This window comes from Mya arenaria, chromosome 5 (genome assembly GCF_026914265.1).
Source record: "Mya arenaria isolate MELC-2E11 chromosome 5, ASM2691426v1".
Lineage (NCBI taxonomy): Eukaryota > Metazoa > Mollusca > Bivalvia > Myida > Myidae > Mya > Mya arenaria.
Window position 1 is genome coordinate 9,158,903 of NC_069126.1, and position 72,089 is coordinate 9,230,991.

Consider the following 72,089-nt stretch of genomic DNA (forward strand, 5'->3'; position numbering starts at 1 on the left):
CCTAAACAACCGACGTCGAACGTTAAGACTAAATGTTTCGGAATCGGGTGAGAGAGCCGCCCTAAGAGCTGCCTGTCCCAAGCTACACAACGTCAGACCCTGAATCCGTCCCATATTATGGTAAGGTTAGACGTGTGAACAGTGTTAGGCTAAATGCATACACAAGTGATGGACCAATAGTTAAACCGTGCATGACAAATTTTACGGGCTGGCCAAATTCATATGTTCAATTATCAATTGGGCGACTTTCAAATTTTATGACCGTCTTTGTCTAACATGATTTGCCTAAACAATTTGATAACGCGTTCTTTGGATGCAGATGTTTAGAAGGTTCAGATGAAAATCCTTTAATTTTTACCTTCGTGGTCGCAAACTGCCTGCATGTTTACGGTGTGGTACCCGTTCAGATTCACATAAGCCGGCTCATTAACAGCAGAGGCCTTAACTCATAAATGTGTCATGTGACTGCACCCAACTGAGTTTTGGAGACTAGCCGATGAAAAGAATCCTCTTCTCACGCGCTTTTTCTCGTCACAAGAAGGCCATAAGATGAATCGTCTCATCGTATTTCAGATAATATCTGTCACACGGGTTGCTATACGAAATCTCGTTGACTTGAAACCCATGCTGTCTCATACAATACATTTTAGGGCCCTGTTTTTGTTGGTTTCCCTTTTAATCTCGTCATTTATTCGCGTTGCTTTCTGACATTTGAAAAGAAAATATGCCTGCCATGTTAAATCATTCTATTAACTTGAATAGAGGCTCTAATCGTCAGTTTCACTGTTAAATATGTCGTTAAAACTTACAGTTTTTTTGAGAAACAGATATTAACGCAATTTTGAATTTTAACGGACCGTTAAGTTTTGAGCAACTCGCCCAAGGTTATAAGTGTTAAGTTTGCTGTTAAGGTTTACACAGTAAATTAAGCTGCATACAGGTCTTTATTACATTGCTGTAAATTAGTTAAAACTGTCCAGTTACATAACTACACTGTACTCGAAGCGAATGTCAAAATATTGAGAAAGAAAACCCATAGAAACAATGGAACACATTGACCCGAATTTATATTTCTTTTTAAACGGTACCATCCAATAGATATTAAAAATATGCGCGTGGAGAAAACAAAGTTTTCGATTTTTGGCAAGATAATTGGCATAAAACATTACTTTTCCTAACATGTGTATACCTAGCCTAAAATATTGTGATTTTCCAATTTTTCATGGACGGCAAAAGAAAGGATATAAAACGCACGACAACAATTGGAAACAAGCTCTAAGGTGGCTTAAACTCTGGTCTTAAAATTGGTAACACCGCCTTATCGATGAAGCCTATGCCAGCTGGAAAACCATACTAACAGTATTACAATGTCGGAAAGAATTTGCTTATAGTTCAATGGAATCTAGATTAAATAAAATATATTCCTCAAAATACAGCTGCACTTATCAAATTCTATGAACACATTATTTCGATATAGATTCATTTTATACAAACAGCTGTTAATCGAACCTTAGTATTTAACATTTAGTAATATTAGGAAATATATTACTTTTGGTAATGAATTAAAACAATCAATTAAAAAAAGCCTTTTGGTTTCAAAAACTCGAATGATTTTTTAATATTCATAAAAAAACATTATTTCAAATACTTACAGCATGGACACGGTTCAGTTTTGAATAAATTTAAAAGCTAAACCAACTGATTTCAACAAATAAATTCGGTGAAATAGGCAATGCCAGCTACCTTTGAGAATGATGTGAAATAAAACGTATCTATTATTATCAAAATCAGCAGAATACAATAACCAAAGTTTCCAAACAAGGCCCTTGTAGATATGACAAATAAGGGAGTTTATTCAGCTTTTTATCAAACATATTTTTGAAAAACCTTAAATCCATAGTAACTGGAATCGACGAATACAAGAAAACAGTTAATTGAAATCATGGTACGATATATTCCATAAATACATAGCCGACAATAAAAAAAGTCTTACGCAATATTGAGACATCCATTTTGAATATATGTACATGGGCTTTCATACCTTGTCTTGTATGCATATATTATAATGACGCAGAATTCAATACAATTTCTTTGTTATTAAATGTTCTACATTAATCAATTGGTTAAAACATAAATGCTTTGCGAAACAAATGTAGTATAGACAGCTTATAAATTGTGTAAATTTGTCTTTATGTTTTATGTTTTACTGTATCTATCAAACGTTTTCTATCACTGATTGAAGGTCAAATGCATTAATAGTTTGAACTATGTATATGATGACTTGCTTGCCATACAATCTAAGAAGAAAAATGTGTATTTCATGCATATAATATCCAAGGCACTTTTTATTCAAAGATATGGTTTGCTCACGTTTTATATTTGTAATACGTTATTTTACGACATACTCGTTATCGGCTTTGTTGTGTGGGCGGACTAGTCTCAAAGACACGACAATAAACTTGTGTAGATTTACCCTGTGCCATTAAACGGGGTGTATGTTAACTTTTGGCTACTGAGCTTATTTTTGTAGTTTTTCACATAGGATTGGTTCAGGTATCTTTTTTGTTTTGTTTTGTGGCGGTCCATGTCTCTCCTTTAGTGTCTGTTTGGCCCTTAACCATGCCCCCTCCTAAGCAGGGTAATCGATTAAATGTTTGAATTCGGGGCTGTCCCTATGATTTCCATTATATTATCCAAAGAAAGAGCTAAAAACAATTTTTCATTATAACACCCGTTTTACTTAAGTATCCATATAGAGAGATATGTTATTATATATAATTTAAATGTTATGACCTGTATGCTACAACATTTGGTTGCGCTCAGTATACAAAACATCGTAACAAAGAATTATTCATACTATTCATAAAAACAATATATGTTTGGTAAAGTCAACTTCTATTAGTGCTGACAATAATATGAATACTATAAAATAGCATTATATCTCGTCTACAGTTTACAAGCTAAATACAAGGTTTGATATAGAGTTCTGAAAGAATATATAATGCATGAAGTCAAAGACATGTTTATGTAAACTCTAGTATTGCTTATAATTGGTATTTAAGTGTTGTTTATTGTATTGTGGAGAATTAAAGTACAAATAATTAAGGTAATGGTTGAATATAACGACGACTAGTTTTTTTTTATTATATGTGCAAAGATAACATTGTATGAATTCACAGCATCAATAAAGAATGTAAGATGCATTCAACCAATGTTGAATAAACCCCTTTTATTTTTAAATTAACGATTATTCTTGTTTTAGGTGACCTTTCTTATTACTGCTGTATGCACAACGGTTTTAAACTCTGGTTTTCTTATCTGTCTCTCGGATCGTGTAGGGTTGTGTGCACAGATATGACTGATATGTATCGATGAACGAAGGTTGTCTTTGTCAAAAGGTTAAAGTTGTGCTATATAAAATTAAAGAAACAGTTGTGTTCCTATACATAAAGTCTCGTGGTTGAATGCGTTAACTATTTATACAATAACTTGATCATCATTGTTCTTATTTTTAGTAGAATGTTCAGGTCAGGGAGATTTTGATTCACAGAAATGAAACGAAATGGGACGAGTCCACATGCAATTTGGCAGAACTGGATATTATCTGCAAGGATGATGGCTCATGCATTGTTGAAAATGGTTTGGAGTTTCTCACAAATGCAGAAGATCAAAACAATTGATTTTGGATTGGATTTACCAACTCATGGATTAGTTATACTTATGTTGGTAAGTAAATAAAGGATAACGTTTATTTATACATACAAATAAATGAAAATAGAATATAGTGCCCGATTTTATTTGTACGACTTTATTTACAATACTGATTTGTTTCTGAAACGGTTTAAAAACTATACAATACCATTCACATGTTTAATGCCTTGTGTAGAATATTAGCATTAGACACTTTGTATGTACATTGTACAAATGAAACAAGGCATCATGAATAGGTTCTCCTTGATAGTGCAATCGCTAAAGTATCGTGTCTCATCAAATGGTGGCATCTACTTATTCGGAATGGGAATACTTTGTATAATGTAACCGGTAAAATATAATATTGAATTAACTAAATGCCAAATCAACACCCAGGCCTCAACGTACTTAACAACAGAAAGAAGCAAACATAAAAAAACATCATATAAATTCGGTGTAAGTATTCAACCACCAGATACAAACAGTCCTATCATAGCCAGCATCAGTTTGAATATTTATATGAAAAACTACAGAAACAAACTCAGTAGCAAAAAGTTTAAACATAAACCCCGTTTAATGGCACAGGGTAAACGCCAAAGACATAGAACACAAAAACAAAATCACAAACAAGAAACATGGAACAACAGCATATAACTCCACAAACAACAGAGTATGTATATCCTATGTAAAAAATAGGTGTGTTTATCAAGGATTGTTTGGTGCCTACTTGGAACGGTCAGTAAATTTACTAGGGTTTTTAACCAGTTTGTGTGAACTCTGTTATACTTGCAAATCAAAGCGGTTTTAGTGAACCTATGAACGATTCGTGCGCGTTTTATGTTGCTGTAGATAAAGACTCGAAACATGTACAAACAACTGTCAAATTTAGCATTTGGTCGATATTCCAATGTGCGTTGGAATAATAACGTCAGGACTGGACAATACAGTTGTCCTAGGCAGAACAGATGCAAATGTGAAAACAAAATATGTCTTAAAAGTGACATGCCTGATGTTTCCTATCTCAATCGACTAATAAACGCTTTTTTGCTTCATGTATCAAATGGATGTATTTGATTGAAGCAAAAAACAAGAGATAGCTCGTTATCGTATATTTGTCTATCATTGTTAAAATTTGATTTAATAAACAGTATACTTATAATATTATAAAGATTTGCTAGGTATCATGTACTTGGTTGTATATGATTTTTCACTATCTAACATTTAATTTGCAAACATCTTTTGCTTCTAGAATATAACTAATTGAAAACTGAAAGCGAAAATTCCGTTCGTATAACAGGTTGCCAGACGTTTGGAATAAGAAACTCAACAGCGGTGAGTAATCAAGGATCATTAAAAAATAACATGGCATTGACTAACATAATATGAAATAATTTAATACTATTTCTCAAGTACAATCTTCAAATGAAATAGAGTTAGCGCTAGTAATACCATGCAGCACAGTTATACAAATACAGTTAGCATTTAAATATATGTATAAACTATATTTTTTTCATTGTTTCAATATTTAAAGCATAAGTGAACACACATTCGAATCAAGAATTGTCTAGACAAGCATTTCTCTTCGTACATGCCTTGACTGGCAAAACATGTATTTTTATATAATTGTTTAGGAGAAATGTTGACTTATTATATTGTCTAAATGTAATCTATTAAAATAATTAGACAAGACATTGCTATACAATTGAAACATTCCATACTCCAACATATATGAAATATTAAAAAAAAGCAGACATTATCTAAACGAATATTTATCCCAGGAAAGAAATGATGCTTAAAGCAAAACTATAACTAAAATGCAGTGCTACGCTTTATAACTCAATTTCTTTGACATAAGAGATGTAAAGACGAAAAAGGGCTAGTTGAATGATGGGAGGTGAATTTTGCGTTTCAGAAGTTTGGTACACATGAAAAGAAAATTATTAATATTTATTATATAAATTATTTTAAATATGTAGCAAAAAATCGGAATTATAGTCTCGTAACGTTTTGAAAGTAGTGCTAGTTGTATAGTAGCGCTGTGTCAATTATGTGGTGTTTGCTTGTCCTTAATGCTTGAACCTGTAGACGCCCTGCTTAGATTTTATACTGCTGGGCATGCGCCTGTAGTTTTAAGCTTCTTCCGGTGCCAGACTTAAGGTAAGAGCATATCTGTATACATGCGAACTGATAAACTGGAAAAGAAACAGGAAGTGCGTTTGTGTCTTCAATAAGACAATGAATAATGAAGCCCTATCGCCAAGAATTCAAATATTAGCCCTGTTTACCCTTTAGAAATATTTAGTTTATTTTTATTCTTTGTTCCAGCAAAGATATTATTCTATAGTTAATTATTCGATTACAAAATGATAACAAATTCAATAAACAATAAAACCAGGAGTCGGATTTATCAAGTCAAGTCAAGTCATCTAGGTACTCGGTTAGAATTGTTTATGATTGTTTTTTTACAATCTGTTATTTTCATTCAGCGTCTTAATGTCCATAACACTGTTGCTAAATAATCCACAATAAAAAGAAAGCTCACCCAATAGCCAAAACATTAACGGATACACTGTTTAGTTCACATTGGTTATCGACACTACACCAAAGTTAAATAATCTTCAAAACATAAATATATAAATGTTAGGATCACCACGTTGGCATAACTTGGCTGTGAAAGTAAATGTAAGTGTGCCAGTGATCGCAAGTTTCACTGGGGATCATGCAGAAGAACGTGCGAAGAGGCGGATCAATATCTCTGTGGTGACACTTCCACAACAACAATATTCTCAATTTATACGATTGAAAATGGTACTAGTGACATGAATTTAATATTTTTCCGCCAAATTAAAAGAAACCTAATTTTAATAAATGATTCTTATATGTATGTTAACTTTGCAAGTTACGTAATAAAAATATGTTTTTCTGAACGTACTGTATTATATTGCTGATTTAGCTGCAAGGGATACTCTCCCCCCAGAAGAAACAAATACAAGTTTGAAAGACTTGCTTGTGATATACAGCATGATATTTTGCTTAAATGATAATTGCAAATGAGCCTATACTACCATTAACAAAAGGGGAATTATTAAGATAAAATGATTTGTGACCCATAAATTGAAGACAAACAGTGTATGATTTCACCGTCTTACACAAAACCAGTATTGCATTGGCGTAATTTAAATGTGCCTGATACGTCAACCGTTATATCAACCGTTATAGTTCAGTTCCTTCCAGTAAACATTAACACGTCAAAGACAAAAATTGTCTAGTTTTCTACAGATTTGGAAATGACTTTTTTGGCAGCCGTGCAATTTAAGCACCGCACCAGCGCTTTTATGCAGAGACAAAGATTTTTTAAGTCATTATTCGTTTATGGTATCCTTATGTCACATAAGCTAAATATCATGTTTTTAGTGTCAGGCATTTCATTACCTACCTACCAGGCTGGAAGTATCAAACAAACAAACTCATTATCATTAACCTCATTGAGACATCTAAATCATTTGCTAGGAAAAGCAATCCGGCCATTCAAAGGTATAAAGGTACTTGTATATCTAAAGTAAAATATGGTTTAAGAACTACCCTTTGGAAAGCCAAGAGCTATCAACCACATGACGCTAGACATATAATCAATTTTGCACTCAATTCTAGTTGCGTAATAAAAACAATTAAATTGCCCCCTCCCCCATCCCTCCCAAAATCCCGATAAGACTGAAGACGAGGAAGTGCCAACTCGAGGATAAACATTCAAAACATAAACGTGGCGGCTTTCCTACATTTCAGTTTTCTTGTAGTAGCGGCATGTAGTTTAAAAGTTGCTTGCACATGAATGTTGCTTAATTTGAATTTGGTTATTTACCATAAACAAAATTTAACCAGTAAACTTTAAATTGAAATACATTGCATCCGATGAAATATTTACAATAGTTGTATACAATTGATTGAGGATATGATTGTTATCACGAAGGCATTATTTCGATTGCATGGTGAAAAATGTGATTTTATGGCCATACTAGTTTGAGCTCCCCCCTCTACCCCCACCCCCATTGCCTCGTGTTCTAGGGAACTCGTCAGCGAACCAAAACGGTAATTCAATTATGTTTCGGTTAATTTATTTTGATGAGTGTGTGATCTGCCTGTAGCGTTTGTATTTATGTATGTGGATTTTATAAATTGGTGTTTTTTTTTGTCGTTTGAGTACCCCTTAACAGGATGTATTGTTTTAATGTTTGACATCTTGGCTTTTCCCTGTAGCTTTCATTGTTTTATAGAATCTAATAATTCAACAACCGAAGCAGCACAGCAGATGGACCTAAAGTGTTTGTCTCTACTTTGAAATATTGAAATCTTTGGTAACATTAATGAATATATATGATTTTCACCAGCTTTCGAAACTTGGAGAGCTGTACGGGCAAGTCACCCTTCGGAGGTCCGTACGAAATCCTTCTCACGCGCATATGTCTTCTTAGCACTGATGGCTACTCGAAACGGGTTGATCATGTGTTCACAAGAACCCATTTGAGTACCCACTGTTTTACATACAGTACATTGTTATTCAGATGCTCTATTATGTTATTGATCAAAACCAAATGGCGAAACCGTATAATTCAAGTAATAAAAAATAGGCTTTTGCTGTTGGCCACTGCTTTGATGGAAAACAGTATCCTGCGACGATCCAAAGTATTCAAAATGCGCAGTTCACTGAACAAAACTCCCAGAACTACTGGACAGGAATACTAAAAAAAGAATCAATTATATCAAAGTCTTACATGTTAGGTATGAGTATCATCAGTAAAATCTATGGGCTTTTATGTCTACTCTTCGAAGTGCTATTTATAGATACTGATAATGTAATAATGTATCCATATATGCAGCTTTTTGAAATGATATAGACACTTGGGATATGTTCTGCAGATATTCTACACATACCAATGCATCTAAATATTTTTGAAAATAGTACATGTGCAGATTTTAGATCTATCATAGCTTGGATCATCTCTCATGTTACCTTTACGGACTGAATAACTTACAGATAATAGCACCAATCTACCAATGACGTTTGCATATGTGGAGCAGAAAAAACAGACCTTTTACGTCAGATTTGCTAACGAAGGTGACTCGAAAAGAAGCCTGTGTTCAGGAGATAACGACAAGTTCAGTAAGTGTGAGGTTGAGATTTCTTAAACTGAGCTGAATTCCAAGTGATTCCTGACTTGGTTTTCACTAAACGTACCAAATCGGTTATCATAACCTCTACGAATGCCAATATGCTGATTGTTGTGTAATGTTTATTATCGTGAAGTGTTCTGCCTTCAACAGTGTCTTTGAATTATTTTAGGCTATTGTGCATGTTCTTGTCTTTTCCATTACTTTCTGAAGATGTATTTTTTACTCAAAAATTGGAGATATCATAGACTTTACATGAACATTTGCATTGGTTATACAGTCACAAATGTAATAATATATTTAGTGGTACCACATTCAAATAAGCACCAATGAATTCACCATTTATAAGTATAAAACTCAAATGTATTTATATTACACGTAGATGTGTATTATTACTTGATATATTGTAAACATCCTAGGGAAGTAACACTTCGTTATAATTTGTAAAAACAATGAAGATTTACGTCTTTTGGATAAATGTTTGTTACCGGTTTTAATCAATTATTGGAGGATAAAAAACCTAAATGCCTGTGTTTTTTACGCAAATTAATCAATTTATGAAAGATTACACAATATAAACAACAGAAAAACATGAACTGAGAAGAAATCGGTACAATTACTTAATCTTTTTGGTTCGACCTTTTGTATACAGTATATCAAGTACATATGATCACACTCTCGCGTAAACCTTTACCCAATATAAATGATTAAAAAGAGAAGTAAGATATTGGCTAGGTTCAAGTTTTAATGTTAAAACTGTTGAAAGTACACATATGCATGCATTTGTGAAATACAATAATGTTAATTTAATTCAAAAAAGCATTTGTATTTATTTTCTCCTCCTCGCTCTATCTTAAAAAAATATAAATCAGTTATTATTGTTTTCGCTCAAAAACAAAACGACATTCCACCTCATCTTATCTATCTTGCATATAATGCATATTATGACTTAGATATTCGATGATCTCAGCAACAATTTGAGACTTAACACAATGGTTCTCAACAATGCATGCACGATCACTTAATACGATATCTCAGCAGCTTCTTGGTGGATTGCATCGAACTATTAGACACTAGCTAACAATTATCCAAGGTACTTAACTGATCATGTCGAATTACTATCTTGGTCGTAATTTAATGCCTTTATTATTCGACTTAAACATATGATTAAGGCTGTTCATGTACGCATAGATATGCTAATACCTCGGCACTTAGTCGATGTATTGCAATGAGACTTTAAACAAGAGTTCTTAGCAATCTATCCTATGCAATTCATCAAGTGTTATATCTCCATTTTGCACATTGGGCGAATACATGGCCTATATTTTTGTACTTAAGAATTCTGGTAAAGGTTCTGCATTTCAGCACCTTTACGTCAATATCTCAACAAATAGCTCATGTATTGCATTGGAACTGAGGCAACTGTTCCCAATTGTAAAAACTACGTCAATAATCGAAATAAGTAGATCTTGTAATAGCCCTTTAATATTCGAACCAACTAACTTACTTCATTATTAAAATAAAATAACTATGTTTCATTGAATGCAAATAGTAGCTCATTATTATTCGACTTAGTTTTCGGTCTAAAGCATTGCATGTTCGCGTGCATAAGTAAATGTCCCACCAACTTGTTGATGTATTAACTTAAAACTTTAGACAGTTGCTTCTAACAAGCCATCATTCTTCACTAATAAAGTCAGATATTTATCATGTACGTAGTGCAAATTACGGCCATTTCTTATTGGTCACTGGCCGTTCTAAGGTAATCACATCATTTATCGGTGAAGGTATTGTAATGATAGTGTGATGTGTTTGCTGTGTCAATACGTGTGTATGTGTTGATTGTTTGTTTGTTTCCCTTGTCCAGTGTCGATGAGCCATTGCATTGTGCCTCTTGCAAGGGTTTGGCTTTTGTGCACGTCCCAGTAGTTTGTATTGTATGATTAGAAATTATGGCTGAAAAAAGGTGAAAGAGCCGATCACGGTTTCTCTGTAACAGCTTTTTAAAGAGTATCACGCATAATTCTATTATTGAACGTTGCTTCGTTACTTTACCTGGCGGATCAAAATTGAAGATGAATACTAAAAATCTGTTTCGGATAACAATATATTACCAACGGTTGCAAGTATTATGTCCCAATTCTATTTGTAAACTTACTATCCATTCCATGAATGAAATACATTTCGTGACCGTATCCCGCCTTTTTATGATCAAACCATTTTTATAAAGAACCTTGTCGCTGCTTCTACACGTAACCTTTATTTGAAATTTAGTAAAAAAAATCAAAATAAATTGTTTTTCAAATGATCGTGAAAGAAAGTATTTTTTCATCCAGAACTGTGTGAAACGGAATGAACTGCTTCAATGTTACAACAAATGTTAAACCCTATTACAATTGTAAACGAAAGGGCACATTTTAGAAATAAAGATTCTCCTTTTCTGCATATTTGACGTCGCGTGGAAATGCGACGTCAGTTTGGGATAGGTCTCAATGTTGTACCATTGAGGAGCACGTGATCAAAATTTACCAGCCAACATTAGTTTTTGTAAAATAAAACTATAAAACATATTCGATAAAAATAACCTTTATAAACAAACAATTGAATAAACTGATTGAAGAAAAAGTAACATAAGATAAAAAGAAAACGTTTGTCTTTTACCGTTAGTACAAACCCATGGGCACATTAAATAGATATATAATAACTTGTCCTCAAACTCGTAGGCTTGAGATTTTTATATCTTGGTTTACAGACCTTAGGACCCGATTCATCAAAGCTCAGGAAAAACGTTTCGGAGAATGTTTTCCTAATTTATAATAAATTAAATCTGATTTTGAATAAATGGATAACTTGAAATCAATGAGCATTCATTACAAAGTCAATGATATCATGTAGGAAATGTAGGTAGCCCAACACGTACATGGGCTCACACGATAATCCGTCAGCGAATAAAATCGAAGGAATTTCAGTTGAAATAATTCCGGTCTAAGTTTACCCACAAAAAAACTAATGGTGAAAGGGGTCGTAGGAATTTCCGGACATTAAACACCCGGAATATACAATAGAGTATGCAAAAGGGGTTGGTGTGACTGGGGATCATACTATGGGAAATATTGTGTTTGAGGGGTATATAACATATACCAACATGTTAACATTCTTACACAGTGGTAGGTGCTGATATAGTCAGAACAGTTGCCGGGCAGAGGTTTGGGTGGTTACTTGTGGATATGGAATTGACCTAAACATGGGAGAACCCATGCATTTGTACGCTACTGTTTCTGATAGTATCAGCAAAATCTAGCACTATTTTAATCATATGATAAATACAAAACCTTCTCTTAGTAACCTACCAAAGGTGTTTCCTATCAAGCTTGATTAATTATAACATGTTTACCAACTACACATCAATGTACCATGCATGTATATAATGCTACTTACAATTTTTCTAAGTGTTTACGATTATCCTTTAAGTTAAACTCTTGAAAGAACTAACCATTTGACAGTGTAATATCAACTAGCGGAACCGTGCGAGATTGCACGCTCGATCGGGGAAACTAATTGGTGTTATCACTGTGTTCAGTGCTCAAATCCATCTTACGTTTTGTAATTGTATACACGAATATGATAAGGAACAGCTTTTGTCAATACGTGTTCCAATATTTGTACATATTTTAAACTGTATGCTTTTACTTCAAGGACACAAGCTCCCTGATATGTTTTGGAATGTTATTCAAGTCTGAAAATAGCTCATTGAGCTATTTTTTCTTGTTATCATATACCCGACCTGAAAAAAATAATTTTGTATCTTGTATACTTGTGATAAACTCGAAGGTAAATCTATTTGATTTGAAGTGATATTAACTCAAAAAGAGATGTATAGATGTGTATACCTGCATGTGTGTAAATCTTAGTTTATGTTAAAGTCCATTAAATTATAAATTATTTTTTCAACGTCCACTTACGTTTGTCCAGCTAGCTAGACATAACTGATACGAGTCGAAATGTCGTTTGTCAATCAATTCATAACGCTTTTTTGGAATGATTTAACTCTACTTGTACACGATCAATACAGGTTCCAACGCAAACAGACACAATCCTTATATCTGACAAAATGTAGCAAACTATGTCTTATTTGATATTGGTTTAAAATCCATAACCAAGTATAGCAATAAATAATATATAATAAACTTGAATTTGATATACTCTTTTGGTTGCATTTTTAACTGTAAACATGGTACACAGTTGATTATTGTGTTCGAATGAAAAGTGGACCTTAAGCTAAGCAGTATGAAGGAGTTTACATACACAAAAACGTACTGACTTTGAAAAAAATTCTCCGTTATTTTTTATCAGAACGGTTTCGCAAACCAAAACGAAATTGTTCTATAATTACAGGGTCAACCAGTAATATAGTGGTCGGTGTGGTTATTGCTGTTACATTGCTTGTGGCTGGAGTACTTGCAGTTATGATTAAGAGAAGGTAAGTGATCTTAAATATTTTTTCTTTGTAATCCCGGTTACGTTTTACACTGCTTTGATTTGTATTTGATAATATATGTTTTATCTTAAATGATTGAGTAACATGTAACATTGATTACGTTGTTCATATTTTTGCTTAAACAACGTGAATGATACATTTTAGACAGGAGTGGTTGTCATCATATCGAAAAATTATTATTCATATTATGAAAATTAATGATGAAATACATTGAGAAAAATACAAATGTTGGTATCTTTTTTTAAATCCAGGTACCTTTCAAAAGGTGAACATCACTCATCGTTAGCATATTCAAGCAATGGTATTTTGTTTGAAGTACAATAAATGATATTTGAAATACATATGCCTTTTAATATTCACTAACGTACTACCCGCTATACAATTTTTGCATTATTCTCATAAACATCTTGACAAACAAACTAATTTACCTGAATGAACTTAAATTGGATGAGATAATATGCACAAGATAATAAATCATTTTATGAACCATTCTCATTACAGACCACAAAATAACAATCAAGCTTTGAACATCCCTTTGAATTAAATTAAGATGAATATGCTGAATGTTTCTTCTTCTACACGGTAAAACTCAAAGAGCATTAAACAGTGTACATAAACACATCAACTGACTAACATTTAATTTAATAAGTATTTGCTGAAAAATAAGTGTTTTCGGAATGCATGACAAGAAACTACGTTGCAGTAGGTAGATAATGTGTCAGTTAGCATTTAAGTTCAGTTTAAGTTGCATGCTTATAAAATGCATGACATATTTCAGGAGCAAGCTGAATGCCTGCTTTAATAACGCTGCTTCAGATATGACTTCATGCCAGCCATCCACAGGGGTGTCCACTGTTGTTGGCAATCAACAACGAGTAGAATATGCTAACACAATAAGTGATAATGAAATGCACGAAAACACTGAAAACAGTATGGAAGCTACATCTTACGAAAAACTTACCATGACTACGGGTGATGACAATTACCTCTCAATCCAAGAATTCGATGCAGTCCGGCAAGACTATCAAAATACATGAATGCAAAGATGATGTTTATTTTGTTTTTGCTTTATTTATTATTTATTTTTATCACTTGCAAGGATTGTATGTATATATGGTAGATCGAAATATCATGTTACGTTTCATGATTCAACCTATTTACACATATATTTATCAGTTAATTACAATAGTTTGATCTAAACTGACTTAATAGAATACATAGTATACTTACAACTGAAACGTATCCATGTAATTTTCATCGTATTTTTAAAAAAACATATTAAACATATCGTATGTGTAAAAGTTTGATATAACATGGAAAATGATCACAGAAAGCAACATTTTCACGAGTGGCGAAGGCATGAGTTTCTACGATCACGGGTTCAGTAAATTTTAATCTTCATTAAAATCAATTACATTAAACAACAGAAATTTTCAAATAAGTTTCTATAATATAATTATAGTTATTTACGAACTTCTTTTTTTTTCTAATTATTTAATCCTAAGTGGGCCATTAACACACGCTTGTAGTATACCTCGTTATATTTCGTTATAAACTGAAATGCTGATGTACTAATTGAAAATAATAGATTTCTATATTGTTTCAAACTAGCTTACTTTATAACCGTCCACATTGCATTGTATAACTTGCATTTTATGTGTGCCATGGCACATTCGGACAGTGTTGTTAATGCTGATGCTAGGGGTGGAACAGGTCAATACGATGCCCAGCCAGACAGCAGGGTGTTGTGACCCGATTCCATTTTGAACATGTTGACATTCTGAGGGGTAAAAATATCCTAAACTGACTCTAGATTTGCATTTGTCAAAAGTGAAATTCAGATAGACTTTACGCCACCCGGTAATAACAAGCATATAGTGAACCTTTATTGAACATAAACATAGTATTATAGCTGCCCTCGATAAGTTTGTGTAAAAATTAATTCGTTTTCCTCACCGCTGGTGCGACGTTATATCCATATTCCTTGCATTTATTGATCGTAAGTTTTTTATACGCGCACAATTACAGCCATTTTGTTATGCAACTTTCGCTGTTTAAGGTATACATCTATTATGCATTTTACAAACCATCCATTTTGATTAAAATGATATACAGCATTTGCAGAACAACCATTTATTTAGGATATCAAGGACAGATAACAATATTGACAAAGTAGGGTGACTACTGTGTGTTATCTCGCTTGGATTGCCATACCAGAACAATATTAAATCGCGTTATACTGCATGAACAAGCATCGCAAGATTCATGATTAATATAACAAATATGTTACATTATATTTAATAAATAATGAACACTGTTTTAACAGAACGTGGTTACCTCCGAAGGACGTAGTTTTTAGTGACCCTAAATACATATTATGATTTGAATGCATGTTTATTACTGTATGTATAATTGTACTCATTTCGAGTTTTGTTTCGCCTAAAATCATTAAACTTTAAACTTTACAGGCTGTTTTCAATACGGAGTTCAAATTGGTACAGACTACATAATTGTCTAGTTAGGATCAAAGTTGAGTCGGTCACCTGAGAGCTAAACTGAACTTATTAGCAGAGCTCACACAAAGTGGAAACTTAGTAATTTGTTATAGCTGGTGTCCACATATATATTTGTGCCAAGTACATTTTACAAGCGCGAAACTAGAGGGCTCACATTGACCTTATTTTGACATATATGTTGTATTTAAATTGATTATGAATAAATGCTCTCGAATAATAAAATCTCGAACAAATCATTGTGAAATTTTAAATCTGATATTAGTAACTTAAAAGTGTCAATAAATCGTGAAATATTTAGACCTGACATAGCCAGTTATCTCTTATTCATGAGATTTCCATCGTTTGAGAAAGATCAAATGATTCTTCGCATTTGTCAAAAGCATACAATCAGAATGACAGGCTAAGTATCTTAGATAAGATGCTACAAGTTGTTCCAAAATAAATGATTACAGAAACAGATAAAGAATATATCTAATTATCTAAACCAACGGAGAAGGGTCCAACAAATTCTTTGATTCTACGTGTATCGTATAGTGAACGAGATAAGAAACAACTTTTCCTTCCGTCTGTTAAGTAATGGCTTTAACATCTATATAAATACTTCCCTGTACTTCAGGGACTTGCTTACGCATTATCTGGGCATATATTGACACATATACAAAATCACGTATCGTGTAAAAAATGCGTATTATCGCCAGTAGAAGTTCAAATAAGAATTCTATGGAACGTACATGTAACTCCCTTAAGTTTGGATTTACCAATTTCCGTGCACATAACGCACTATTATGAACCGTTTAGCGTCAGTAATGAATAACGCTTTCCAATTTTGAAAATTGTTTTGCTAATATGTATGAGGGAAACACAAGAACAAGAACATTATTTCAATACACTCTTGAAACCTGTTTATAACCTTACCTATATATTTGATTATTTCATTGTGTAATTCTTTTAACTTCAACGCTTTGGACTGTGCAACCCCATATGCCTTTGACGACCACTTGTGTTTGAAGTCCGCAACATGCCGAAGAAAATTTATTGAAATCTCATCACTAATTGATAGAAACATCTCACAGCACATTGCATTGTTCATTGAAGCAGGAAATATGCGTATTAAAATTGATGTAATTATTTTTGACGTTTGTATTGGCCATATTCAGTTCGTTTAATGTGTGAACGCAGACAAAGAAAAAAAGGTACTCGATGACAAAGCCGTTATCATAACAAACAAATTGGGTTGGTCGTTGTTGTTTTATCAAATTAAGACACTCCTGGTACATATTTGATCTACGGCCATACGGTCATTTGATGATTATAAAACATCAACCAAAGTTTCGACCAAAATACATAATGGAGCACAAAGTATAATGTGTCGTTGAAAATTTGTTGCAGTAAAATAAACAATATTCCTAATAGAAAACTTATGTGAAAAAACTAAAAGAATCACAAACAAGGGACATGGAACAACAACACAATTCGCCACAAACAACACGGTGCATATATATTTTATAAAAAAGCTAGGTATGTTTATCAATGAATGTTAGGTACCGCCTCGGAACGGTCAATAAAATGTAAATTAACTTGGGGTTAAACCAGTTAACGTGCACAAACCTCACTCTTATCCCAACAATCCTGAATAAATAACAAACGTAAAAGGTAAATCTTATCAATCAAAATCAAAGTATGCATTAACTTGAGGAAACTCAATAATAAAACAGATAATACTAATTTAACTAATAGGTAAACCCCAAGCACTTCAATGATAAGAGATCTCAACATTATCTGCAGACGGAGGAATACAATTCAGAGTACCTAATGCAAAAACATTTCAAAGATACGATGCAGTTATTGTTTAAAACTATGAGCATCACACATAGTCTGCCTTAGAAAATAAAAGGATTAAGACTGTGTGATCATAGAAGTTCATAATAAAACGCATCATCGTACTTGAACTGGAAGCAAAAAAATAAAACATTATTAAAAATGACAACTATTTTAAACTAAAGTGTTCTTCAAGATAATTACCTATGTAAAATTACAATGATATTTTAACAGTTTAATTTATAAAATTTTAGGCATTTCATTTTTCGATTAAAGCTAAAATGGATGTTGACTTTAACGAATTCCATGCAAAAACTCCATACAGATACTAATCAAAATTTTCAATTATTATTCTGACAAACCAATAGTATGCTTTAAACCTTTTAAACCACATATATTAACACCTCCACTTAATTCCTTTAAATGAACTGCCTTTCGGCAATTGCGTTTATCAATCGATAAACGGAACATGTTCGGTTATTTTGGATCGCAATTCATCGGATAAAAATATACATGAAAACTGATGATCTTGTTATTGTATGTATTGTGTCAGCAGGTCACGTAAGATATTAATTCTAGAAAATGTTAATTTATTATATTTTAAATGCATTGTTGCCATTAGTGATTCAATTTTACGTTTAAAAGTGATTTCAAGTGGTTGATCTTCTCCCGCGTTTTTACGTCATTGGACAAAAATGATTCCGGTTATAGTCGGGTCGTTCTATCAACGGCATGGGTAAGAAAGGATTACTAAAATGTTTTCTTTAATGAAATAAAGTATTCTTTTAAACAATTCTTGAATGAAATAATGAGCTATTGGTGTGAATATAAGGAATGAATAGCGGGGTTGATGTCATTATCGGGGATATGATCACAATTGGGCTGGTCAAAGTACGCGTGGAGGCCTTCGAACTCCACACACTTTGACTAGCCCATTGCGTTCATACCCCGATAATGACAGAATGACTCCGCGCGTACTTTGACCAGCCCAATTACGTTCATATCGCCGATAATGACATCAACCCCGCAATTCATTCCTTAAATAACCTAAAGTGTTTTGCATCTAAAGACTCTTCGTTTGTTCTTGCTACTAGGCATATAGTTTGCATTGTGATTTGGATATCATTGAAGGGGGGATGAATATATATATCTAAATGCCCACAACGATTTTCTTATTATCATGAAGTTGTAGATCACTTTAAAATCATTTAGCTTCCTAAACGTTTCACAAAATATTCAAGGTCTGAATCATTCTCCCTAATGAAAGTCAGAGTTTCAGGTAAATACCTTTTAATTTAAGTGTAAAACCAGACACATTGGTCTAAAGACAAACATTCAAATTGCTGCGGAGGATGTCATGGGGCTTTTTGTGTATATTGTGGAGTGATGAAAAGAAACGCGGTAAAGTATCGTAATTGGATACCAAAGATTTTAAGTGACAACATACAAAGGAGTAAATCAAACTTTTTCGTTTTCAACATTCGAAAGCATGCACATTCGAGCATTTAAAGTGCTCATAAACACGGAAGTTAAATTTGAACAAGGATAATTAGATTTTATTGGATAAGACTTTATCTGAAATCGCAAAACCGGATTTCAGAATGAGATTATCCTTGATATGGAGAATGTTTGAAAACACAAAATGAATGTATTGAATTGTGTTATAGGGTTTATCTTTTGTTTTGGAGTAACTAAGAAAGGTATTGTGCTATTTCATTATAACACCCGGTCAACTAGAGTGTCTATATGTATAGATATATTCATTCATGTAAATTGAGTATATACGTATATGGCCCTATATGTTTACCATGAACATCGTTATAAAAGTATGACTGTTCGAATAAAACTTATTCTAAAAATTTGAAGCTCAATAGATAAATTGAAAAAATACCAGTGAAAGTCATTGAAACACGACATGTTATAAAATGTTTACGAAAGGCAAGGAAAGTAAAGAAAATAGATGTTGTAACCACAACCTAAGTTAATCAATTTAAATATGATGTATTGATTTAATCACGAGGATTGTGCGTTTTTTTTTATGCAGAACCATTTTGTCTCCCATATGATATTTAATTCATTAATAAAAACAAAGACGAAACTCTTCATTTGGGTACATGTAATTTCAAACTTTGTAAAAATTATGGCGCTAGGTGTGTTTCTAAATGTGATATAGATCATCAGCACTTATCATTGAACTTGAAGAATAAGAGATGAAAAACTGAGTATTTTGTCGAAAGAAAAGAATATTTCAAGGGCCTGTCACTCGCAACCTATGTACCTCGCCGGGACTTAACCGGTCCACACAATGAACATCTAAAACTTTCTAAAATTCTTGTACGGTTGTGAGTAAAATAATTTACGAACATTTGACAATATGTGCGAAATCTAGGTGCATGGTTTGATAATAGAATGAGCATGGAAAAACACGCCAACTCCGTAAGCAGATCATGCTACGCACAAATCAGGCAGATCGGACACATTAGGCAATATTTGACATCAAATGCCACAAAATCTCTAGTAAATTCGCTAGTCACTTCACGTATGGATTACTGTAACGGATTACTCTATGGCACCAACAAAACGTACATCAAGAAATTACAACTACATATAGAATACTGCTGCCCGGCTGATTTCACGAACATTTCGTTTTAGTCAAATTACTCCTACGCTTAAGGAATTACATTGGCTACCGGTACAGAAAAGAATTGAATACGAAATACTGACTACCACATTCAAAGCTTTACATGGACAATCGCCAGTATATATGAAGAACTTTTTAGAAATTCACGAGCCTAGGCGTAATCTAAGATCAAAAAATGATGCGCCTACATAAGTTGTTCCAAGGTATATTCGTACTGTCACCTTTGAAGAACGAAGTTTTATGTATGCGGCGCCAAAACTGTGGAACTCTCTTCCATCTCAGATCAGAGGATCTAAAACGTTCAAGTCTTTCAAGAATACACTTAAAACTCACTTCTTCCTCAAACACTATGGTTAATTAATTTTTGTTTTGTTGTTTTTGTTTAGTTTATTTTAGTTAATGTTGCATTGTCTTATTGTCCGAAAATTAGGTTCTTAGAATAAGGATGAGTGTAATCACGCTTAATTTGTAGCTTAATTGTTTGATTTGATATTGTGTGTTTGTGAATATGTATTGTAAAGCACTTTTGAACGTATATTGCTTTATGAAAAAAGTGCTATATAAATGAGTTATAATAACAAATAAATATATAATAAATAATAATAATGAACAACGGCGAAAAGATCGGAGGAGCTCCAACGTGAAAACACGCAAAATCGCAATCGGCTGTAGCAATACCGATGTGGGCTCCGATATTTATTCAGATTGGTCATGTGGTTGTGCATCGGCATAGTTTATTTAACATTTACATAAATGCATACCTGTACGGTGTGTATTGTGGTGACCGGAGAGCCGCCGATCGTTTAAGGGACGCTTCCGCATTTCTACCGACAAAGGTGATGTAGTGTTCTTGTATTACCGATGGAGTACCGTAGCTCAATCCGGCAGCACAATAGCAGATATGTTTTAGCATGTTCAAAGCCTAATCCCGTCGCCTGTCGTTATTTGTATTTTAGCCAAATTCTTGTCATGACGATGTACTGACGTTTTAAGCAATGTTGCACCGCTGCCGCACTAATACCGAACACCGAAAACGCCAGTATAGTTCCGACAAAGTCGGCTTGGTGTGAGGCCCTTAAAATTGGTGTTCATACAAGTTTCATACAAAAGTGACGTCAAAATTAACTAAACGTTATTTAATTACTCTGATAAAAAGATGCAGTTTAAATTGTATGGCATAGGCTAGGTCAACGAAGTACTGAAAATGAAATTGTTTATCACTGTATCATAACTCATACAAATTTCATACCAGTTGAGATGTATTTAATCAGGCCATTAACAGTCTAGGTATATCAAAGCGATTCATTGCATTGTTTGGCTAGTATAATGACCTCGTGTCATGTTTAAAAGTTCAGCAGTCGAAAGTTTGAACATAACCCCAGTTCAATGGCACAGGGTCAACGCCCATACCAACAAAACTAACATCCGCAAACCAGTAACACGGAACACCTACACAAAACTCCCCTACAACACACTACAAACATAATATAATATATAAAACTAATAGTATTTATCGATTTGTTCCACAATGTTTGGTGGCGTTGAGTATACGGAACATATTATTGAACGGAGTTTGTTCATAGCAAAGATGTGGCATACTAGGTATATTTTCTTTTTTTTGTAAAGACAGTTTCTAGCGGTGCTTACCATGTATTAAAAACTTTTAAAAAACAAATTGACATTAACATCCCGTCAAAACAGTTTTGCATTGCACCTCTTCACATATGTGTTTATTACTTAATGTTTGAGTACTGAGCTCATCCCTGTAATTTTAAGTGAATCACTATTTTAAAGGAGTCACCAAGGAATTGTACAAATTTCACATCTCCATCAATCGATAACTAAAAATCAATAACACAATGAAAACTGCAGACACTAGCAGACTGCGACTTTGCTATTATTAAAGTGTCAGTGTGGTGAAATGGTACAATGATATAATCATAGTACAAATATAAAAGATAGGATCGTAGATGTTTTGTCTTCCCGTTCGTTATACGTGTGTAATGAACAGTGTATTAATTAACAGCATCATTTAATAGGGCAATTATTTACGTTGTATAAAAGAATTACCCAACACATGTTAAATGAACAACTTGTTTTACCAGTTAACGAGTAAACTTGTTTTAGACAACCTTTTTTCATTAAGCATGTATTCACTATGTTAAGAATATTGGTGTGTTAATCTGTCGATCGAGACAAGAGAATGTATAATTGAGTCGCATGCGCACAGACAGTTTTAAATGTATAAATGAACAAAGGCTTTCCTCGTCAATTGTAAATACTGTGCTATTATTACAACATTATACGAACTGTTTACTGCTATATTTATACTCTCGTTTCTAAATATGTTATGTTGTTAAGCTACTTATTGTTTTGAAATCAATAATTAACTATTTACACCACATATAGGTCAGCATTTGCATAATCTCCAGTGGATTTTTTCAGGTCAGGGAGTTTTTGTTTCACAAAATAAAACGAAATGGAACGAATCAACATGCACTTTGGCAGAACCAGACATTATCTGCAGGGATGATGGCTCATGCATTGTTGAAAATGGTTTGGATTTTCTTACAAATGTAGATGATCAAGACAATGGATTTTGGATTGGGTTTGCTAAAACATGGATTAGTTATGCTTATGTTGGTAAGTAAATGTGTACAATATACCTATTAATGAGACAAAAGGAAACCGCCTCCCAGATCTTATTTCTGAATTTCGAAACGGTTTAGAAAAGTATCATTAATATAATTGATGCTTTATTTAGAATATTGCATTATTCACTTGGTATGTACAATCAAATTAAGTGTCAAGCATATATAAGGCCACACCAAATTGATATTTCGTTCCGCGGATTAACCGCTCCTATATTTTTGAAAATGTAAAAAAAATATTATTTTTTTTTGTGCGCCCGCACCTCAATTTTGATCGCCAAGCATTTTTTTCAGGTAATAATTAATTAAAAGGCTAAAAATAATCAAGTACAATTTTTCTACGCTAGTTTTCGTGTTTTTGTAAAGGGAAGTTACCGATGCGTGGTGTTTTTATACTGTATATTGATCGGTTCAGCATGGGTTTCAATAAATTCAATCAAAATGGCGCCTTCCGGTATACACAATGTGGCTCGAAGTTTGGAAATTAAATCTTATTTTTGACAAAAAAATATGTTTTGAGCATGCTTGAAGTCATTGTTGATCGTCTCATGCACTAAAGGATCATTATTTAAAGCAATCATTATACAATAAAGCATGTGTATCTGAGACTGGTAGCGATTATATTGCGTTATTAGTGACTCGTTTTGAATGGAAATCGGACAGGTCAACTTAACTGGAACATGAGTCATTGTTTGGTCGAAATTAATGTATCAAGCTCATTTTTGATCAAATTCTGACAAAACAACAGTTTTGAACAAATATCTTTTCACAAATAGCGATATAAACACTGGTCTGGATAAACCTCAACATAAGCAAGCCTAAGTTTATCACCTTATATTTTGTTTTTATTTGCAGCATAATCTGGGATTGTAATGCACTTGTCAATTGTAACCACTGCCCCGCCCACCCCTCGCCCTTGTTCCAGGGGTAAACCGGGGACAGCAGAGGCAATGGGCTGTGATTTTACCTTTCAGGTGGCCCCGCAGTGCCTAGTGATTGTGGTTTTGTCTTCATATTGAAAATAGTCGGGAATGAGCCTCACATAGGTATTCGGGGTTGCGGGGCCATTTGGCAGGGATTTTACCAGCAGTGTGTCCCTGCAGGTCGGGTATTTTCCCCAGTTTTGAGAGACCTGATATCAAAGTCCCCGCTATTCCAGACTTAGGGGGGCATATACAATTGGCTGGTGCATAAAAACATCTAAATAACCCAAAAAGAAAAATACCCTTGTTCTTTTTGTTTTAATAAGCACATGTCATTGCATTTCCTGTGATAATAAAAACAAATTTTAGTCTATGTTATATGGAGTCTGATGTTTCATGATGCCTGTGTAAGTGATCATTTTTTACAAATCCAAAATCAATCCTAAGTTATGTCTAAATACAGTTCATATGATGTTAAACTGATTCAGGTAGATTTATATAAGTCGTTTCAAACTTTTTACTTAAAGCAGGGTTATTCATTATTATGAATGATCGTCATATTAAAGTATTGTTTTAATTATATAAGAAATTAGATTTATCCATATAAAACGGATGAATAAATAGTATGAATTCCGACATTTTCCAAATCTCCATTAGAGGTTCAGTTCAAGATGGCATTAATATTGGTTTAAGGGCAATTATTTTGAACAATCTTTCTTATTTATATTGAATATAAGGAAAAATATATTTTTCGCTCTTCGTTCGCTTCGGTTTTTATGAAAACTGACAAAAAATTTTTTTATTTTTTTTCGCTCGCTCGCTCCAATTTTTTTGGCAAAAATCCGAGGAACTAAACATTAATTTGGTGTGGCCTAAAAAAACAAACAAGTATAGGCTAAATAGTAAGCATTAACAATCGGTTGATTTGTACGTTAATTGTCTAGTGGTATCTACAAGTGTTAGGCTTAAAGCCTTTAAACGTACCATCAACAAGAGACAAGGCAAGATAAACATTGTTTGCATTGAATAGTTGAATTGACTGGTACACACATGGATTTCAATGAATGCAAGATACCGATCCCAGCATTAGATTGAAGCAAACTGGTATTGAAACAGCTACAAAATGATGTGCTTGTATTCAACCACTAGATCCACACAGTTATATCCCTGCCAACAACGGTTTTTAAACATTTAAAATTGCAAAAATAGTTTAAATTGACATATTTATTTTTGCTCATACTATGCACTTACATGATGCGGCCTGTCAGTCAAACCTGCCGATCCATACCAGACTGACCAATCAGCGTCAACTATTAGACGGGGCTTATCAGTTGCTCGTTGCTATCCGCCACTGTTCTTAACAACAGTAGTATATTACGCTGTTTATTTGTATATTTATTTCCGATAAGCTACGTGAAGTAACGGCATACAATTACAAAATATATTTCTCACAATTGAGAGAATGGTTCCTGTAATGTTGCTATATTATGCATTTCTAGTATTTGTTTGGTATTAAGGTGAGTATCAAATATAATAACTTAGCCCTCAAAAAGTATTAGTTATCTTATGTAATCGTGCATTATTCACTTTAAGTGTGTTTATTCTTTTTAATGGATAATAGTATCGCAACTACATTTGATCAGTTTTAGGGTATAATATTTACGATATTTGGTTATTTATTTGTATTTTGAAAATGGTCACCCTCTTGTAAGTCTTGCATATTTATTTGCTTTTAGATTTGTTTTCACATGTATTTTACGACAACAGAAAACTTCAATCTACAATTAGTTCAATTACAATTTGAAATTAAGATTAAAGACTTCATAGAGATCACAACAGGAATCTTAGTAAAACAAAGGAGATTTTTTTTGCATTTAACATATTTTGGATATTAAAACATATCAAAAACACAATAAGGTACTTGTATCAATAATACATTTTTATTAAATTTGTATAAAACAAGTTATTCTGTAATTAGAGAGATGGACAACAGCAATACCCGTTGAGTTATGAAAGGTTTTCCTAGATAGAAATTGAGTTTCTTGTTAAATTTCAAAATATAAACGTTTTGTTTCCATTAATTTCAGCTTTAAAAATAAAGACCGCCTTTCTTTTATAACAAATATCCAATGCTTCTAAGAAAGAAAAAAAATCAGTTTAACGCGTGCACATCGAAATAAACTGATGGGCCACGTTACATGGTTTTTCACATTAGTATAGTAGAAGTAGCCTTATCGCTATCGGCGAGATGTCAATTATAGTGCCTTATCCGAATACATGTATCTGGACTTTTCGATCCCTTTCAATTTCGGCCCAGCTTCGTTTCGGCCCCTACTAAATTATTTGTGTGGATATTTTGATACAATTACGAATATTTTCTTTCAGTACTTATAAAACACTGGTTTATCACTACCTGTTTATGTCCCCATCATTCATAAGACATTTTTAGCAAGTCAAATCATGTTCATCCTAAAATTCCATGATTCCATGATGCATCCGTCTATGGAAAAAATGACCAGGGCAGCCTCATGCACAAGCTCCTGGGTCATGTTGACCAGGTTTATTTCGTTTATAACTCTACAATATTTTGCACCAAAAAAACAATATTTACATTCACACTTCATTCCTTAACGATGGTTGTTGTTTATCAATTGCACTTTATTTCTGTATAAAGTGCAATGGCATTTCCCATCGATATCGCGTGCGTTTGTTCGATACTTCTGTTCTGTCATTGGGCGCAATAATACCAAGGGGCGGGGCATATTTACTACGGAACTATTTTTTTAATGAAATCGTAGTAAAATTATTGGCAACATGCAAAACTGTAATCTGCAGTAAAGCAGTTAAAACAAGATAAGCAACGATAATTTGATCGATTTTAATGTAGATAATTTCATGATGGATGGAACAGTTGAAGAAACGTTTGTGTTTAAAAATGCTGTTAAATGTCACGAAAATGCAAATATAGTTAGTTCAATATAACCTCTATAACGGGTGCTTGTATGACGTCATGAGTGATGTCATTGAAAAAGTTTTACATTAAGCTCGATTCGGGCCGCAACATAACTCGCCAGCTGCATTTTGTTTCGACGCCATTTTTTGCAGTGTTCATTCGTTTTGAAAGTGTTGTTTTTCGAAAATTGACTGGATTTCTGGGATTATTTACACACAATTCCTATTGGGTAATCAATTAATTACCTATTCAGTCCTACTTTAACCATTATTTGTTTTGATAACTAATTTAAGCCTGAAAATTGTGTAAACATGTTCTTGATAAAATGTACAGCATCTTCAGCATCAGAGAAAAATATATTTGAAATTTCTTTGTTCATTGCATACGACATAATGGAATCATGTCCATATAAGTCGTATGTTCTGAATAAAATCGACAGAAATAACTAAAGTTCGGAGGAGTTAGTCGTTTTAGACATAATTTAGTGCTTTTAATAGTCAAAACAACTGCAGAAAAAACTTTTTGGTAAACACATCAGCTTGCCAGGAAAACAAGCTCAGCAGAAAATATGTAAGTTATATGTGTTTTTTTCATGTTTTGGTATTTGTATGCAGCTATATTATATATTCTAAAATATGTTTTTGTGCAAAAGTTTGCATCGTTGACCAACGTTCGGTCAGAAACCAGGTCGCTCAGCCTTCATTGTTATGATGTGGGCCCTGAAAGCGCATATGTAAAACAAAAAACATTATAGGCACGTGAATTTACTAAATAATGCACGTTTTCTACCGACAACGCCCGGGTTTTCGCGTTTTAATACACCACGATAACGGACCGAAAAACAAACATTGTATGCAATAATACGTATTTATAATATTCTTGACCTTGAAAAGATAGAAAATAAACATACAAATAAGGAACTATTGTATCTGTGCATTCATTGTCGTACAAAATTAGGTTACGATAGCTGTTCTAATTTACCCACCATTGAGAACAACGAGAGAAAGAAAAGAGAAAATGTTCTTGAATAATCATTTTTTAGCAGAAATGTAGATTTATATGAAGGTAAATATAAGTATTAAAATTCTACATGGTATGAAGTTCAAAATGTTGGACTCCACCCATTTTGAACAGCCCCATTGCATACCATACCCCAATAAAATGCAACATGTAGAATTTCAATCCTTAAGACAAATACAAATTTAATGATTTAAATATATACTTAGAACAACAACACTAACAATAATAATAATAATAATAATCATGATAATAATCATAAAAATAATAATAAAAACACTCAACTCATTTCTTGTGTACTAAATAAATACCTGGTACTGCAACAACATCAGCAAGAGTATGGCGTAGAATATTTTTTCTTAAATAGAGCCGAAATGTCTACAAAGAAGCGCCCAAATGGTAAGGTGCTGAAACGTCCGATGTTTTACTATGGCTGGTGACCGGAATGCCTAAGTAGTTTCGATCTTGCTAGGAGGAACTGTACCACCAAATTGTCCAAGCCAAAACAGATGTAAATTTGCAAACAAAATATGTCCAAATAGTAGCGTACCTATCAAAATAACCTGTCAATACTAGTGTGGTGTATCAGATTAATATAAACCCGCTGGTTATGATTTTTATTTTGCTAATGTTAGTTTAAAGAAATTATATATTCAAAGCATACTTACATGTTTAATGCACCACGGTTGTTTGTGAGGACTTACATTTGGTAATGAAAACTCGTTGTTTTATAGGATGTAACCAATTGCATGCTGGAAGCGAATATTCTGTGTCAACTCTTGGGGAATGCAGACGTACATCAGGTTGCCAGACGTTTGGAATAAGAAACTCAACAGCGGTGAGAGTCAGGGACAACTTAACATAACATGCCGTAACATGCAATAACATAGATTTGTTAAAACAAGCCTCAATCCCAAACTAAATATGGCATAGTGAAGTTATTGTGATACATAAACGTTAGTTTTGTTAATGAAAATATACTGTTAACACTTTTATGCAATAGCAAAGATAATTAATATGTGCCTATTAGTTCAATGAAGGTGTATATCCAAAGCATAAGTGAATACATAGTCATATCAAGAATTATCAGAAAAACATTAAACTTCCTAAATACCTTTACTCGCAAAAATATTGTTATTATATTCAGACCTTATATTAAAGAAGGCATATTTTTTTAAAAAGTAGTGTATGAATACCATCTGTTTTAAATAGCCAAATAATGGATTGCAATAACATGACCACACACTGAGTCAATTTCGACCGTTCATGAATGAAGCCCTTTATCCTCTACCTTTACAGAAGAAACTCTTTAAAAAAAAAGAAAACGGATATAATCTCAACAAATATTCATACAAAGACAATGTTCTTGTAAAAGTCATGTCCTGTTTTGTCCTGTTAAGTTTCCTTATAGCGTTTAGTCAATAGTTTGGTGTATGCTTGTCTTGATCAGTGTGCCTTGACACATGACCTTGTTAATTGTTAGGCCACTGGGCTACGTTTCCATTGTCCCACCATGTCTTTGAAATCTGGTGCCAGACTTAAAATCAAACTATTGTTGTAGCATGCGAACTGGCAATCTTTCACGTGATTTATATTTCAGATTTTGTTTTTTTCAAACAGTTGGTCAATACATGATTTCGAAGTAACAAAATGTCAGGATTATAGTTGAGGATATTGATATCCTGTTAAGAATAAAAAATAATAGATATATATTTACACCTCAACTTCCATTCCTTAAATGAATGCCTTTCGGCAATTGCGTTCATCAATCGATGAACGCAACATCTTCGGATATGTTCGGATCGTAATTCATTGCATAAAAATATACATGAAAGCTATTGATCTTGTTATTGGTTGTATTGTGTCTGCAGGTCCCGTAAAATATAGATCAACATTTTTAAAAGTGTAAGTTTATTATATTTTAAATATATTGGTATCAGAAGTGTTTCAATTTTACGTTTCAAAGTGATTTCAAGTGGTTGATCTTTTCCCGCGTTATTGTGACGTCATTTGAAAAAAAATATTTCCGGTTATAGTCGGGTCGTTCTATTTACCGAATGGGTAAGAACGGGTTACTGAAAGGTTTTCTTAAATGAAATGAAGTATTTTTTTAACAATTCTTGAATGAAATAATGAACTATTGGTGTAAAGATAAGGAATGAATTGCGGGGTTGATGTCATTATCGGGGATATGAACGCAATTGGGTTGGTCAAAGTACGCGTGGACTCCACACACATTGACCAACCCAATTGCGTTCATACCCCGATAATGACATCAACCCCGCAATTCATTCTTTAAATACAATGTTGCAATAACCTCTTTGGCATAACTTTAATAAAAATAATAATTGAAACTCTTTCAGGGATTAAGATGTAAGTGTGCCAATAACAGCAACGTGTATTTGGGAACATGCAGAAGAAAATGCGAAGAGGCGGATCAATATCCATGTGGCGACACTTCCAACACAACATTGTTTTCACTTTATACAGTTGAAAATGGTACTTGCTACAGTGGTTAAATATTCTTATAAGTTAAAAGTTAAAAAAACTTCAATTTAATAAACGATTTCATTACGTATGTTTATATTGCAAATAATGATTGTAAATGTCTGAATTACATATACAATCATATTTTAGATTTAGCTGCAAGGGATCCTAAAAAGCACAAACGTAATAGGTTTTAAAGATTTGTCAGTGAAATGCAAAATCAAATTTTGTTTTAAATGTTTATTGCACATGATCGTATACAACCGTTTACAAAATGGGAATTATTACGATAAAATTATTTGTTGCACCTGAATTGAATGCAAACAATGTATGATTTTACGGTTTTCACAAAGCCAGAATCACATTGGCGTACTTTGTAAGTGCCTGATACGTCAACCGTTGCATTTCAGTTCCTCCGAGCAACCATTCACAAGACAGAGACAAAAACTGTCTACTGTTCTACTACAGGGGTGCAAATGACTATTTTTGGCAGCTGTGCAATTTAAACACCACACCAGGGCTATTATGCAGTGACAAAGATTTTTCAAGTAAATAGTTTATTTGTTTGAAAATGCCACCTAAGGCAAATTTGAAACGAAATGTTTTAAGTGTCCGGTTACAATTTCATTACGTTCCTACCAGTCGTGAAAAAACAACCAAACAATTACATTATCCTAAACTTCATAAATAACTTTAACTTCAGATATTTAAAACATTCGCACTGAAAAGCAATCCGGCCATACAAAGCCATATACTTGTATTTCTAAGGTAAACTCGTGTTCTTGTCGTTAAATATGGCAAATATTCGACAAAAACTACTTTTGTTTACGACTATTCGCCTTTCCTGTAGACATGCGATGGCATATCCAAATGCACATGTCATACGTGATTCCACAAGGGCTCGAAAAATGAGTTGATCATGCGATAGTATGAACCCGTTCGAGTACCCAGTGTCTAACATAGTGTACATTCTTATTCAGATGCCATGTTATGTTATAGAACTAAACCAAATGGCGCAATCATATTATTCAAGTAATCAACAATGGGCCATGGCTATCGAGAACTGCTTCGTCGGAAAACAATTCCCTGCGACGATACAAAGTATTCAAAATGCGAAGTTCACAGAACAGAACGCCCAGAACTACTGGACAGGAATACTAAAAAAAGAATCAATTATGTCAAAGACTGACATGTCAGGTATGAGCATCAGTCTATGTAATAAAGCACCTATGTATGTACCTTTTTGAAAGAATTTAGAAACCTAGTGATTTAGTCTGCAGTTGTTAAATTTTTTGGAAGAAGTACGTATGTGTGCTGAATTGAAAACCTATTTCATAGTTTCATAATTCATTTCGCGTATTTACTGACTAGTTGCCTTACAGATATTAGCACCAATCCACCAATGGCGTTTGCATATGTGGAGCAGAAAAAACAGACCTTTTACGTCAGATTTGCTAACGAAGGTGACTCGAAAAGAAGCCTGTGTTCAGGAGATAACGACAAGTTCAGTAAGTGTGAGGTTGAGCTTTCCTTAACTGATTAAAATTCCAAATGAGTCCTAACATATATATATATATGTTATGCTTGTTCAGTCTTTATCTTTGTGCCTTTAACAATATTCTGGATTTGGTTTAGGATATTGTGCATGTCGCTATTTTTTTAAATTACTTTCTTCAGATGTATTTATTTACACCAAAATTGGAGATATCATAGTTTTAACATAAAAAATGCATTGGTTATACTGTCGCAAATGTAATACATATATTGTGTTTGATTTAACGTTTAAATAAACACAAATGAATTCGCAGTTTATCAGCACAAAACACTTTAGTATTTATAATACATCGTAGATATGTACTATCACTTGATATATATGGTATACATAAGGATGAACCAAACATAAAACATATTTAGGTACCGATTTCTTCCAAATCCATTTTTCATTTATTTATTTTGTGTAATGTTTCATAAACCTGTGAAAAATATGCGTAAAAAAACAGGCATTTAGGGTTTGTATCCTTAAATAACTAATTAAAACTGGTCACAAACATTTTGTTTCTAAATATATAAATCGTCCATGATTATTCAGCTATAACGAACTGTTACTTCCCTTGGATCTCATGATGAGACAGTTTGCAATTTAACTTCAAGCGGATTGTAAACAAGGTTTGCAAAAGGAAATGTGTATACATTATAAAGAATTTAAGAATAAATGTACAAGAAAAACATGCATCATTAAGGGAAATACAACAATGTCCATCATTAAAAACATATAATTGTTATTTTCGCTCATTCACCTAATTTTGTTTAAAAGGAAATTCGATGCTCTAGACATCGAGTTAGTGTCCAAATGAATAGCTTTAATTTTCTTCAAGGGTTAAGCTTTAATTGTTTAATAACACTGTCTATCTATGCAATGAAAAACTTGAATAAGAAGAACGTTTCCTTTGACAGTAAAGTTATGTTCTTTAGGGTTACTTTTTAACAGTAATCTCATGGATTATCAAATTGATTGACAATATGTATGTAAAAACATTTCGATACTATAGTTCTATCATAAATCCGTTATTGTAGAATATTCAATGTAACGGCAAATATGGATTTAGAAGCAATGTTAACAGTGTGGAATGGGGTATTGCCAATCAAGCAAACCTACATTTCATAAATTGTTCACAACTAGTGATACATTTCTGACCAATAGACATCGAGCAATTGTAAATTAAGTATTTGAAATACCAATAAATGGATGATGATAATAATAAGTCGGAAACAAGGTTTAGCATGTGATAAAATATAAACTGTGATTACAAAACTACTTTGTAGAAGTAAAGCAACGTAAACTAAGTATACAAGCCCACAAGCATGACATTTAATCAAGATCTAGTTAAAAAGTGAAAGAATACAGACCAAGTTTTTACGCAGTATATGATTCGAAATTCATACATATTATGTTGTGTTTGTTAAGCATCGGAAAGAACATCAACAACGAAACGAGAGAAACAGCCATCCTATTTGGAATCAGCAACAACACCAGTCAAAATAATAGGATTTACTTAGAAATTTGAATAAAAATGTATTCTATTTTGTCCCCACAGAGAATCTACCACGTATCGTAATATATCATAAACTCGTTTTTAATCAACAAGTTTAAGAAATGCATTTTTTGGTGAATCTGCACGAGTTAAATAAAGTTTTTTTATGATTCTTTTCAAACATTCTATTCCTTAAATATTTAAAAATTATAAAATATTTTATTTGTTTTTAAATCCGTTTGAAAATGCAATAAATACTAAGATGAAATCCATTTATTAAAATTGTGTCGTCTCACTTGTTTAGATGACGTCATAACTTAATACTATGTTCATGGCGTCATCATAAAAAATACAAACGATATTAAACGTCTTTAACAATGTCTTTAAAGAAAATGAAAATAAGCTAGTTGTTTCTTGTGATTGGTATAAAGCGCAAAAATAGATAGAAACGAATAAAATGTTTGAGCTCTACACATTAAACATTTTGTTTTCCAATTTCTTTTTTTAAAATATGTCAAATATGCCTAGGGATATTTTTCACCAAAAGGAATAGACAATTGTTGTAAAGGTTAAATAAGAATTAAAACAAGGCCAAGTATGTGATAAAATGTATTTTACAATTAACAGTTCCTCCGGTTATAGAATTGAGATGATAAAATAATGTTCTTAATATTTCACAGAATCAACGGAAGGGCTCGCTACTGGTCTGTCCGTTTCACTGGTATTGCTTATTGCTGTAGCGATCATTGTTGTTCTGCTGTTATTGAAAAGGAGGTGGGTTTATTTGTAATTATTTCAATAAATGACAAGAATAATGAATACGCGACAACTTGAAATGTTGTTTCAATAAAACTAAGGTAAGTTTGTTAAAACGTCCAAACAAGGCAAATGTGAGTTTCAGCGACATGACCTCACCATGCTGCAGTTCACATCCTTTGCAATTTTCTAAATGCCGCACTAGTAGGTCTAAGCAATATTAAGCTTTTTTCAGTTATGAAACGGTTTTTATGGAATGACCAAATCTAATTCAAGACGAAATGCACTTTTCAGAGGTCATAAGAAGGTCCATAAAACTGTTCAAATTGGGTGTGTACGCTTATGTATACCCGCACTCGGGCCTTACCCATTCGGCGAGTGCTCCGTTAAGATTGTTAGTCATTTTAGGTTTTTGGAGCATAGTACACAGACATAATGTAACCCTGGTTAAAGCTACCCTGGTTCTTTAACGTGCACCAGTGTATATCACTGTCACACGGAACCCCCATTTAACGTCCCTCCCGTAAGACCATGAGTTTTTGTAGTGAAGCGACGGGGGATCGAACCTGCGACCCCTGGATTGATAGTCAAGTGTGTTACCTCAAGACCACGGATCCACCACTGTTCAAATATATGTAACCGACTTATTTATACTATACAAGCCTATATGATAAACAAATGTTGCGTCTGTTTGAGTTTACAGGGGACTTCTAACAAAGTGCTACAGGCAAAATGGTGAAAAAAACAACCAAACCGAGGTCACAGCAACAGAAATATCTTTCATATCAACACCGAAATTTGAACCTACTACAAACAAAATGAATGAATTAACAGCCACAAATCAATCTTATTTTGTGCTTGACAACACATTAAATGGAGAAACCATAGAGGATAACGATCACTATGCAGATCTGGATGCGACCGATGTTAACCATTTTGAATTGACGGAAACCTCACAGAAAGATACTGATGACGATTACGACATAACCGAAGGCAAACATGGCTCAGCTAAGTCTGGATTGGCTAAGCCAAATAACAATTATTACAAAGTCTCTTTACATCAAACTAATGAGTACGATCATATAAATCATAATGAGTTGCCGCCCAAATCGGATGGACAAACTGAAAATGATTACGATTTATCGAATAACGTTATCGACGGCAAACGAAATATGAGTTTTAGAGATGACATTGATACCTATAACCGTTTGAACATACATGGATCGGAGAACTCAGGAACGGACAACGTTTATCGAAAGTCGGAAGCAGATGGCAAAAGTGAATATGATACTTCCAATGCTCTTTAACTTAGCAGGAATATAGCTGCAGAAGATCTGTTAAATGATAATTCGATGATAAAATGGAAATGGTAGAAATATTTGTTGGTTAAATGATATTAATGCTCGTGATTTTGTCATCTAAATTCTTATGGAAGAAAACAACTTGCTTATGTTGATAGTTAACTGAATCATGGCAGATGTTTCCGATCAATCCCATTTTTGTAGATATGCAAAATATTTTTCTTCTGTTAAATAAAACATTATTTGTATGAAAAGAACACCCACCTAACTATCAGTGACGCAAAACATGATCGCAATGTCAGTTTCAACTTTTCAAAGATTTTTTTTAATAACGGTACGCGGTTCTTGCGAGTGTTATTTAAAGCTATTATTAATATATCTGCTCTAAGTGAACCCAAATCAACCTGTGCATGTATGGGTGTTTTGTATTGTATTGAGCCCAACTCTTCAGTAGTATGTTCCATGTTATACGTAAACAAGACGCCAACTAGCTGACGGCGACAGTCGATGTTTAATTGATGTATGAAGTTGATATGCTGCACTTAATTCTAAAAACTATTTTGGGTTTTGGCGGGGCCATGGTCACGATCAGTCAATGTTCAGAACTGAACTTTGAAATGCTAATTTTAATTGCATTATTAAGTAGTAAACCGTGTTTTCATAATTCATGCTTTATCATGCTTTCCAAATCTGTATTTGTGTTTTTAGCTCAACTGAGCAAAAAAGTGCTCAGCTTGAGCTATTGTAATAGGGTGATTGTCTGTCGTCTGTCGTCATCGTCCGTCCAGTCGTCGTTAGTCGTGAACATTTACTTGAAACAGCTTTTTCTCCTAAACAACTAGTAGGAGAATTTCAACCAAACCTCACAGGAATGTCCCTTGGGTCCCAAGAGTCCTTCAATAAAAGTGGTTGCAAACAGAACTCTGCTTGCAACATGACCGCAAGGGGTCGGACTACGTTTAACTTCATGTCTATATGGAACTTTGCGAAAATTTTCTTCTCAGAATTTGCTGGCCCGACTTTAAAATAATTGTACAAAAATATTCTTTAGTTGACCCTCTGTCAAATTCCTAAACCCAATGTTGATTCATATAAAAATATCACTTGCGACGAACGGGTTTGATGCGTCCACTATGTTTTCCGATCAATAACTTTAGAACCCTTTTTCCATTCAGGTAAGCGAAATAGGGTCTTCTTGGACCTCTTGTTTATCGCATAGTGTTCGTTTCGAGTTTAAATATAAAGTTTCTTATAGCTAAAGACACTCAGGTCTGTCAATCAGGGGTCGTCAATACCGAGTCAAGCCTTGCAAAAAAGAAATCATTTATCAAAGAGTCATTAGCAACTCCTCGGCCATTTTTATCGAAAACAACTTCGGATTTATTTGGACGGTTTACATACTCAAAAAGTGGTACGTTTCAGTCCGCTGCAAGTAGACCGCGTATTGATTTTATTTAGCAGTTAAACTTTATGACGTAACTCTTGTAAATCTTAATTATGTTTGCCAAAATACACTTCACTGGCAACCAATTTCATCTTAGATCAATAAATACAACTCAAAAACACTGCATTTCATTAATGATATAATTAATAAATACGAACAATTTTAACTGATATACTGGCTTTCATCCGAGGTGGATTTCGATAAAAATGGTCGAGGAGTTCCAAATGTAATTGAGTCCTCTGATGTCCCGCCAAAAAAACTTGCTATTGATTAAACAGTTAATGCAACATACTAGGTATCAATATTTTGTCAGAATGAAAAACAAATATTTACATTGCCGTAGTCTTATTTATAGCGCAATAACTGATTCATCAACATTAACCGATCTGTGCTATTGCGGAATTATTATTTTTATTGCTTAACTCTTATAGGAAAAGGCCGTCATTTGTCAATTTGTATCTATCCATTATAAGTACAAGCATGAACGCAGGGGCATGAGTTCACACAATGTGGATGAGGACCTGTATCTGAAAATACTTACCAAACATATTTGCATTCATGGTTTTGGCATCACCATTTGAAAGAATAATGTCCTTAAAGGAGTTAATTACGTGTATATGCCTGTTTAAACAACACGAATGTCGTGGTAGATGAATGATGTGTCATTGGTTGCAATATTCAATATTTAATATTCAAATCATTTATGCCATATGTGTGTTATAACATCTGACAATTGTGTTGTATGTTTTAATAATTATACGGTCTAACTGGTAAATTATGTTTGAAACTTATTTATTTGTATATTGGTAGTATATATTTATAAACAATATTTGTGTAAAATAAAAAAATAAACATATTTATGTATATTTTCAATTATTACGTCATGGAATATGTTCATACTAATATACCGGAAGAATGTCTACTTAGTATCGGATTAAAACTACTTCTTCTTCTACTTTAACTACTACCAAAACCACTACCACCACCACAAGAACCCCAATAACTACTTCTACTACTTCGGCTACAGCTTTTGCTATTTCTAATACTAGTTCTCCAAAAACAATGTTGCTGATGATGATGATGATGATGATGATGATGATGATGATGATGATGATGATGATGATGATGACGACGATCATAATGATGATGATGATGACTTTAATTGTCATATATATTCGCGGAAGATAAAATATACATATGCTATTTACAATATCCATGCAATATATAGAATATTCGGTATATGGCGTTATAACATTCGAACAAATTATCGAATATTCCAACGTCTGACACACCAAAGAGAATTCCCTATAAACATATTTGACAATACATGATTGTTATCAGATAACTTCAACTTAAAATGCATTTATTATACAATATCGTTTCTAATTGTTACATTAGTAGCATAATGATATAATTAAAAAAATACGAACAATTAATGGTTGCTTCCTTGTCTGTATTCGGGCATTGGGATAGATTTCGACCATGTCGATACAAATACAACGATAAACCAAACAAGGAAAATATATTCATAAATCACCTAGTTTAAAATGACACTTGAGTACAGCAAGGAAAACTAATTGTGAAATATTTGTCAGTCGAGTATAATTTATTAATATAAAGTGGATTGGTTTCACCTTAAAATATGGATACATTACATATTCTAATAAGATGTACAGTTTTGCTGGTTATAACGTTGCTATGATTTTCTACAGTTATGTGAGCTATATAATCTTATTTTAATGTTTAATGCGCATATTATTATAATAGATACGTACGACAGGAGAAGTAAATAGTGCTGATTTTGAAATTATGATAACAAATATAAAATTGATAATCTAAATTTGATTTGTCTACATTTAACATGAGTAACATATTTTCTTTAGTAACAACCAATTGTTGTTGATACAACGATGGATTCAATTATTAAATGATAATCCTAGACTCACTATTACGTCGCTTAGATAAAATATTTTATTTGTGTAACATAAAACGATACACCTGTAGTTGAATCGCGAAAAAAACAGAATTATTTGTAATTGTTAAAGAGCTAAACTATATAAATATCATATGGCAGCATGTGTGACATTTATATTGTCCACCCGAGAGCAGAAAATCACCCGAGGCACACATGCTGCCGTATGATATTCATTTTATTATACCGATACACAATTTAGTACATATACAGTTTTTAGATGTTTTAATTCATATTATTAAACAAATTTAACAAGGTAAACAAAATAGAACATAATAAAATGATTACATCTAAAACTAAATTCCATCGGAGACATGTTTACTTGGTGACAGTTCCTGCCGTCTTTTTTTTGTACACATTGAATAGTGACGTCACTCCTGTATGTGTATAAGGAAGGCAATCACGTTTTGATTTAGTTAAAATTATTAGTTAAAATATTAAAATAGTTAATTACCTTAAAATAATATTGCGGTCACATGACCTGACTTTGAATTTCGCTTAGACACGTGTCAAAAAGGTTGAAAATGTTATTAATATTCAAAATATTCCTATTTCGGATAATTGGATTTTACCATTGTAGACAAAAGTGAGATATAATAAAGTTGTATATTAAATCGTTTGCGACCTAACGACAGGATTTGATTGACAGGTCCTATCAGCCAATCATAATACAGCGCTGATAAACCGTGTTGTTATCCTCCATTTTGTCCGTCAAACTGGTCAGCGTCCGTCAAATAAATTCGGTAGTGTTTCATCGTCTTATTAAGTAATTATGGCGAAAATGTGCTGTTATGGCACTGATACAAGGTATCCAGATATCAAAGATGGAAAGGAACTCCTTCCGTTTCAGAAACCAGTTATTCAGACAAATGCAAGTGTTTGATCAGACTCTTAAGAAGACCACACAAAATACTGGAATTGGAATTATTGAAAGATCGTTCAGTTATTGTGCAATTTATTTTTGTCCAAACCGTCGCATGCTGCCGAATTTTATATACTCGTATTTTCACAGATTTCTTATTGTCATAAGCATTTCGTCGACGTGAGGCCAAAACAAGAAAACACAAACCCTCAAGCAGCTACTGTATTTGACCAGCTCATACCAGCGTGACCTTCTCCAAAAATCAGATCATTATCTGAGCCACCAAAAGAAAAAAAAACAGTACTGTCTGGAGACTTTAGGTTTCATTTGCTGTGTAAATTATTTAATTCGCTGTTCATTCAAATCAATTAAAGTATATAAGATCATGATTCTGTCAAAACTGTGCTCTTAAAACTTAAACTCTTATAAATAATAAGTCATATATATATAAATGTTTTCATTGTAATTCTTTTGTTTGATGCAATTAACATTTATCTGCACTCTTTAATGATAGTTCATCTCATATCAAGCTTACAAATCACATGCACAAACAAGATACCAACTTTCTTAAAGCTGCTCTCTCAAAGATTATCAGTTTTGACACTTTTTATTTTTATATCACAGAATCGGCTAATGTTGGCATCAATTCTTTAAATTCAGTCATAATAGAAAAATCACAAAGGAATATATCTTGATTGCTTGGTAAACTGTCAAACCTTTCGGTTTTCTTAAAGTGAACTTTTCGAACGTATATATGATAAAAAAGGATCGTATCTACGACCAATCTGTGAGAGTGCAGTTTTAACAGTAAACGACAACTGCTGCTTACGCTAAACATTTCAAAAAATGCCATTGAAAAAAAGAGATGTACAATATCAAGCACAAAATAAATATTTAAACTACTGTAATGTTCGCAAAAACACAACGTTATAAATTTAGTTTAACCCAATAAATCTTATATATATATGCAACAACTGGTTTACTATTTGAGAAGCGAATATAACACCATAGAGGTACATCCTTCCAAGAACGCAGCAACACAACATGCTGAACGACCTCAAGGACTCTCTCCAATAGAAAATGAAGGAACCAAGTCACCGGTCATCATTGAAATTTTTTATTTTTTTTGAAAATACACTGTTCATATCACATTGTGGCAGAAACATTTTTTTCAAGCCTATACATATATAGAGAGAACTCGTTGTTATTTTATTCTGCCCCCTATGGTTCATACAGATAATGTTAAAAGTATTTATGTTAAACATAATATGGCTTAAAGTCCTAAGTGTTAAAGTCACAAAGCTTTTTCAGCAAACTCCCCATTATTTAAATGTCCGGCTGTATATAAAATTCAGAACTGTAATCCAGTAACTAAAAGCTGCCCTTGGACTTGAAATAAATGGTTATGGGTATCATCTTACGCAGTTTTTCTCCAACACGTTTCAAGCAATATTCCCTGATATTATGTCCAACTGTTTCACTCCAATAACCCTACTAAACCGTTGTCACATACAACAGGATCAGGCGATGCACCAAAAATATACAGGATACTGTGGGTTTGTTACAAGCCCAACATCAACATTTTCACTTCTTAAGCAATCTTTGCTCTCGTTTCAATTTGCTGTCCATAAGTGGTTGGTGTTGGCACATTGAAAGAATATATTCCTTATTTCGAGTTATAACAGGCCCAAACTATGAAGCTGTCAGTCGAGCGCGCCGTTCTTTAAACCATTCGTTTGAAGCTGATTGTAACCGCGTTCTCCTCTTAATGTGACGGACAGATCCTGTCAGTGATCAATTTTCAGTAAGCTTCTTGCTGCTTTCTTCGACTAGCTGAAAACCAACGTGCATTGCTGTATCCCCACATACAACATCTTTCTTTGGATCATAAAGTGATTCATTGAGATTGGCCTGAAATGAAAAATAGGATTTGTAAACAACCATTTTTCCTTCACTTACCGGATGAAACCGGTCTAGATATGCTGGTTCTAGCTGCAGAGACCGAGAAACTCAAAAAACAATTTGCCAAACTTATACTTAAAACTTAACTACTGAAACACTCTTCGAAACCAACAAGCACGTCAAAAAGAAAGCTCAAACAGCAACAAAGTAGTAAGTGCTAAATGTCTGGCAAAGTAAAAAGAAAGATGAAATTTAACACTACATTAAATTGAAAACAGTGTGCATCCGTGATAAACATGACAGAAATGTCGCAGTACAAAGAGTTCATGTTGAAAGAGCAATTGCAAGAGAATTTTAAAATATTGTCTAATAGAATGTGTTTTAGCTTATTCAGTAGAGTAAATCAAATATGGTTTGTGTGCTGCTTTCTCACAAATTTCATGGGATTTTTTATTAAAGAATAAATTGGAAAATAAACTTAGGATCAACTTAGCTGATATAAAAGACAACTTCCAACAAATTGTTGGCCTAAAGTTGTATCGACAAACGTTGAATCTTTGTTGATTTCTTTAACAAGATAGGAAATCGGACTTTGGATTTTAAAATGTCGAATTTTAGATAATTTGGCCTAAATCATATGGAATATCAGAAAGCGAACTAACGCGAGAAGCCATTGTTTCCTTGTTTGTTTGACGGGCAAAGACATAGTTATATCCCTTGATTTCAATGGGTCTGGCTTTGTTATCGCTGTCGTTAGGTCAATTCCTAACACAAATACATGTACAATAAATGGAATAAAAGTTCATCGCCGGACACCATAAAAGAAGTGGGGTATTTCATATCTATGTTACAGTCTTTTAATAGGCTAAATATATATTATTTCGTTTTAAAGAATTATGGGTACTTGGCTTATCCATTACCAAAATACTTAATAAATTTACAGCTTAAAGATCAAACTCAAAAATCATTTCGTTAGGTCAATTATATTCGTAAATATGCGATAAAACAGGGATGATAGTCTTTCATGACATAGGTATGGCAATACGTATGAAGAACTATTAGATGACAACAAACATTAACGTAAATTGAAGTTGACCACACCCAAATAAGATTTAAACTAAAAATCACGCATTTATTAGTCATTACTACATTACGAAGCAATTTTGAAGCACTATAGTAAAACACCTATACTATGTGATAAACATCCGCATATCGCGCGGTGACTGGCTCCAAATCTGATATGATATGATAAAAGAACGTGCTGTATGATTTACATGCCAAATTAAACTTGACATTCATATGATATGTTTAATGCGTCATCCGTTTCTCTATTTGATCAAACAAAAATAAGGATGTTATTGTACGCAAACTGAAACCAGAGGTATAATGTACACACCATTGCATCTTGAAGTAGATCATTTTCAAAGATAACAAGTATGAGATTATTTTGATAATAAGGAAAACTATCTCATGTACACGTAAGCTTTTACAATTTATCGAGCCAATGACTGCGTTTTTTTTAAAGTAGGTGCATGCTCTCTTGATAACGTTTTGTTTAGAAGTAGAATATATATACATGTATAATACGTTTGTCGATTATGTAAGATGTATACTATTTAAAGCAAAAATCATATAAATTATTTCAAAATACGTTAGCGGATGATAAACAAAGTGTTTAAGTCCAAAACTTAAATAGCTAATTTATTAACTCGAAAAATATGGATTTTTCTCGATATTTCATAACTATTTACAAAGCAATAGCGAGTCTATAATACTTATTTAGTGTCACAACTCACACACTAGCCTTGTCTGCTTGAACAAAAAAATGGCTGGTATCTTGAATGGTTCAATGCTGTAACCATGTTTCAAAACTAAGAACCCAGTTAACTTACCTGTGATGGTTCAAAGACTGTAATCCCAACATGAAAGCTATATTGATAAACACTGTATTGAAAATCTGTGTGAATGTGTGCGTGTATGTGTGCGTGCGTGTATGCGTGGGTGTGGGTGGTTGGGTTGTGTGTGTGTGTGTGTGTGTGCGTGTGCGCGTGGGTGTGGGTGGTTGGGTTGTGTGTGTGTGTGTGTGTGTGTGCGTGTGCGCGTGGGTGTGGGTGGTTGGGTTGTGTGTGTGTGTGGGGGGGGGGGGTGTGGGTGGTTGGGTTGTGTGTGTGTGTGTGTGTGTGCGTGTGCGTGTGCGCGTGGGTGTGGGTGGTTGGGTTGTGTGTGTGTGTGTGTGTGTGTGTGCGTGTGCGCGTGGGTGTGGGTGGTTGGGTTGTGTGTGTGTGTGTGTGTGTGTGTGCGTGTGCGTGTGCGTGGGTGGTTGGGTTGTGTGTGTGTGTGTGTGTGTGTGCGTGTGTGTGTGCGTGTGTGTGCGTGCGTGTATGGCTGTGGGTGGGTGGGTCATGTTTGTGTGTGTGTGTGTGTGTGTTAGTGCGTGCGTGTATGTGTGCGTGCGTGCGTGCGTGCGTGCGTGCGTGCGTGCGTGCGTGCGTGCGTGCGTGCGTGCGTGCGTGCGTGTGTGAGTGAGTGTGCTTGAGTGTGTTTGTGTAAAATTTGTATTAATCTTGCTAGTTTGTCGGTGTAAGTCTTAATTGTTAAACTGCCTTATAATTGATCGTAATAAGCCAAGTCGTAAACATTTATTGATAACCTGTTGTCGAAACTACGCTGTAAACTGTAATGTTAATGTTTTGAACGTATCTTGATCGGGTCTTCTTCTCGGAGCTTTACTGTGTCCGTATCATGGATGTTCAGACTAAACATGATACTGCGATATCAAATATCCAGACACTGGTCTACACTTCTTATCCTTATTCTTCTTAAATCTGAAACCACAAAACGTCAGCGTATCTTTAACCTTTAATTTGTGGGAAAAAGGGGCGCGTGTGTGCCTGCGCGCGCGTGCTTGCCTGCGCGTGCGTGCTTGTCTGCATGCTTGCGTTCGTGAGTGGGTGCGAGTGTGCGTGCGTGCATTTGTGGGTGCGTTTGAGTGTGTGCGTGTGTTTGTGTGTGTGTGTGCGTGCGTGTGTGTGTGTGTGCGTGCGTGCATTCGTGGGTGCGTTTGAGTGTGTGTGTGTGTGTTGTATATTTCTGCCCTATACTTAATCATGATATGGCGCGGAATAAGGAGAAATCTTTAACATTCATGAATACCCTCATTTTGTGAATACTACGCTCGTATTACTGTGAGTATAATGTTGTGCATGTGTGTTGTTCAGGTCGTCTCTTTCTCTATATTTTATTGTCCAAGTATTATGTAAAGTTAAGATATAACATGCTAGTGAGTAATCAGACGTCTGGCCACCGGTTTAATCTACAAGAGGTTTTACTGATAGTGCCAAGGCTGTAACTTCTAACTCATTTATCATCATAATACATAGACGTACTGGTATAATGGGTCGAACGGGTTGCTTCTGTGTAAAACTAGTTTGTGAATTTCGTTTTCGTTTTTACACTTATCCCATTATAATTATTCTTACGCGATATTGTCGTAAAAGTTTTTTAAAAATCACAATAAGGGCAATTTTTGGAATAAGTGCATAATGTAGAAAACATGTATCCTCTAATATGGTTTTACCCTTGTTCATGCTTCAATCAAAAAGGTTTGGATTGCGAATCGGAAGCTTTCAAGATCAATTATTTGTAATGCTTTAAATATAATGTATTGCTATTCTGGCATGACTTCATTTCGATACGCCCAATACTTCTAAAATGTAAAACTCAACCAACTGCTGGAAAACTAACCTACTAATACGTGACTTTAAACAAGGAAGTTTTATAAATCTCATAAATTCAACCAAATTTGTTTGAAGAAAAATAGAAGAGGTTTCAGTAACTTGCCACAATTCAATATACGGGATGCACAACTCGTTGGGAATAATGGATTTAATCTTTAAATGCTTAGTTTTTATTTTATTTGCTTTTAACAGATATATTGAAGGTAAGTGATTTTTCAGTGCTCCTTTGCTATTCAAAATAAACATTCAACGGTTTTTGTTAAAATATTGTTCATAATATTCTTTGTATCAAGAAGCTTTATAAAGGATAAAACTGTGTATATAATTTATTAAATGTGCTACGTTTACCACCGGTTACACTATTATAAAATGTATAATTAAGATCACATTACGTATCCTTATTTTCTACATAAGTTTAAATTTACTCATCATCTCAATTGTCTCCATATTGTTTGCCGACACTTAAAGCATGCACATCTTAACGTACCCCTACCCGACCGTAATCATAAATTGCGACCAATGCTATTGTAGTTATAAAGGAGTGATATATATTCCTCTGATGATTATTTCATCAGCGCAAATTTGTACATACTAGTGAGAGGGACAAGTCGTTTATTTCATAATCTCATGAATAAGGCCAAACCAAAATTAGACAAGAAGGTAATGTGCAATACCTTAAATGTTTTATTCAATTGTCCGTTGACAGTGTAAGCATTGAATAAATTATTCACCAGATACTAGATATAAGAGCATATGCTTCAAATGCATTCATGAAGAAATTTCTTAAATAAGATTAACCTTAGCAAATAAATTGGGACGCGTGTTCGACTTTGTGGAACAATATACTCATGTTTGACCCCATTGAATATCACTGTAGTGTATGGTATTGTTACATAAAAAGTACTTATTTAGTTTATGCGTTGTCGTAATGCATTTAAAAACAATTATGCGTTGTAATGTTAGTACCTTACACACCTGTCCTCAAAGGGACTTGTTCATGTTTTCGGACCAAATTTTGTTTTACACGGTAATGCATCTGAAAACATTAATATTATAATAATTTTACTCTTTAATACAAAAATTGCAGAAAAAATACATTTAAAGTATAACATACTGGTTTAAGTGGTTATCGAACCCACGCCCGTACAAAAGAAATAAAACTGAAAACAAAACTGTTCGCCCAAGATGTTTTTGCATGAACTGAGGTATAATTTAACACTTAAGCCTTTACGCTAACCCTAACACTTCAAACGCTATATAAAATCGTAAACTTTAAAGACAATATTTGAGCATATTTCAACATTTGTTGAAGGGTTACAGCCATCAGTATCTCAGTTTTAACAATTGTAATGATTTGCCACATATTTCGTCACAAAAAGTGCATTTTAACAAACATGAGCAAGTTCCTTTAAGTTCTGAAATAGAAAACCTCGTGAAAAACTCAATAACTAGAATAATCAATGGTGACGTCCTGGATTAGATATCTTCTTCCGCTATTAAACAGTTGAGGGGGTTGGGGTTCTTGTTCCAGTGGGGTTTCAAAACTTAAAACTATTGGTAAGTGAAAAAGTAATGTAAACCCAAATATATTTCAAAACTGTTCGTCTGTGGATATGTATAACTTAAATTTCTGGGCTGGAATACTTTAATTCAATATAGTAAGTACCTTTAAGGTGTTATTTTCTGAATTTGTCGTACAATAAAAAATAATAATATTTATATGAAACACTACAGCGTATTTATTAAAAAGAGCAAACTGCTCAGACATAGTACTAAGTCCATTTGTCGAAAGTTAAACATAAAGTCGAAATAAAAAGGGCACACCGTGTTCATTTACATGATACCGACGAAAGATAATAGGTAAGATAAGATAAATTTATTTTGATTGAAACATATACAGCTTATCATCATATACACATATCAGTAATTCATAAATACACAAATAATTAAAAATAACTCAGTCACAAGTTATAGCATTAATTATCCTATTAGGATGGAAACATGATAGTGGAACGAGATGCCACCATTGAATTTTGGTATGCTATTCAAGTTTGAAACTGCATGGTAAAACCAAGAATGTACATTTTAAATTAACAATACAGTGACTCTACTTAGTCTTCAGTTGTCTAGATGACAGTGTTCAGTATCATCAAATAAAATTAACCATTTACCATTACACGTTGTATATACACGTTGACATGATATATGGGGACGTATATATATGTAGACTATGTACATTGTAAAAGTCAGAATAAAGTGTCTTTTCTGTTCTTTTCATTACAGTCCTACTATTTTGATGAATACAGACATGTCAATTGTAAATCACCAAGTTTTAATTTAACACATGAACATGTGAACAGATGCAACTATGATATATAATTATACACAGAAACAAATTAACTTTTCCCCATACACCCTAGGATTTAGTAGGCTTCTAATGTTCCTATTATAACTTTCCCTATTGGCAGTAGGGATGGTGGCGGGAGATGGTTTCGGGCACACACAGGAGGCTAAGTTAATACAGTATAGTGTCTAATGAGTTTGGAGTCAGCAAATTTGGTAACTAAGCTAAAATAATGACACATTAAAAAGTCCGAACATTTAAGACAATGTATAAGAGTGTTGGGAATAGATTTAATTGTATTTTTAAACAACACAACGGCAAGTATATTTCAGTATGTTGTATAAAATATTCAATTAAGATTTCCCCTTTTTAACTATTTATTAGTATTGTTTAATAATACATATTTCATGACTTTACACATCTGGGTTATATTAAACCGAAGCAATTGCAACACTCATACGTAAACATTCCCATTGCGTGAATACATCATTGGGGATAAGGCACCGTTACCATGAGTTAAAAAACGCGCATCCACAGTCGTATCCAAAAAATCGCGGATTAATTTGTCTAACTTCCAATGGCATTTCTCAAAACAAATCGCAAAAACACATATCTAAGAGAAACTTTCTTTGACATTTATAGGCCAGTGTTCGGTTGCACAGTAATTAAATGACACTTGAGTTGCGAAGTGCAAGTCCTTACTGAAGTACATCTCAAATACACTGGATAGTATTTTCATTGTAATGAGTATCCAGATTCGATACTAAAAGCTTGTCTATCAAATATTGAAGATGGCTGTAATTATGTCAACAGCACCGTTGACTGTAAAACATTTTGCTGCTGTGCAGGATAGGGTATAGGTTGAGTTTTAAGAAGGAATAATATTTCTCCCACCCCATATAAGTAGATCCAAGTATTTGGCATGCTGGAAAATCTTTTCTCTCACCTCAGATAAGTAGATCAAATAATGTAGCCATGCCTGAAATTCTTATCTTGCCCACGGGCAAAGATAAAACAAGTACCCGTATGGAACTCTTTTTTATACTCATCACACAATTCATTTCCTTGTTGAAGACTGTCGTCTGTAGCATCATGAAAAACTTGTTTTGTGTAAATATTTAAAATCTAAATTAATTATTTCTTGCTTCAAATGACACTAAAAAAGTTTTCACGCTGCATTCAAGAATTAATGCTGTACTCTCCTAAGAACTATTTAAGGAACGATTTGACTATTAGCTGAATCACTGCGCGCATATCCATGACAACTACGTATTTTCACAGATATATAATTATTTCCACTACGCACAAAATAGTTCCAGCAAAAAGAATACATTTTAACTGTATTTTTTTAACTGAGGTGGGAGAAAAAGCATCTACCATAGCCTCTCGTGTAAGATAGGTTCATCTCAACCCGAACATTATGTGTTCAGCGCTCTCGCACTCTCGTGTTTTAAAGATACTTATAATCTTGCCCAAAGGCAAGTGCGGCTTATATCTGTGCGGTTTGGCAAAATCAATGTTTTAACAATATGTTAAAAGCAAAATCAATTCTACAGAAAATTAAAAAAAGTATTCAAACTAGATCGAGAACACTTAATTGTCTATAATGATAAATTGTCAGATTACAATGAAGTGAGAAGCACGTGGCAATCCATTGCAAGCTCTATCAAATAGATCGGAACTTCATGTAATCTATTATATAGATATATCAAGTCATTATCTTTTTAAAATAATTGTTTAACAACATCTTCTCTTTGTGAGTCGTTGTTGACATTGTTTCCTTTCCAGAACTTATTGGAAAACAATGTACATTTTGTTTTACGTTACAAAAATGGTTGTACTTGTTCTATATATGATATGTTAATGCGGTGTTGAATGCAGCCTGTATGAAAAGTTAACAAGACTTACACGCCCTATTGCCTTTTTAACGGGCACGAAATAATTTAATTTTCAATCTTTTAAGGCTCAAAAAATGTGTATGTTTTCTGATAGTTTGTCCGTTTTAATATTCAAATCAATATGCTTTTAAAGTTCGTTTATAGTGCTGACTTGAATTTAAAAATGCTTTAAAAGAGACTGTGGAAAGGCGCGTTATAATGAGCATTCCTAGACATGTGTCGATAATACCCTTTATTTTTGCTGTTAGACACATGTTTTGTACGTGCGTTGATTAGGTCGTCTTCTTCTTAGCTTTACTGTGACCGTATCTTGGAAGTGAGACGTCCAGCCAGCGGTCTCAACTTCTTCTCCTGTTTCTTGCATATTCGTTTGAATTGTAACCTTGATATATGTATGCCGTGAAACATGTTTATGGTAATAGTTGTTTTGTCTATATCCGATCTTGATAAGGCGTCTGATAAGGCAAAGTTGTAAACGTTTATTAATGTCCTCATCATGTCTATATTGGGCATGTATTTGTTGTATATGAGTAAAATGTTTTGTACGTGTGTTGTTCTGGCCATCTTCTTCTCTTCTTCTCTATGCGTTATTGTCCCCGTTTCATGCCGGAAATTAAAATATAGCATTTTAATGAGTAATCAGAAGTTTGGCAACCGGTCTAAATTACAAGTGGGTTTACTGATCGTGCCAAGGCGGTAGCTTCAATTGCATTTTTTTTACAGGTTTCTTATTCTGGATTAAACTGGTTTCTGATCAGTATTGACATTAGCCCTTATCCTATTTTAATATTTCTAACGCGATATTGTCGTAGAGTTTGTGAAAAAAAATGCATAAAGGACTATTTATGAAATAATTGTGCAATGTAGAAAACATGTATCACAATATAGATTTTACCCTTGCAAAGGAAAGAATCTAAAACGTTTGGATTGCAATACTTTAAATATAATATATAGTTAAGCTGACATGAGTTCAATACGATACGCTTAATATTTTAAGCATGTAAAACCTAACCAACTGTGTAGAAGTTAACCTACTTATATGTGACTTTTTTCACTAAATCATAACTGCCATTTAGAGAGAAATAGGACAGGATTAGGTTATTTGCGAAAGTTCAAAAGAAAGCATTTACAAAACGTTATGTATAATGGATCTGAAATTTCATTATTTAATTTTAGATAGTTTACAATGCTTCCTCTTTGATTCCAAACGATATTTGTTAAAAAAAAATCCATATTATATTCATTGTATCAAGAAGTTTCATGCAATACCCGAAATGTTTATATGTATTACGTTTACAAAGTATTGTTAGGATAAGATTATGCATCTTTAATTCTACATTTGTTTATTATTACTGAGCATCGCAGTTGTGTCCATATCGTCCGTAGATGCTTGGAATGTATTTTCTTTAACGTAAATGCCCACACTATAGCGTCACCAAACATTGGTACCAATGCAAAATTCTTTAATATCGTTCAACAAAAGTTAAGATTATGATGAAGATTTTATAAGCGCAGATAAATACATATAAATGAGCGGGCCTGACCATTTATGATCTACATCTCAAGAAGCAGGCAAACATTAGTTTAAAAAATAATTATTTAATACTTTCAATATATCACTGAAATTGTCTGTGAAAATAGCTATTCTCAAAAGAAATTCAGTACCATTCATAAAGTGATTTTAATAATATAATTTTAAATGGGGTCGTTGAACAATATAAGCATGCTTTACGCCAAGGACCAGTACACTGTCTTGTTCTAATACTATATTATAGCACAATTTGAACATCTATTTCATGATTAAAGGATCTCAAATGTACATGAAATATATTATTATGAGGAGCATTCAAAATATATGTCACTTGTCTTTGTATGTTTAAAATGTTCACTGTACCGGTAATTTGTTCACGTCGATTTCACCTGCACATATATACTTTTTTGAAAACTTACTATGCATGGCTTAAATGCTGAAATGCAGTGTCGCTTCAGTATGAGGTTGATACGCTGATAATAGCAGAATCAAGGGACACTTCTAGTAACAAAGCGCTTACCTGTGAGCATTTCATTATAACGGGGAAAGGAAAAAAGCTACAGCCTCTTAGGTCAAGGAAAGAAAGTGTGTTTTAGCCTGAATAACCTTTTCTTGAAAGATTGAAAAAATAAATACTTTTAAGGTCTTCAGCATTTTATGAATAATATTAACCTTTCAAATAATATCTTAGGCGTTTATTTTCATATGTTTTTTAACAGACGTAACTGTTTTATTTTTGCAAAACTCGCCTGTGATGGCATATAAAACCTTTTTTGCGCTTCGTGTCCCCTTTGCAATGACCGGCCTTGTCTGGGTTTTTCTATGCCATTTATTTTTGAGTCGCTTGGACTAAAGATAAAAAGACCTAAACTTCATCCCAAATGAACAACTCAGACATTTTACTAGGATAACAATTTTTTATATTGTTAAAGAGTTTTTTGCACAATACAAACCCTTTGCCTTTTGGTCTGTTTTCATCAAGTAGGGGGTCTATTTTAAATGCAAACAGTCTGTGACATGGAAAGCCCCTTCTGAAATGCCTAGACTATCTGCAATCCTGAAACAAGTATATCGGCCAGCTTCATCTACACTATCTCTAACAACAGCAATGCTCCTTTTGCTGCATCTACAGGCCTATCTGGACGTTTGTCTTTTTAGAATGCTAAATAGATCCCTTCAAAAATATAACACAGGGAAAAACTGTTTTAACTGGCATCATGAATCAACCATCTTTTAAATATCGTTTATATATTCCCGTAAGACAAAGTTCGGAGTTAAAATGTAGATACGATATATGAGTTTGTATAAATCAACAATAAAGACTTTGGATGAACTCAAACTTTCACAGGTGTGTTAAATTAATATCCGCAATCATACAGCGTGGTTTCTACAGGAAACAATAAGTGATATAATTTATTGATTGCCCATCGAAGTAGCTAATCCGTTACGAAGTGAATATTTAAATAATAAACCTCGTGGGAAGACTCTCATCTCAAACAAGAGGTAATCGTCGGATACGCCCGTAACATTACTACTTCGATGTGTACCGTGGCTGTTTTGATTAGGAAAATCTCGTTATTATACATAAGTAAGGCCACTCCTTTTTTATTTTTTGGTTTACAAGAATTTTTGGAAAAAATGTCCACCGGGTGGTCGAAAAAAAAAAAAGTAAAAAAGTAATAAAACATACTCTTAAAGGGTGAAAATCAGAGAACAACATAAAAACATTAAAAATCATTTACCTGACATTTTATTTTTTTTACTGCTTTTAATGCATGTTTTAATACACTCAAAAGTTTCAAAGTTCTAATTAAACACACAGTTTAAATCTTACATACTGTGCATATAAAACATCAATGAAATTGAATATAAAACATGTTTACATGTATAAACTACATTTTTTATCAAAGATACAGTGAATATCACTCAGCAAGACATTTGTTTAGCTTTAAGGGTATGCTAAAGCAAAAGTGAATGCAGAACACTTAAAAACTGACAAATATTAAATTGAAAAAAAGAAAAGAGAAGGCGAATTTTACGCATTAAAAACACAAACAGTGCACTGTATTAAAACAATACATTACATTTTCTAAATATTGTTTCAGTTTTTTCAATATTGGAAAATGTCAATAAAGTGAAATAATTACCAATTTTATAAATAAGGATGTAACATTTTATAAAGACATTTGAGCTTTAATATTGTGAAAACAATTCCTGAAACGTTGGCAATGGCGGAATTGGCGATAGCAGTCATTCTTTGTATGAAATAATTAATTAAGATATGCAGGAGTTTTTAAAATAACAATAGCAATAAACATTGGCAAATTCAACAGCCGACACAAACAATAACTGACACGTGGTTGTTGTTTTTCCCCACCAATTTAGGTCATGAAAATATTGTTGTTTATAGATAAAAAAGTGACCTAGTTTCACAAGTTCGGTCGGTGGTGTTTATGGATTTTAAATCACAAAGTGGTTTGGAAATACTTGTCATTGAGTCAGTGTAAAGCTTGTGTTTATTCTAGATTACATGTTTATTCATGTTTGGATTAATAGTAGAGTAAAAACAATGAAAGAGTTGAACACATGTGTCAATGACATTTTAGATAAAACAACACGGAAAACTATTTTGAATAAGTCCATTTCAATTTGAAATGAACTTGATATTTCGTTATAAATGAGATTTGTTGTTGTAACCAAGGAAAACTCTTTAAAATGAAAATAAACAAGCATGAAGTATAGATGCCCTGTGAACGCATGTATACACAGAATAGTGGAGTTGGGAGAAGATGAAAAAATCTGATATATAATTATGGATTTCTCTGTTACTATCATGGGTACATAAAGTTAAGTCACATGCTAGATTTATTATTTTGCTATGTGATTTTTATGTACTGGTGTGGTAATTTGCTGCAAGATTTGAATTTGAAATGGATTTGGTGAACATCCCATGGTGAACATCCCATGGTAAATATCCCGGTCCGAAAATATCCGGACTTAGCATGGATCGGGCTACACACAACTAGGACCCCGCACTTTAAAACTCAAATCTAGGTCTAGTTTGTTTTTAGTTTTTCAGGAATTGTTTTCACAATATTAAAGCTCAAATGTCTTCATAAAATGTTACATCCTTATTTATAAAATTGGTAATTATTTCACTTTATTGACATTTTCCAATATTGAAAAAACTAAAACAATATTTAGAAAATGTAATGTATTGTTTTAATACAGTGCACTGTTTGTGTTTTTTAATGCGTAAAATTCGCCTTCTCTTTTCTTTTTTTCAATTTAATATTTGTCAGTTTTTAAGTGTTCTGCATTCACTTTTGCTTTAGCATACCCTTAAAGCTAAACAAATGTCTTGCTGAGTGATATACACTGTATCTTTGATAAAAAATGTAGTTTATACATGTAAACATGTTTTATAGTCAATTTCATATATGTTTTATATGCACAGTATGTAAGATTTAAACTGTGTGTTTAATTAGAACTTTGAAACTTTTGAGTGTATTAAAACATGCATTAAAAGCAGTAAAAAAAATTAAAATGTCAGGTAAATAATTTTTAATGTTTTTATGTTGTTCTCTGATTTTCACCCTTTAAGAGTATGTTTTATTACTTTTTTACTTTTTTTTTCTTTTTTTTCGACCACCCGGTGGACATTTTTTCCAAAAATTATTGTAAACCAAAAAATAAAAAAGGAGTGGCCTAAGAAATCAATTATCCCCCCAAATCAGATTTGAGAAGAACTGATCAGCAACTTTCTCACAGAGGGTAACTACATTAGCTAAACATTCTCAGGAACATATTAAAACATTTAATGAAATCAGAAATAAGATTAAACGACACATATAAAACAGAATGGATGTTATGATGTCCTAAAACAAGTTTACATGCATGGAACAAAAGCAGAAATATTGACTACAAAGATGCAACAACTTTGTCACAAGCAAGCACAAATCAAAAATAATAAGCACAAGTTGACACGCAAACATACAAAGGCAAGCATAACGCATAAAATGAATAAGGCAGAAAGCAAACAAAATATTAGTGAATAATGTTTAATTTCAACTTGCGAATTAATTAGAATAAGAGCTCATGACTCATGCATATTCATTAAAACGTGATTTTGTCAGTCAATCGTCCCATGGTTTCTATGAAGAATAACGGAATTTAGTACCGTAAAAACCAGAATGGGCAATGACCAGGGATAAAAAGAATAAGCAGAATGAACACATGGTTAACACCTTCTTGAAATGATAGCGAATATAAGTGTCGACCTAGAATGATATGTGAACATTTATAAAAAGACAAAAAGTATTTTATAATTATATGTAGGCGCTGAAAAATATGGGTATGACATCTTTTCAAATTTCAGGCCAACGACTATTCGCCTCAAAGCAGAAAACACTTTGGGGAAAAAACAACTGTTCTCTTGCCGTTCCAAATATTATCTTCAATGACGGAATTTCCATTAAAACTGATGAACAGTCTCTACTTCCGGTTTCGGATAATAGTTTATGGATTGGAATGTTCAAAGCGTCACTAAGCTATGCATATGTAGGTATGTAACGTATTTGTATATACATACCATTAATAAGCTGCTCATTCCTGTCTGTTACTTATATTAAAATCAAAACTGAGTAAAGTTAAACTGTTGTTTTGATGTGCAAGGTAATACATTCAGTGTGTGTATACCACATGATAAATTACGTCATAAATGCTACGTCAGAAGGCAACATTTTCCTTCAATGAAGACTTTTAACAAATATAACTTCACTATTTCCTTACCATTTTGAATGAAACACAGTGCAGTCTACGCCGCTTACGGAGACCCGCCTACGGTCCTTTACCAGAGTTTGATTGAGAATTTAGTTTCTTAAAACACTTCGACAAACCTCTTCACAAAACGGCCGTCTGACGGAGCATTGTCAAAACATTACTTTGGACAACCGATCTTTTAATGAAACAAAGACGAGGCTCATTAAGCAGCATATACTGCCCTGTGTTTCATTTAAAATGGTAAAGAAATAGTGAAGTTATTTTTGTTTAAAGTCTTCATTCGAAGCAAAATATTGTCTTCCGACGTAGCAATTATGACGCAATTTATAATGTGGTATACACACACTGACATTGTATTTGTTAAAAATAGCTATAAAAATGATATCAAGTGACAACAGCCTTATATGTATTTTGTGTTTAATATGTAAAGAGTTTCGTCTGATAACGACACGTGTACGAAGTCATGTCATGTATGAAATTGTTCACTATACAGATTAATAATAAATTCATCGTGAGGGTTAGGGCTAGGGTAATATGTTAAAGTGCACTTTATACTTACCATTGTAAGCAATAAAGTCACAATAAAACCTAAATCATACTGCCTTTCAGTGTTTGTTTAGTTCATGACTTCAAATAAAATTAGTTTTTACGTGATAAGGTTGTAATAACATGGATGGCAACAAAACATTTCCTGTCCAGAGCATTAGCGAGTGTAGATGGAGGACTGGTTGTAATACATTTGCAGTTCGGAAAATCGGCAAAAACGTTAGTATAACCCCTACAGTATAGCTTACAAAATATTCACATCGAATGGTAAATTTGATATTTTGCACTTCAAAGGTACCAATTAAACCTTTCTCAAAGCCCAGACCTGAACATTCGTCCATTTCAGCCAAGGGGGAAATATTTCTTTCCTTTCTTTTCCCACGGTAAAAAATATAAACCCCGTATGTATGTGAATTGTTTTTGCAGACTTTTTCACACGGATAAGGTATTTTATTTAATAATTGTATTCACTGAAAGTCCACTCCCGACGTATAAGGACCCTGATTTGAGACAATATCATTGAAAATTGCTGTAAAATATTTTAGGTTATTAACCTCTCATATCGTACAGATTCTTCTCAACCGCAATATTTAATGACCTATTAAATGTAGATTTGTGGTATTTGTTATCATTTCTTTTTTGTAACTATCTTGTAATATGTATTGATATTTTAATTGTTCACTTGTTTTCTCGTCGCTTGACTTCAAGAAGTTATCTTTCATTAATAAAATCAAATCGCCAAGAATAGATGTTTGCCAACATTTAACAAAGTATGACGTTTTCAAATTGAATTAGAATAATACTGCAATTTACACAGGAACGAACATTTTACAGGGTTAGGGTTAGGCTGTGATGAATGTTTATGTACTCATTAACTTCCTTAAATGATCAAAACACAATTTATATAAGTTTAAAATGGACTCCTTGATCGAAACCATCATAATTGAGAACTAATACCTTAATTATAGGACATTGCAAAGATGTGCAGAACACTAAAAACAATTATCATATAATCAAGTGTAAATAAGTTTGTATTGACTGTTTGCAAATGGGCAATGAAACTTGAGGATATAATTTGAATCAGTGGTAATTTTGATATAATACTTTATATTTATGTTAGAACAGTTTGCATATATATTTGTCACTGTTTCACGGCGTTATACATAAACCTTCGAATATTACTATTACTTGTTCTTTATACACACATTGTCATAAATAATTATTACAATTGTATTTAAAAAGTTATATTTGTGCTTGATTCTTTTCATAATATTGCAGAACATGGAGTGCACGTGTTTCGTGTCTTCAAATATTACAAGTTTATCAGAGTGCAAATCAGATTGTGAAGAGCTAGGAAATAAATACAAGTGCGGAAGTGACAAGTCACCTTACTTTTCGGTCTATACTGTGGAAAACGGTAATAATGTTACTTATATTTTTCCAAACCACGTAATCCTTGTGGTCAAAATGCCATTATTTAAATCAAATATATGATTAAATCACCATATCAATAGATCGTTATCTTTTAAATTTTATTATCCTATTCTGTCTGACCTTTCCAGATTTGCCAAATTCAGATGCTGATGATGATTCTAATAAAGGATGCCTTGGTGTAGTTTTCGACTCAGGTTTAGAACGTTCTATATGGTGGTTATGTGAGCGAGAGAAAAATAAAAAAACGGAAGTACTCTGCGCTAAAGAGCCGTCTGAAGGTTAAGCCTTTACATGTTTAGGTTTACGTTTGATGTGAGAGGTTAAATGGTGCTCGTACAAACTCTAACTGTGATATACTGCTATATATAATCTAGGCCGACAAAACAGGTTACTTTTTTATAGAAATTTGTAATAGGCATGGTCGCAACCAGAGAAATATCATTATTGTGCTTTATATGCAGGATAACAACAGTAAATGTTAAAATTAAATATACTGGTGTATGTATGTATGTACTAAATAATGAATGAAGATATTCTAAAGTATGTTGCAGAGACTGATTGGACAAATATACAAACTGGTTCTACAGAAAAATGGCACAATGCAGTTGAAGATTGCTTCAATAAAAATGGTTTTCCTGGAACACATATACATTTAAAGTTTGCAAATATAACAAGTTCTCAGTCATATTGGACAGGAATCATGAGAACGGACACTATTCTCAGGAATGACGGTAAGGTACATTGCGTGTGTGAACAATGCATTTGATATAGTCATTATAATAAAATCGTTGTGTGGAGCCGTATGTATATGTGAAAATAGGAATTGTTCACAAACTAACTAATTGTACGACGCAATATTAAATTAGTATATTACAAACAGTTGCTTTCCCAGTGAATTTGACATGACTATCGTTACATACGAGTCTACTGGGGGCTTTATCTAGTGTGAATGGAAGAAAAGAACGGCATAAACACCTCTTTGATTGCATTTGAATTATTTGGATTTAAATGGAGGAAATAACATTTGTCAACCTTTACAGAAACAAAAATCTTATTAGAATTAGTTATGCATTAGCCTGACAAGTATTTGCCAAATGTGAATTTTATATACGAATATTAACTTCAAGTTTACGTGGAAATCTTCATGAAATCTATGTTAAAATGAAATTGAAATTGAAATGTAATATATTGACTAGTTTGTGTTATGATGTAAAAAGCCGCCAATTATACGAGAAAGGTACGAGAATATTGCTTAAAGGGCTATATTATGGACTGATAATTTTTAACACATTTTAAAATAATGTGTTTGCATCAGCTAAAACAGAATTAAATAGTTATTTCCAAAACGAGACAAGAATCATTTCAGTTTATATATTTGCATGAACAAAAATGTATTAACTGAATGTTCTTCCATTACAAATGAAATTGAAGCTGTGGCAGCCAATTTGTGTTTGAAAACTAAAAAATTAAAAAGTACATATAAACAATTAAATAAATTGTTTTATTTCTATAATATAGTCTCTCTTTGATATGGAAGTAGTAAATTGATGTCAATCCCTGGCCCTTAATTACTAAGTATATCCAGGTTCTCCAAGGTATTCAAGTGTTATCCCACAAGTAATTAGAGTAATGTTCTTAAACATTTTTGCACATAACTATGATGATTTTTTATAAAGATCTACCGGACTCTGTGTCTGCAAGACTAGTATTTATTACAACATAAATTTGAAAACACGACTTTGAGTAAGGGGCAACATTTTATGACATTCACAAGGCAGCAACAAAACTGCTGTGGATATCACAGTTTTATCAGGCCATATACTTACCCTATTATACATGTTTAGTATTGCTAGAACTATGTTGAAAAGACATTTGCATTTAACCATAGAATAGCTACATATTACTGTTGAAATATAAAACAAAACTACAAAATTAAATATCTTTATCTATTATGTTCTTTCAATCATTTATTATACATATTGGAAATCTTGTATATGTTGACAAAAATTTATGAGTCACAAAAAAAACATGTAAAAAATCTTATTCGCAAACGTAAACGTTGCTATAGTAAGGCTAAAAATACAAACTCAACCCAACTATGGAGTAAATTTCCCAAACTCCGGAATGAAACAACTCTTCGTGACGCAAAAGAAACATATTTTTCAATATCTCAGAGAAAATTTGCTCTGGGTCTTCTCAGTCTAAAGGGTGGTAGACGGTTCTGAAGTCGTTTGTTAATCCTCAACCGGGGCCAAGCATTAATGCAATCCAAGATCCCTCTGATGACGAACTCTGCCTAGATGATGCTAGTAACGCTGAAATTCTCAATACCCACTTTAAAAATCAATCTTTATAAGATGATAGCGGCCAGCTAGTAATGTTCCGCCAGCTAGTAATCATAACAGTAACCATTAAATTGACAATATCACAGTGCTACCAAGTGAGATCACTGACATTATATCATCACTGCCTGTTTATAAAGCTTCAGGACCAGATTGCATAAACAATTGAATCCTAAAAGAATGTTATCACTCGTTAGCTCGCCTGTTGTCTTCCCTATTTAATATGTCTCTCTCAATCGGTAGATTTCCACAACCATGGAAAAATGCTAATGTGTGTGCAGTTTTTAAAAAAGGGTGATTCCATACTTCCTGCTAACTATCGTCCTATCTCCCTACTTAATACAATGGAAAAGGTGTTTGAAAGGTCAATATATAAACACTTCTTTAACCACCTTCGTGACATAAACTTTTTTACCCCGTTCAAGTGAGGCTTTCGTTCAGGCGATTCTACTGCTAATCAGCTTGCATACCGTTACAACACATCTTGTAAGGCATTAGATGATGGCCTTGAGGTTAGAGCAGTATTCTTTGATATCAGTAAGGCATGTGATAAAGTTTGGCAAAAGGGCTTGATTGTGATCATACAAGAAACTGGTGTCGATGGCACATTACTTTTGTGGTTTAGTGACTATCTTAGCAATCGTAGGCAATGGCTATTTGCAGAGGATACTATTCTTTATATTCTCGTTGACAAGCTCTTAAGGGCCACTGAAATAATCCAGAGAGACATTGATAACATCAGTACATGGGCTGATAAATGGCTAGACACCTTTAATCCTGCAAAAACTAAGTCAATCTTGTTCTCCAGAAATTTTATCCAGATTTTTCTATGTATGGTCAACAAATCTCAAAAATCAATTCGCACAAACATCTTGTTTTGGTTCTTTTCAGTGACTGTAAATGACATTAACACTTTGAGTACATCAGAAGTAAAGCCCTTAAGCAACTGTGCACCAGATGACCAATTTGCAAGAAATAAAAGAAATACCAAGTTTATGTGTACAATGCATTGAAACTTACTAACTGAAGTACCACATAGTTTACAATTTATTTAAGTTTAGCAGTTATTTCGTATTTTCCATTAAAAAAGTTTACTGGGTATGTCTCTACCTAGTAGAATTCATTCCTTATGCGTGATTGGCTAGTCGATGTTATCACGTGATATGACCAAGTTAGGTATATAGCTTAAATATACAACTCGCTTAGAGTAATCCTTCGTAGCTCAGTGAATAAAGCTCTCGACTGCAATTTTGGCGACACGGGTACGAACCCGGCCTCAAACACCTTTTTTTACATTTTGATACTTTTTACAATTATGATAACAAAGCGTTACACATTCTAAAGAATTGTCCTGAGATTCATTACAGAAAAAAACCTTATTCTGGTGGTAAGAGACACAATGAAGCCGTTAGAATAGTCTGTGGGGCCACTTAGTTAATTTCGTGTGATGTTCTCCATGCGGAGCTATGATGGCTTACTCTATCAGAAAGATGCATTAATCACAAATTATGTCTCTTTTACAATATGAAAAACGGCCTTATCCACAACGGAATGCATCTAGCTTACGAACGTCTATGTCACGCCCAGATTCTTACTTTTCCTCTTTCTTACCTTACCTTCAACTATGCGTGCCTGGAATGAATTTCTACAGAATGTACGGGATTGCCGTTCAATTGCATCCTTTAAGTATGCACTTCGTAGTCGATTGCCAGTCTACCCGCTTTACTATTATTACGGTAACCGCCGATTGCAAGCACTTCACACTCGACTGCGTACTATTTGCAGTGGTCTTAACTATCACTTTTATTGTAAAAATATAATCAGCTCTCCTCTTTGCGAGTGTGGTGAAGTTGAAAGTAGCACTCACTATTTTATGCATTGTCTTTATATACCGACTCTCGACAAACTTTCTTTCGTGATATGTCAGTTATCAAAGAAATTAAAATTGGTTTCATTCTCTATGACAATCCAACCCTAAACAACGAGAACAAGTCCAAAATATTTGATACTGTAAATAAATTCATACAAGACTCGAAACGATTTTGATCATTACCTAACTGGCAAAGTTTCCCCAATATGGTATGAACCCAACATCTATTCGTTCTAAATATCTGTCCACGCCCTATTTATATATCCTTTATACAATCACCTGTGCTTATTTTGTATCTATTATATATCGTGTTTGAACTATCGAACCTTTATCTAAGCACACACTTCTTAGTTCTATTCTTTATCATTAGTAACATATTTTCTCGCATAAAACAAATTAATCGTCTAATCGTCAATCATACGCATTTTTCTGGTCAATGAGTAATTTAATTTAAGTTGTGTGTTTGTGCGTGTGTGCTTATTCTGTGTAGTTTGTTTGTATATGTCGAATAAAATATGTTTAAATCAAAGAATCATTATAAAACATTATCAGAAAATGGCCCAATACAATGACAATCTTTGTTGTTCATCGGATATTTTAGTTATTGTCATCACAATATATAAACCTACTATCTTTTATTTAAAACGGGCATAACTTTAGAATAAGATGATTTGTATCCAACAAACAAATTTCACTGAGACGTTATCCCGCCAAAATTTGTCTCTAAATTATATCATCATTGGATACAAAATACTTAGGTAAATATCTGCGTATTGTTAAGCTTACGTCGCTTCGTCTTCCAACTTCGATATAAGTAATACCTTATGTCGCCTTTTACAAAACAAAAACGATGTTTTCGAAAACAATAATTATGCTTTACATTCTTCATCAATTTTTGTTGGTAATGAGCCGAACTGAGAATGTAAAAACAAGTTTTGCTTTTTTTGTGTCAAAGAAGTTATATTTTGCAGAACACATGAAGACCTATTTTCCAAAACAGTACGCCTATGTCATCTTGAATGGGAAGAACAAGTTTGAAGTCAAGTTTGACTTAAACAGCTCAGCCGAAAGGAGGAGTCTCTGTACAAACGGTATGTATGCTCTAACAGCCATTTGTATAAAACTGGTTAATCTTTGGGCTTGTAAAAACTAGACACATTGTTTATTGATTGGTCCATATTAATCCTACAATCACTATAAACAATGAAAGCATGTACATTGTAAACTAGCCTAATTTTTATATGTTGACAACTTGTCAAAATATTATTCAATTGGCCACAGGTACCTTATATCAAAATGTCCCTTATATGAACACTCTCATAAAATTTTCAATTTATTTTACATAACATGTTGTCAAAATACATGTTGTTTAAACCTTCCACATTAAGGCAGAAATCAATTAATCTCGGAGATAAGATTGGTTTGCATGAGAAATTGAATTCAGCTTATAAGCGACATTATTGTATTTAATAATTTATAAAAAATAAAAAAATACTTTCTTTGAAATTGGGACGTCTCACTTGACGTCATAATTTTTATATGTTCATGATGTCGTTACCTGTATAAAGTACATCTTTACTTACAACCAGCTTGTAAGTCACGCATCCAACCGTGACAATTATGTTACAATGACACAAACTATGCTTGTGTTTATTTTTGAATACGCAAATTTAAGACTCATGTGGTCATTTTATTCTACCTGTTCAATTTTGGGAATAAACGTGAACAATTATTTAGTTATGCTGACATACATGACTGAAATACTTATCAACATTCTGTAGCACATGGTGTCAAAACATCGTATATCATGTTTAACAAAAGAAAATATTTTCTTTCATGCTTTAAGATGAAATATGGGGTTTTAACAGTGAAATAACAACAGTGAAAATATCAATTTGATATTTTCACTGCAAAATAAGGAGTGAAAATATCAATTTTCAGAACTACTTTTAAAATCCTTTGTTGTTACATGTACTTGCCTTGGTCAAAACAGAACACTGGACTTCAGTAAATTATGTCAAAAAATGTTAAAAAAAAAATAAAGAAATATTTTATAAATTTAAATAAATATATAATTGGAAATTAACAACTTACCGTTTATTACCGGTTATCCCGTTTATCAAACATTTTACTGATCTTTGAAGCTGAATGTTCGAACATTTGCTTTCATTCCAAACAAATTACAGACAAAAACAACTGTTCGAACATAAATAAATTTTTATAGCATCGTTCAAATGTATTTTGAATTGTTAACCGTTGCAGTACGTAAAATGAGATTCCTGGAGAATTCACACAACAATTTACAGATAGATCCGATATTTTTTACCCCACCCACATCTCAAAATGTGTCAACAAACTAGCGTGGCATTTACTCTTCTGGAAAACAAACAGTTTAAAGCGAAACAGACTGGTCTCTGACAGTAAGATGACTGAATATTAACTTACTATAAAAACACGCGTATATGCAGTCTTAAACTAAGAATAATGGTTAAAATCCAATGGGTATCCACATTTGTTTTGCTAACACATTTGACCTTCCAATTTTTCATTCTTTAAATAGCGGCGTAGTAATTTGGTTAAAATAAAGTGTTTTCATTATTTTTTGGAACATTTGTGCACTAATAATACTTCATTTTTTACTGTTCATAAAGCTTTGCAATAAAAAACGAGCGAATATTTAGCTATAACAATGAATAGCAGAGAGCTATTTCTCAGCAAACCGAAAGTAGAAAAGTTGACAGCTATAATTATGCATGAGGGGCGTCCCACGGGTAGCGGCATAAAGCCCACCCTTTTCAAAAAAGGGGGTAATTCAGAAATAAATAAAAAAAAACAAATAAAACTCCGAAAATAAGCATAAAAGAAACAGAAAATTTGTTTATTTCAGTGTAAGATCGTATTTAATTTCACTCGTGATCATAAAAAAACTACATTTTCACGAGTGGCTTCGCCACTCGTGAAAATATGTTTTTCTATGACACTCGTGAAATAAAATACGATCTTACACTGAAATAAACAAATATCCTCTATTTATTCTACAAGATGGATACTATTTTTCTAGTCTGTAATGTTTGATTAATAAGGAATTCGATTTTATGTACGTAGAGGATAGCTGATATGTATCAGCAATCAGTTGCCCAATGATTGGAATAATATGACGTAAAACAAATAAAGGAAGTTGGTTGTTTAGGAAATTGGTAAAATGAAAACTCTCCAACAGAACAGCGAAAATTGTATTTGCGACTTCTTAGTTCAGTTAAAAGTTCAATAACATTAATAGTGTAATGTAGTAAACATGTATATGGAAATTCCTATACCGACCTTTTGTGCCAGATGCGATTTTGTACAGGACTAAAATGTATACAGTATTTGTAATTTGAGAAAAAAACGTTACGGCTATTATATCATTGACATTTTGAATAAGTTGTATTGAAGTTGAAAAACAAAAATTTGTTGATGATTACTAAAGCCCTTGTAACATACAACGTACATTGTTTGTATTAAGATTGAGGCGAGGATATGACATAGGTAAGGAGATCTAGACTGTCTTGTTGAAGGCTCTCGAAGTCAAAACGTAACATGTTCCTACAAAAGTCATACGAGTCTGCTACGATTGACGCAAAATAAAAAAGTCAGATAAAATTTAAGTTGTATTAAAATTGTTCGATCACTCCACGACAGTCACAGAAACGACTTTTAACTTTTGCAGGTCTTTTTACGTTAATCTGATAGTCTTAAGGTTATTATAGGATGTTCTTACGTTTCTGAGGGACTTAGGTGACCAAACAATCATAGAACAAAATGTGTAGGCCTTTCGTCAAAGTTCGTCGTAGAGCATAGTTCGACCGACCTACGAAAATGGCTTATGGTCGGGAATTCGCTACAATAGCTGATTTTTATTTGGATCAAGTTCAAAACCCTGAGACAGCATTTATCTTTGCAAATCAACTGAGTGTCGTACAATATACCGACTACTTCCCTGTGATATCCTGTGGTCGAAGACCTGTTGTATCATTTATGTTTTACTTTAGAAATTAGCTTAACTACACCATCAACAACGAATACCGATTTAACAGCAAAAACAACTAACCCATCTACAACAATTGTGCAAGTGACAGATGTGCAAACGTCAGACATAATAACTTTAAAGACAACCATGACAACCAATTCACATTCGCCAACATCTTCAACAATGGTACAATCGTCAATAGCAAATGAGAAAAATGGCAAAGAAAATAAATCGTTAGGTAAGTAGAATCATTGGACAGAAAACATACAATATAAATTTCAAATGGCAAACATAATGTGGTCAATTTTAATGATACACTAATTATCGACAGTTTCTTCAATAGATAGTTATTTTCAATTTTAGGACAACAGCATGTTTCCGTCGTAGGGATATCTATTGGTGTCTCGGCTTGTGTTCTTCTTGTTGTGGTGATCGTCGTACTTTGTTTCCTAAAACGAAGGTGAGTTATAGCATTTCATAACGAAATGGAAATTAGATTACCAAGCTTAACATGCCAACATGTCTTGCTTTTGAAGATATCTTAGGGTCAATGCTCTTTACAAAGGAATGCTTCGGCTTTTTGGAATTTAGAAGAATAACTGATTGTAGTTAATTTTAATAATTTTGTATTTGTGTTTTAAGGGGAATGTTACGTTGCTTCGACGCCAAAAGTTATTTGGATAACAAAGACGGTACTTCACACCAAGACATTACTCCTGCTTACATGAAAATGGACACGAAAGTGAAACCCAAAGCATTTCCAAATCACGCCTATTTAATGCAAGAACAATTTCCGCCAATAACAGCTAATGAACCTAATCTAGAAAGCAGGAGTGACTTGCAAGATCATTTAAATGAAAGAAGTGAAAATGTTTACAACACTGTCGATCAGCAAATCGAAGACTACGATGACATAAATCCAGCTGACGTTCTGCAAATGAATGACTATGATTCAACCTTAAACAATCGAAATGATTGTGGCAGTAGCGAAGAAACATATAATTATTTAAATGAGGAAATGTGTCAAATGCCGACAGCAGATAATGGTTATGGACATTGTGGGAAGCAAATAAACGTTGGTGAAACTAATATGGCGGTCGAACAACCTGATGCCGAAAATCCAATTATGACAAATGAATCTGTGATACTTGAAAACATGCCTTATACTCCCCTACAAGCAATTAAACAAGGCGACAATGTTTACAATACTGTTCATCGGCAAGCCGAAGAGTATGACCATATCAACCCTGCAGATGTTAAACAACAAGTGGATAACTATGACTCAACCTCAGAATTACCGAAAAATGTGGGAAACAAAGAGGAGACGTACAATAAATTAAATGAGCAAATCCGTCGCATGCCGAATGCAGAAAACGTGTATGGACGGAATGCGGAGCAAAAACACGAAACTGATTACAATACAACAGCTGGAACTTTATCGTCGCACGCAGATAAGTCAGTCTTTGGTCAAGATTATGATAAGATCAACAAAATATGGTAAAATAAAGAATGGTGCGGTAACATAACGAATAATTCATATTGTTTATAATGTCATACGACAACAATTAGATAAACGAAAACTAATTTACAAAAAACAACAACATGTATTTACATATATAGGCAGTGTCGTGGCAATGCAGTGGAAATAACATGGGCACACCGAATCTGATATGCAGTAATCTCCCTTTACATGTAGAGAAAATTTCTTCCACTGCTAACTTTCAACTATTGACAAATTAAAAACGTGTTTAATTTTATATCGTTTCAATATTGATTTGTTTTTATCTTTAAAATTAAAAAAATCTTCCATATTAGAACTTAAAACAAAATGAATTTAAAGAATATATCACATTGATGAACACATACCTTTGATCATCACGTGTTATCAAATACAAAAGTGATTACTGTACAACATAGGAAAATAAAGGGTACGTTGCGAAAACGTTATAGTTTTAAGCGGAACATAAATCAATGACGCAGGTCTAACAGACAATTCACATGGTTCAAACAAGACATTTTTACAGTTACAATAAGTATTTAGTTATGTTTTCATGTCAAATCAAGTTAAGTACATTTCATTAAATCACTCAGGCCATGTTATGCGGCAACATGAGCTTTTATTTTCTATAAAACAGCACAGATAAAGTACGATTCAATTTATATGTTTTAGTGCAGTTAACTGGGAGAAGAGCACCACATATTTATTCTTAATTAAGTGTAAGTAATCATAACGGGTTTCGTTTTGAATATACAATGGGATTTACGATTTGCAACTATGTTTCTCAAATTGGTAGAAAAACAAGGTATATCTGCTTGTTATCTCGTTTTAAGGTATTCATTATATAGTTTTGCCTACTGGGCCTGTCCAAATTCTTAATAGTGTATAATGGTGAAACTTGTTTAATGTTTAAGAAACTTAACACTTTATTGAATTAACCAGATGTTTGACGAAAAAAGGTTTTGTAGAAATTCAACATTGTTTGTTTGCATTTACTCTTAAAACTTATTACTAATCGGGTGTTTATAGTGAATTTGCTTACGATAATATATAGGTTACTCACCTGGACATTTGTTTGACCTCCATCTGAAACTAACCCACAGTACTGATATACATATTACTAACATATCTGTTCTATTAATAATAATATAATTAAATTAGATTTAGTCAAAAAAGTAGACTGTATTAACCTGCCGACGTTTCGTTCATGATAGCCTTCATCAGGGCATAAGAACCGACAGTAATTTACGTCAACGTCCATATTCCAAATGACGCCAACAATGTTAGTATAACATAAACTATAATTAAATATCCAATACATTAATTTCCGTTGCTAGATATATGATATGTTTCAAATTACCTCACATAAACGTGTTGAATGTATTTGAAGTGTTCAGCAGAACTGTTTGATCATGTTTATATTAAGATAAACCATACTTATTCAACCTGTCCTATTAAACATATTTATAGTCACTTCAATAATTTAAATATATATAGAGAGGTTAAAACTTCATTAAAATACGAAAAAAATACCTCGATATTGTATAAAAAAAACTCTACGCTTATATTTCTCCAGAATAAGACTGTATTTCCACTGAGAATTCAGACTAGTTTATATGCCGAAAACCGAACGATATTGTTTGACCCTGTTATTCTAATGATATTGAAGATAAATTTCATTTTATTTGTATTTGCCATGCTATTCTGATCTTAGATAAAGATAACTTAAACGTGGTAACGAAATGCTCCTTTCTGTGTACAAGTTTCTACAATTTTTGAAATCAAATGACTAATGACGGAATAAATTAATCAAACAATAATTTTAAATTAAAGAAGCTCTTGTGATTAGAAATTATTTATTGAATGTTGAAAGATAAATGTATAGTTCAAATTCCAATTTTGCAAGTATGGCAAGTAGTGTGTTTTATAATAATGAAAAACTTCCGTATGTCTTATTAAAACAGCACATATATATTAACCATTTACTGTACCATTACATGTTGTATATACACGTTGATATAATACATGAAAAAATGTATGTATATGTTGATGATGTCCATTGTATAAGTCTAAATAAAATGACTATTCTCTTCTGTTCTTTTATTGCTTGATAATATAGTTGTATTCTGAACCAAACTGTCATGGCTACCTGACCGCCTGTAGTGCACTGGGAGTACCACCCTGCCGCCCATATGTTCAGTAATGGGGCCCTCCGGTCCTTCGTTGATTATTCAACGTCCACCGGTCCTGTGGTGATCGGTCGAGCGGCCATTGATCGGCTGCCATTAGTCCGTTTGGAGTACGTGGGCATCTCCCGTTAACTATACAAACAGTGTTCATTTCGAAATGGGATATATTGGCCTCGATGTCGGGCAGCTCGGCTGGGTCGGAGCGCACCGTAAATTTGAACGGTTTAGATTTCTGACCTTACTTAAATTTCCTTTCCTCGTTGTTTGAATAAACTACCTAACTGGGTGTTCTCCGGTAAATTGAAATTGTTTATCAATATACCATATAAAATAGAAAACGTGAGAGACCAGACACTATAACTGTTGTTGGATAACTATACATTCGTTTTGTGTATAAGATTCGACGACATACGTAACCGTTAATCGATACACTCAAAGCGTACATAGCGTTGAATTTATTTCTTAAATCAAATAATTCTGACTGACTTTGTCATCATAACCAGTGAATATTTTTCTTTTTTAATCATTTTTGATACTTTCTTTAAATTCTAAAGGCTTATGGATATAGACCGGTTTCTCAATAAAGCATTTTTATCCGATGTTCTTTGCTTCGATTATGTTACTAAGCGTAGAAAAGACAGATTGACCTTTGCAATCACAGACATATTTTTTAAATTGTATTATTGGTATACTTATGATCGGAAGTAAAGCAGCCACTAGGGCAAGCCCGTAGTGGATGTCCTATTACCCATCATTTCAATCAAGGAAAACATAGCCTGTTCAATATTTATTTCATTTTCATTGTCTTTATCTTTGGAAAATAATGGGCAAGGCTCGGACGAAGAGTAAATAAAATATCAACGGTTCTGTCATGGTATAACTATGATCAGATCCGACCAATCTATTTAAAAACCACAAAATGTCCATAAACAGTTCTTTGAGAGTTGCCGATCGCCGAGCAAAAGAATATGCTGAGGAAGCGGTATTCTACTCCCTCTGAATACTTGGCTGCTTGGTATGATTGAAATTTAAATTGTCAGAGCGTTACCAGAAAAAGAAAAAAAAAAAAAAAAAAAAAACAGCATCAGAATACTGGAATGTCAAATAGCAAAGGAAACACAATAGGTTTGCAGCACATCTGGAATTGAAATCAGTCAGCTGGAATTCGGCATGAGGTAGAAAGCCGAGTGGTCAGCCCGATGTGCAGTACGATTTCGTTTGTAACTTCGAGTCGAAATGTAATAGGGTGGTTCCTTATGGCCACAACTATAATAACGGTCTAACTCAGCAGTTATGGTTCAGTGTAGTTGGATAACACGTCGGAAGTCTTTAGGGCCTTTTATTACACATATTATAAATCCACAGCTCTGAAAGTATATAAACATCAACTTAAGCACATCACACAAGAGTTAACAATTAATTCAGTATATTTTCTATAATACTTTGAGAATCAATATTCCTCATAATTAATACTATTTCTAGAGGCCATACTATTACATCATATAATCATAGTAAAACAATACAAACATCATATACAAAACAGGAACAAACACATTTCACATCACATTACATATAATCTAACTCACCAGCTGTAGGCCAAACTGCCTTTATATTCTCCCTGACACATATATTCAACTGGTGCCGCAAATCTAAAATAAGTGGATTTATTAATATTACTCATAATATTAACATGCAAGGTTGATTCACTATCTTGACCTTTAAGAAATATTATAACTATCATATTTCCAACTTACTAAATACTTAGATACAACTGCTCAAATGGAATTATAACAATTACACTTCTTATTAAATAATATTCTAGAAATACTAGGTTCTAGAAGTATAACTAATTGACTATCCTTCAATATCTTTTCCCGCCAATTCCAACAAATACAGACAAAGTAAAATATGATGTGTTCGCCTTGAAAACAAAGAACAGAATGATCGAGTGTTCCCACCAAAAATGTCAATTTAGGGATTATATATACAGATGACCACAGAGCAATTATAATTTAAAGTTATTAATAAAGACAACTCTGTCAATAACATCAAAGCTGATTTGCTTGTTTTCTCCCTAACATTACATCGAACTCACTTAAAAATAAAATGTAAGAATTATGAAACTTGGACTTTGTTACAGAAACAAGTATCATTCATATGTGCATGTATGTAGGCGAAGAATGGGTTTTGGGAGGGTGGAAAAAGTAATCAGAATTTAATGAAAGAACTGCCAAAGACCTTTCTCTTACGATGGTCAGAGGAAAAGAGGCCTAAATACCC

General features: G+C 33.2%; 2 protein-coding genes and 2 long non-coding RNA genes across 5 annotated transcripts; all 4 read left to right on the forward strand.

Moving 5' to 3' along the window:
* Positions 1-13,007: 13,007 nt before the first annotated feature.
* Positions 13,008-15,819, forward strand: LOC128234740 (uncharacterized). The gene is made up of 2 exons (XR_008261025.1): positions 13,008-13,336; positions 14,133-15,819. It is a non-coding gene; the product is annotated as an uncharacterized LOC128234740 (long non-coding RNA).
* A 3,105-nt stretch (positions 15,820-18,924) lies between these two features.
* Positions 18,925-31,903, forward strand: LOC128234487 (uncharacterized). Its single transcript, XM_052948743.1, has 7 exons — positions 18,925-19,388; positions 22,775-22,972; positions 28,608-28,711; positions 30,237-30,372; positions 30,771-30,908; positions 31,360-31,557; positions 31,743-31,903. The coding sequence occupies exons 1-7, from the start codon at positions 19,331-19,333 to the stop codon at positions 31,901-31,903; spliced, it is 993 nt and encodes a 330-aa protein (XP_052804703.1). The 5' UTR covers positions 18,925-19,330.
* Positions 31,904-34,071: 2,168 nt separating this feature from the next.
* On the forward strand, positions 34,072-37,749 carry LOC128234739 (uncharacterized). The gene is made up of 2 exons (XR_008261024.1): positions 34,072-34,166; positions 34,852-37,749. It is a non-coding gene; the product is annotated as an uncharacterized LOC128234739 (long non-coding RNA).
* A 7,602-nt stretch (positions 37,750-45,351) lies between these two features.
* On the forward strand, positions 45,352-69,713 carry LOC128234726 (uncharacterized). 2 transcript variants are annotated; one of them, XM_052949163.1, is made up of 10 exons: positions 45,353-45,569; positions 55,518-55,703; positions 56,580-56,686; positions 57,746-57,884; positions 58,030-58,179; positions 58,453-58,632; positions 63,085-63,204; positions 66,145-66,360; positions 66,486-66,582; positions 66,765-69,713. In XM_052949163.1, exons 1-10 carry the CDS (start codon positions 45,488-45,490, stop codon positions 67,621-67,623), a joined length of 2,136 nt encoding a protein of 711 aa, XP_052805123.1. In that variant the 5' UTR covers positions 45,353-45,487; the 3' UTR covers positions 67,624-69,713. The 2 variants fall into 2 exon arrangements, with proteins under 2 accessions (XP_052805124.1, XP_052805123.1); XM_052949164.1 differs by lacking the exon at positions 58,030-58,179 and having other exon boundaries at positions 45,352-45,569.
* Positions 69,714-72,089: the final 2,376 nt, after the last annotated feature.

Excerpts from the sequence above, each read along its gene's own strand:
- LOC128234487 (XM_052948743.1), top strand. The coding sequence starts at position 19,331 with ATGAATGTATTGAATTGTGTTATAGGGTTTATCTTTTGTTTTGGAGTA. Across the intron at positions 30,909-31,359 it reads CAGTGACAAAGATTTTTCAA|AACTAAACCAAATGGCGCAA; the intron begins GTAAATAGTTTA and ends GTTATGTTATAG. Across the intron at positions 31,558-31,742 it reads GTCAAAGACTGACATGTCAG|ATATTAGCACCAATCCACCA; the intron begins GTATGAGCATCA and ends GTTGCCTTACAG.
- LOC128234726 (XM_052949163.1), top strand. The coding sequence starts at position 45,488 with ATGCACAACTCGTTGGGAATAATGGATTTAATCTTTAAATGCTTAGTT. Across the intron at positions 56,687-57,745 it reads TTCGGAAAATCGGCAAAAAC|AACATGGAGTGCACGTGTTT; the intron begins GTTAGTATAACC and ends ATAATATTGCAG. Across the intron at positions 66,361-66,485 it reads CAAAGAAAATAAATCGTTAG|GACAACAGCATGTTTCCGTC; the intron begins GTAAGTAGAATC and ends TTTCAATTTTAG.